This window comes from Oenanthe melanoleuca, chromosome 1 (assembly GCF_029582105.1).
Source record: "Oenanthe melanoleuca isolate GR-GAL-2019-014 chromosome 1, OMel1.0, whole genome shotgun sequence".
Lineage (NCBI taxonomy): Eukaryota > Metazoa > Chordata > Aves > Passeriformes > Muscicapidae > Oenanthe > Oenanthe melanoleuca.
The window spans coordinates 41,444,223-41,516,311 of record NC_079333.1 but is presented as its reverse complement, the minus strand read 5'-3'; the positions used below and the strand labels follow the sequence as shown (position 1 = coordinate 41,516,311).

The window sequence follows — 72,089 nt, the reverse complement described above, 5'->3', positions numbered from 1 at the left end:
AATGCAGAGCAGTGAGTGTGACAGACATGCAGAGCTGGTGGCCTCTGGGTCAGATTTCAGAAGAACAAATTTCCCTCCTCCATAGGGACAGGGCTCAATGGGTACCACACACATCATGAAGTCCCTCAGGGTGGGAGCTGGGGATGCTTCAGACAGATGGCTGCAATTTTTGTCTCTGTTGTGCACTCAGAATGCTGGTCAGAAAACTCATCACCTTCTGTGATGTGTTTTGGACAAGATATGCACTAATGAGATTGCAACCCAAACCCAAGGCTGGATTTACAGGTGGATCAGCAACATTTCTTGCTGAGATTATGGTTATTTTACAGGCATCAATCTGCTAAAGTGCCAAAGGTGTTTATGAAATTCATAGCTTGAACAATTAAGATAACCTGGGTCTGAGCTGAGAGGTTATGGATTGAAGAAGAGGACTGTTGTGAGGGAAGGAAAACAGCCTAAATAAGCTGATTTTAGAAACAATCTCTTATTAATGAAACTGGGATGGGCTTTTTGTGCTCTTTCCTACTGCATTTTTAAATCTGAAATTGTCTTAATTTCCACCGAAGAAAGGATTTTAAGGTTAGTTGGTAAAACCCAGTTATTTATACAGTCAGACTTTTATTTGCAGTTTTCTGCCCAAATAAAATGTATTTCCCTGGCATTTCTAAACCAGCTCTGCTATGCCTGGTTAGTGCAGTAAAGCTAGAAGCATCAGCCTTGACCACTAATCCCAGAAAGTCCCATTCTGGGTACCACTGCTGACCAAGTGAAAACTGATGGTGGGGTCAATCATGCTCAAAAATATTTGCTGCTGGATGCAGAAAGCTCTGTGCCCTACATCTGTCTCCAGCTGTGTTCAGCCCTGTTCTACCTGGACGTGGTCTCTGAGTCCTGCCAACCTCACTGTAAGTACTTGGGGCCCAATAGTATTTTCTAAGTCACTGTGACTTGTCTGTCACCAGTTTCCCTGAATTTGAATGGGGCTTTGCTTGGCCAATTTTCCCTCCAAGTTTGATAGACTGTATTTCTTGAGAAATACAATTGTCTCACAGGGCAAGACCTTCTTTTTCTTCCAAGTCTAATGGAAGACTTGGAAGGGGCAGTGAGCAGGCAAAGGCACACAGTTGTGCCCTGGGGGTGGGGAGCAAGCAGGCTCCTTGGCTCAGGGCATCCCATGCATCCTGCCCCCCTGGATGCCACACACACTCCTCCATTACTCCTTGGCTGACATTTCCCCAGCACCTGCCGTTCTCTCAGGCTGGTCATACCCAAGCCACGTGCTGGCAAACCTCAGGAAATAACTGGCACAGAACCAATGACTTCTTATTACCAGGAGGATTGCACACAGAAAACAACACAGGCTAGCAAGGTTGTCCTGCCCTTATTGCCCAGGTAATCATCAACAACTTCAACTCTTGTCTGTCTGGTGGAAAAACTGAACTTTAGCTCAAGTTAATGAAGCAACATCCCTCTAATGCTTCCTGGAATAATGAGTTTCCTGTCTGACCTGGCACAGATTGCTGCTTCTCTCCAAAAGCATAACAAGCCCCACAGGAGCTCTGCAGAGGATCAGAGTGTGGTTCCCTGGCTGTTCCTGCTGGATTAAGAGATACTTCTATTATCCAGGGTTGACACAGGTCAGTGTCATGTCATCCAGCCTGAGCAGTCTATTAGGTGCTTAGATGGCTGCTTAGGTCCTATGGGCAAAGTACTGATCTGGTTAATATTATCACATCAAGCCAAAGAATGCACTGACTTGCACCCCTGACCCTCTCTTGGCAGGGGAGTGTTACAATCACAGAATCATTTAGGTTGGAAAAGACCTCTAAAGTCACTGAGTCCAACTGTTAACCCAGCACTGCTGTGTTCACCATTAAACCATGTCACACCAACCTCTGGTGACATACCTAAGTATTGTCAAACACCTCCAGGGATGACAACTCTACCATTTCCCTGGGCAGCCTGTTCCAGCGTTTGACAATCCTTTCAGTGAAAAAATTTTTCCTAAAAAATTTCTAAATCTCCCCTATGGCAATTTGAAGCCATTTCCTCTTGTCCTATCACCTGGCAGAAGAGGCTGACCCCCCCCCAGCTCCCCCTCCTGTCAGGCAGCTGCAGAGTGATGGGTCCCCCCTGAGCCTCCTTTTCTCCAGGCTAAACACCCCCAGCTCCCTCAGCTGCTCCTCACAGCACTTGTGCTCCAGAGCCTTCCCCAGCTCCGTGTCCCTTCTCTGGACACGCTCCAGCCCCTCAATGTCTTTCTTGCAGTGAGGGGCCCAGAACTGAGCACAGGATTGGAGCTGTGGCCTCAGCAGTGCCCAGTGCAGGGGGACGGTCACTGCCCTGCTCCTGCTGCCACAGCACTGCTGCTCCAGGCCAGGATGCCATCGGCCTTCTTGGCCACCTGGGCACACCTGGATCATGTTCTGCAGTGGGTAGGAATTCATTCTTGTCCACAGTTTAGCCAGACCACCTAGCTGGAAATTGTCTCCTGCAATGCAGAAAGGTCTGGAAGCTGGCAGATAACATGCCTTCCAACAAAAAAGAACTGGAAGATGCTTCGGAGGGGCAGATGCCAGAGGTGCACCAAGCCAATGCTTTCCACACAGCACTTTCAAGCAGAGCATCTTGTAACCATGAAAGGTTAGTACTGTGCAAAATGGGTAACACTGAGGAGCACACCCAAGGGTGAAGAGAAGGTGGGTGCCCTGCTCCAGCTGCCAAACACTGAGTGCACAGCGTGGCAGGTGAGCATTACTGCTGCAGGATTAAATCCATGACGTGTAGCAAAGAGAGCCATGCTGACAGCTGGTTTGGGAGTGCACAGGCTTGATATGAGCAGTTGCCTAATAAAGCTCTGAGAGGGCAAAAGAAATTGTTTCCTATTCCAGGGCAGGGAATGAAAGATAATGTATTAACAGAGGAAGGGAAGGGAAGGTATGATGGCTCAGCAGAGAATAGATCTCCTATTTTCCCCTTAGGCACATAACACTTAAGTCTGTGGGCATAAGAGTGGGTGTCTGTGTGCTGCTCACTTTGTACACCCTCAGGTAATGCAACCTCCATCTGCTCATGCAGAGATGTGTGAATTGATTTTGCAGAAAGCAAAAAAAGTGAATTTAACTATCCATCAGTGATGCACAAACTGTGATTACTAAGAGAAGAAGAAGGTAAAGAACATCTATAACAAACAACAGAGGAAGCTTAACTTTAGTGATGCAGCTATCTAATGTTAAAAGACTTTGCTCCCAATATATTACTGGTCAGTAGTCCTGTTAAAAGTTATTGTTCACTCTTAACACTTGTCTTTCCAAGATCCAGATCCATATGCCCATCAAAACAGACTGGGAGAGCAATTATAATAGATGTGGATTTTGACTAAGCAAGAGGAAAGAAGAAGCACTGTTGGGGCTCAGGCTGAGGGTGCTGTTTTGGACTGTTCCACTAATTTGGCTGGATTTTTCTGGATTAAATCCTGACAGTCTTTGGGCATATTTCATGATTGCCTGGAACAATCATCTGGGTCCTGGAGAAGGAAGGGGTTACTGAATTGTTGAGAGTAGCCATGTTTTACTTCTCATTTATTCCATAAAAGTACCTTGCTCAGAGAAAGAATAACAATTTATTTTCATCAGTTGTTACAAAACTCTGGTCTGCATTGTCTTGAGTCAAGCTATGTATTATATTTCATCCCACTCACACAGGGTCAATGACTGCTGTGATTAGAAGGTCATTAAAGATCTCTTGACTCTGTGTCAAGACTCTTTGCCTGTGTATAAACACCTCAAAAATTAAGAGTGAATCTGTGCTGAGAGAGAATCTGCTCCTGCCTTCCTCCCATCAAGTCAAACCAGCCTTACTCTGTTTTTCCTAATGAACACAAAGAAGTGCAACCCAATGCTTTGAGGTCAGCTCAGCCCCTGGTAAAACACATAGCAAGATTCCTCTGGATTTCAGTGAGAGAAGGATGAGATCCTCCATGAGCTTTCCTTGCTAAATAATACTGGCTTTGGATTTGTTTCAATGGATAATACTGAAATGTGAGTGTAACATCTCTGCAAGGGGTATTTGAAGTAGTGGTGGGCCAGAAGAGATGTTTTAGGTCCTGTTTAGTGACAGTTTATTTATTCATCACATGCATTTATGTTTGCAGAGGACACCTAAATATTGCAGAAGCATTAGGTCTTCCAGGCCTGTTGGCTTCCCCTTGTTCCAGGCATTGTCCGAGGGTTCTTGTCTACAGCATCCAGAAATTCAGACTACTGCAACACCCAGTATCTAATTGATGGTGAGTGCTAAACTGTGCTTTTCCAGGGCTCATGCCATGAAGCATTTATAGAAATAAGCTTTTATTGTTGTTTAAGTCCAGCAATATTCCTGGTTCTAATACAGACACCCAGATTAGTGTGGTTTCCTATCTACCAGTCCTGAGCTGGACCCAGAGCTCACCACACACATTCTCTTTTGTAGACCCCTCACTCTACTTTTTCTTGATTTCTGGATGAAAGTGTGTGGCTTGCTATGTACCTCTGAGCTCCATAACTCCAGGAGTGGGGCAGTTGCTTTCTACTTGTTTTTCTTGGTGGGTTTTTAATTTTTTTTATTTTTTTTTATCTTTTTAAAATTGGTTTGGTTTGCATTTTGTTTGTGGTTTGGTTTGGTTTTCTTTTTTCCCCCAGGCAGGTTCCAGGCAAGGGCTTCATCTCGCTGGTTCTGTTCACATGCTCCTCTGAGTGTCCCTAGGGAAGGACAGTTCCTTTCCATGTTCTCAGGAATGGGCTCTCTGTCTTTTCACTGTGGGTGCTGGACTATATAAAATACCAGCCTACTGCTGGTAGTTACTTCCTAATGATCTCCTGGCTGAGGGTGAGGGTGACACACTAAAGGATGCACTACATCTCAAAATCTGTTTATTACAACAGCATGCTGTCTTTTATACACTCTACAAAGTTTACACTTTGTTCATTGGTTACAATAGATCAACATAATGTTCATTGGTGTAAAACCATCTCCACCTCTGTTTTTCACAAAACTTTTCTAAGAATCCTTTTCCCAGCTGCGGGTTTCTTCTCTCTTATCTCTTTCTCTTCCCAGTCTCCATACCAATGGCCTTGGTAAAATTCCTTTAGAAGTAAACCTTATCAATTAACTCTCCCTGGCTCACAGCCCAGCTGTAAGCCCTCTCCACAGTGTTCCATGGCATCTGTGGCTGCTCCATGGGGAATGTGTCAGACAGAGCACACCTGGGATAAGCACAGCCCTGCAGTTTGTGTCTGTGGCAGAGCTGGGCTGGGCTGGGAGCCTTCAGAGGCAGCTCCATCAGCCCACAGCCCTGCAAAACCACCCAAACACCACTGGCTGAAGCACCAGGGTGTGTTGGCACAACAGCTGGTGGCTACTTGGCAACCAAAGGCAAATTTCCTTCTCAGGGAGGGGCTGCTGGATGCCCTGTGAGTGACTTCAGAGATGCAAGAATGCACACAACAGCTGTATGGGTTAAGTTGAAAGCTTGCCACATACCAGTAGTGCTGATATTGTTGCTCCCAGAGATAAAAATTGTGTTCCTTCATGGTGCCAGGACATAGTTTATTGAAGACTCACTTCTTTCCATGGAAGAGATCAAACCATGCTGTAAGTGCACAGATGCCTCGCTCTGTGCTAGAGTAAGGGGAGAACCTGATTGACATCAGTGGAAACTCATGGCCAAAGTCCTACTCAGAAGTTACTTTACTGTTATTTACAATGCTGCCTCCTTCTTTTTTTTTTTTTTTTTTTCAGAGAAAAGCACCCTGTCCTTGCTTATATGCTCATTTACCATTTACTCATTTTTGCAACCAACAGGTTGTAGGTTCACAGCCATCCTTGTTGGTCTGAGTCCATACCTCTTCTGGGATAGCTGTACCCTTTGCAGGAGACTTGTGACATGTTGATAGCTACAAAGACATCAATAATTCTTGATGCAAAAGCACTGAGCACCATGGCCTGAGTACAGAAATCTGCACTTGCCTGCCTGGGCCTCTGACCCTGCTGCACTAGTTTCTCCTCTCCCACCTGTAGAAATTTTCTGCACCACTCAGAAATCACTTTTAAAGGGATTGATTTTATTTCTGATTTGAATGTGTTCTTCTTCCACTGCATCTTCTGCCATCAATCCCTCTCATGTATTTCCTTACTAGTCAATAGATTGTTTCTTCTTTGAACCAGTGCTGACTAGATTTTTGATCTGTTCTCCTATGCTTGTGGACAGAAATCTGCTGGTTCAAGCACAAACCTCATAAATGACATTCATCAGAAGACAGATGTGGCAAAGGTCACAACTACTGTGCTTCTGAACATGTTGCCAATGCAGGGGTTCATATTCCCAGGGATTTAATGTGCTCCTGCCTACTCTCTCTGCCCAAACTGCATCTCTGCCTGGCAGTAAGTTTTAAGGTGGTATGGAAGAGTGTGGCCTCAGTAATCTGCATGTCTATGACCTTGATGCTGATTGCTGAAATCAGCTTTACAAGCATTTAAGCTCAAAACCTTCTCTACAGCTTCCACCAGTACTGTCTAGACAAGGAAGTGCAGCAACAGCATATCCCAGTGCATAGCCATAAATTCCCTACTAGCCTTTAGTTATCTTCCTGGAGAAACTCATTAACTTCAAGGTCTGACATTTAGCACCATGGAGGAAAGTTGGCTTTTAATGGTTTTCTGTAAAGCCCTCTGAAAGAGGAAGGCTGTGTCCCAGAATTCAACTCCAACAAATGGGGTGGAAGAATATAGAAGCCAAGATGTAAAATACACCCATTTTTGTCTAACTTTCAACAGCATTTTTGTACAATTTCATCTGTGATATTTAATCTCCTAATGCTATTTACAGCTTGATTGTCCCTGCAGTGACTGGGTCACTGCTATTGAATTGATGTTTTCTTCACTCTTGATCTGACATTTAATTTTTTTTTTTGAGACAGCCAGCTATAAAAGTTTAAAATTAAGACCTCCTCTGCTTTATCTTTCTTATTTTACCTCTCATTTGTGGTGTTTTAGAAGTAATTTCAAGTTTCCTTCTTTCCCTTCTGTATTCAGGTTAGCACGTGGTCTTTTATTGGCCTGAGTACATTGTCACAGAGGGTTGTAATTTGTCTCACAGTACTGAAACATTTGTCCAGTTGAAAACTTTGTAGAGAAATAAAAGAAGTGTCTTCTGAAGTCTAAAATTAACAAAACACACCCCAAAACCCAATAAAACTATAAGAACAAGTATAAAAAAAATCAAACTCTAAGAGAGAATGAAGAATTATACTGCATTTGGTAAGAAAGGTAATGCTGAGAGCAAAAATGAACACAATATCCTCTAATTGTGTAATAATGGCTTTGAAAGGTGATATGGAACTTGATTAGTAGGCTGGGAAGAACGTGAGATAGTCACAGCAACTTTAAATATAGACTGGAGACGTAAGTTTGAGTATGTGTGGCATGAAAATGGAGCTTTGGCATGGCCACATGAAAGCTGAGAACATTCAGATCTGTCAGAAAAAGAACAAAAAGTGACAATGAGAAAAATATTCAACCTCTGCATTAACATTCAAAGTAAAATCACTACTTTAATTCTCTTCTTCTCCTTTCTGCTTTCTTAATCAGTACCACTTAGATAAATAAACCAACTTCTTAAAGAAACAGCCTTTAAGGTCTTTATGCTTTTTCATGAAGAGTAGAAATAATTGGGTTTTTTGGGAGGTGGTGGTATTGAGTGGAGCAGGCAGAATTTTCAGCCTCTGGAAGTGACAGACTAATATGTGGGGAACTGAAGTCAGTTGTTCAAACTCTGATTGGATTCACTGATAGCATCCAGGCACATTCCACAACTCAGGGGTGTTTATTGGACCTCCTGGTCAGTGCTAAGCCCTTTTTTTTCACAAGTCTGTGCATGTGTGTGTGTCTTTGTGTACCTTATGTAATATATAGGTAAAGCTGAACTATGAACAAGTTGCCTGATGTAGAATTATTATTGGAATGAGCAAGAGGGAGCCATAAACCCAGCCTGTTTGTAGTCCCTACCTAGCAATCCCAGTAGACTGAATCCCAGATGTTTGAGAATATCTAGGCAAAGATCATGCTATATTTCCTGTATTTCCATATACTACCAGTCAGTGTACTGAATTAGATGAACTTTGTTCTTGTTCAACAGTGAATGCTTGTGATTCTGTGTGCTCATCCATGGTCTACTGCAAGATCCTCAGCACAGAAAATGAGAGAAACATCAGTGCCTGTAGAGTTGAGTTAGGCTGTTCATTGTGTGTATTGTGATTAATGACATTTATAGTGCTGTTTCCCTGCTTTGAAGAAGGGAAGTTTTCTAGCTGTCTTGCAGGATATTAAAGAAGAAGGAGATGAGCTGGCACAGAGGAGGAAGAAGCTCTCTGTCAGTGTGGAAGTGCAGGGGACCTGAGCCTGGGGACCAGATGGGTTCTAAGTTAAAAAATGCACTTTTTTTTTTTGTTAGCAGAGAGTAAAATGAATCCCAAGGTTTCCATAGCCCAAGGGGAATATTTAGGCAGTGCTGTGGAATATTTAATAATTAGGGTGAATGGCATTCAAATGTTTCATCTTTTCTCTGGTGAAGATTTATGTGATTCAAGGTGAAGTAAATGGGTATAGCATGAGAAATTCACAAATTTCTGCTTCAGAACATGCCAAGGGAGGAATTAGTCTAGGGTAGGCTCATGGTAGTCATAATCTTGCTTCCCTCTGGCTAAAAGGAGCATTTTCACCCTGGATATCCCAAATCCCTGTAAGTGTGGGATGTTTGCCCAAGTTTTCCCTAAAGGGATGGCTCAGCAGAGCATGCATCATAACAGGACCCTGCAAACCTGCTTAGGCATGTAACTCCTGAGTGGGGCATGGCTTGAAGCCTTTGCAGTTTGATCTGTGTGCTTCAGCACCAGGCTCCCACACAGCACACTGGCCCCTTTGAACGTGCTGCCTGCTTGTAGGAGGGCAGTGGCAAGGCAGTCAAAGCCATGAAAAGGAAATCTACTGTTCTGATCCCCCTCCTGCCTCCACTGATCCCATGGGAAGACTATTTAGGGAGATCATCCAGCAAAACCCAAGCAGCCCTCCCCTCCACCCCCCTGGTTACCCACAGCTATTTGTTTTGTTGTGTTTTCCACTGGGCAGCTTTCCAGCCAGCTGCCCTGGCTCACCAGGCCATGGTCCCGTGATGTGAGTGCCAGCAATGGTGCAGAGGGACAAACCTGGAGCTCAGGGAGGAGGATGGTGACAAACAAACTTGGATACACTGAGCTAAAGTATGTCCCAGCATGCCTGAATATAAATATATGGAAGGCATCAGAATCAATAAATAATCTGCACTCCGTGTGTCACAAGGTGTTTGGCAGTGAGAATAAGGTCAGTGCTGTGGATAGCCTTACACACTTAAACCTGAGCAGGATCCCCCCACTCCTCTGGTAGAAGTGTTGCAGAAGTGGCCCCTCTGACTTCAGTGGAAATACTTGTCTTTTCCAAGTAGGGGGAAACCCATGGCACTGGCTGCTCCCAGTTCATTCCAGCTCGCTCTGCTGTGGCCATTCACATGGAGCAAATAGCAGCTCCTTGTTCCTGCTCACAGCAAGTTCTAGCAGTGCCTTGAGCAAAGATAAGGGAATGTTGGGGTTACAGCTCCCTAGGCCACAGAGCAGTCTCTTTTTGAGGTGGAACACTGCATGGTGGCAGAAATACTTCTCTGTATGCTCAGATAGGTGAAGCATTCACACTAGTACTGAAATTCAGTAGGGGAAGAGCATGCAAGAGTGTAAGCAGTTCTTTAAAAAGTGTTCTGTATTTTTCAATGCAAATGAGTCTCAAACCTTTCTATCCAGCAAAAGATCCTGTTTCAGTTATTTGTATTGAAATGGAAAGTGTATTTTGCTCATATCCACCTTCTTTTAAATGCATATGAACTCAAGAAGCTGTGCAGACTAGAGGTATGTGGAACAGCAACAGCTGCACTGTACCAAAAAGGTAGTTGTGTAGACAGGCTCCATATGGAGCACCTGGAAATGGTTTTGACATCCTTGGCTCTGCAAGCAGAACTCTTCAAGTGGCTCTTTCTTTCTCTTTCCCCACACTGAGGAAGACATCAACAGGCCAAAAGAAAGAATTTAGTGACAGAACATGGGGGAATAGCTTGTAGCTCAAAGAGTAGGTTTAGGTTAGATATTAGGAAGAAATTCTTCACTGTGAGGGTGTGAAACACTGAAACAGGTTGCTCAGAGAAGCTGTGGATGCCCCAATTCCCAGAAGTGTTCAAGGCCAGGCTGGATGGGGCTCTGAGCAACCTGGTCTAGTGGAAGGTGTCCCTGTCCACGGCAGGGGATTGGAATTAGATGCTTTTTAAGGTTCCTTCCAACCAAAACCATTCTATGATTGCATGAAATTCTCTATCATATCAAATTGACTCCCAAGGGATGCACACAGCTCTGCTGTTAGTACAGCACCGTGCCAAAAGAAGCAAATCAGCCCACAGAGCCCACTGCATAAACAGCCTTAACCAAATTTGCAGCCCAGCTTAGCCCTTTAAAAATATTTGGGGGGGGTGATGTCAGCACCTGGATTGCCAATGCACTTGTTGGTCTCCACCCTCAGCCTACTTTAGTGCCCACACAGGGACAGAGCATCCAGACTGAGAGGGACATAGGCAGAAGCTTGGAGGGAAAAATTCCCTGCAGTGACCCAAGGTCCTGAGGCAGAACCACAGGGCTCCATTTACCTCCTCAAGGTAAAAGAACTGCCTTACTTATCAGGTCAGATTTTCTCGTGTGCAAGGATATAGAAGGCTGGCAAAACAGCTTGAAAATGTAGGAATTTGTTAACTGCATGCACTAAGCTTTTAATATTTAATCTGCAAGCTAAAGTAATTTTAAAGTAATTGAAACTATCTTCATGCTGGTATGGTCCCAAGGCTTCTCATTTGCACCAGAGATGTTACAGCCTAATCTGGTTGTGTAGCTGAAATTCTTTGTCTAGACTTAATGCTTCATTTGTTAAAAGGTTCTTGTTTTATTTATAGGGTGTGCAGAGATTAGTGCATGATATTAATGATAAAGTATTATCTTTTTTCAGTGCATGAACTCCAAAATCATATAAAATTCAGAAATTGCTCTCATAAAGTAAATAGAAGCAATAACCAAATGAAAAGTTTTTGATTACAACTTGAATGGGATTTTTGAAATACAAGATTTTTAGCATTTTTCAATTCAATTTTTCCTTTTTTTCAATTTTTCAATTCAAAATTTCAGGAAAGGCAGAAATTTTCTTGAATATTGAGTATTGAGTATTGATTATTCAGTATTGAGTAAATGCAGAGAATTTTCTTGAGAAAATTCTATTTCATCTATGGAAATGACTCACAAAATTTGTGAATTTCTTCAGAAACGAAAACATCTAACCTTAGGCTCTCCTTGTATTTTTAGTAGCAACAAATAATTCAGATTTATTTGTCTTTCCCTATAAAATAATAGTTTGCACTTAGCTTCTTAAAATAATACACTGACAAACATAGGAATTTCAAACCTCTTAGCAATAGTATATTTAGCATGTATATTTGCTCAAAGTTCAAATGGGGCTTGGACATTATTTACTTGAAAAAGCTTGCAGAAAGCAGCATTGACTTCCACAGACTGCTCACCCCTGTGCACTGTTTTTGGGATAACACTGGGAACGTCCTTGCAGGAAATCAAAGAAGGTGATAAGCTGCCAAAGATGAATTTTACTTCTTGGCACCCCAGTGCTTACTGACTCCTGGCCACTGAAGCAACATTTATTTAGACCAACATAAAAAGCTCTACTGAATCTGCCACCTTCATGCATCTGTCCCTTACTTTTTTTTTTTTTTTTTTTTTTTAAGAGCCTGTGACCTGAAGGTTGAGCTCAAGGACACATCCAAGCAAGTCACTGGAGTTTTCCCTTTGCTCTCTGCCTGCTGACCCCTGCTCTCTCCTCATTACTCCCCAAAAAATGGAACTTTCCACACGAGAAATTTGCCTCAACTTCATGGTTGTCCTGATTACTGTGATCCTCATGTGGCTCCTTGTGAAGTCTTATCAGGATTGAAAGGCTCTCAGAAACTCTGGAGGTGATTTCAGTGTGTGCCTCCACAGATATCAGTACCACCCACAACATGCCACACCAATTAGCTTTCAGTCAATTGAGGATGTCCTGAACCTTTATTTTTTACTCTCTCCTATCTGTTGCCTGTGCTAATGTCTGTAGTGGGTCTGTGATGGTGTAATTCTTTCAGTCTGCAGTGATCCAGCTGTAAAATGTGAGATGCTTAGGAGCAGTTTGATGTGGCTGTCTCCTCTGATAGTCTCTGTGAATGCTGTATCCCCAGCCCACTGATGATGCTTGTTTGGCATCAGTGTTGGGTTCTGGAGGGTGTAAAACTGCAGCATGTATTGTGAGAGCCTGTATTGTCCAATGTAAAATGCATAAATTTGCTTAGCAAAAAGGAATGTGAAACGTCTGCTTCCATTTGCACATTTTGTTTAAATAAAGACCACATAAAATCATTGTTTGAGCATTCCTTATCCCTCTCCTGACCTGAGCTGGTAACACCTGTGCTACAGTGTGATATAAAAGTGGGGTGGTTTGCTTGCTCCTCCTACTTACATTTTAATTTGTAATTTTTAAAACAGTGCTGTAGAATGAAAACCATGCAGCATAACAGACATGTAGCCACACATATCACCTGTTTGGGTGACTTTTCTGTCCAGAGACACTAGCACACTTAGTGCCTGTGGACACAGAGTTCAAAGAGAGCTGCTGCCCTCTGGGACATTGTCAATAATCGCGTTTTCTGAAGCTCAGTTTCAGGCAGGGATTCCCACAGCTCTATTTCAGAGCTATTTTTGGAGCAGTGCCTGGAGGGTTGAGCCTGGCCAATTGCAGCTCCTGCTGGCTCCCCAGCCTTGCCCAGAGCAGAATTCCCTCTGGGTGCAGTGAGGCACGCCAGGCATCACGGCACAGCCGTGCCCAGCCTCGGGAGGCTGAGGTGTGACTCTGCCTGGGCTGCTGTCACGGTGTCATCGCCTGCTAAAACATCTTCAGCCAGCTTCAGGAGCCCACAGCTCCTGGGCTTGTGAAATCAGTCATCAAACTCCTCCCAGGAATTCCCCATCTGTCATTCTAATGGCTTCAGAGAGTCAGGATCTTCTACAAAGTACCGCTTGCTGTAGGAAGGGAGCTCGGGATGTGCCATGATGCTGATGTACACAGGCAGCACTGCAGGGCTCTGCTGGGCTTTGATGGTCAGGCAGAGCTGGCCCTCACAGTGGGATTTGGGCCCAGGCTATAGGGAAAGAGCAAATATTCTGGTAGCACCACTTATTAAGGGTTTGTGTTGCCTAGAGTTTGCTAATAAATGAGCCCTTGCCCTGTGTCGTTTGTACCCTCCATGTGGGTTTGCACTCTTACAGTTTGTGCCTCTCATTCTCCCAGTCAAGGAATCCCCACTACAGTGCAATGCTAAAAAGTCACCTCTTGTTTATTCTTGGCTGCAAATGAGCAAATTTGCCTCCAGCACTTCCAGGGATGGCAAATTTTCTGAAAAAAAAGTGCTGAGCCATTGAAATGAATCTCTGTCAGCAATGGACACAGCCTTTCTCTGCAGCTCTTGCACCAACCTTGCACCAGATGCTGCTCTTTTACCAGCACTGCACATGGTCTGTTTGTGTTCATAAGCTTGGTGAGACATGCAAACAATGGCTGGAGAAGGACATGGAAAATCTATTTTTAAATACTGTAAATACTTGATAATTCAGTGTGAAAGATGAGAATCTTTCACTGGCTCAAACTCCCAAAAGAGACCAATGCCATGAGTGAATTGACATTTTTGGGCTCATCTCAGTCTAGCAATGTAAAAACCAGAGGTGTGGGCTTGGGTGTCTGAACCAGTAGTGGTTCAGAAACAGTTCAAAGTGATCCTAGCAGTTTTCAGATAGGAAGAATCACAGAGTGGTTTGGTTTGCAAGGCTCCAAAAAAGATCATCTTGCTCCAACTCCCCCTGCCAAGGGCAGGGACATCTTCCACTAGATCAGTCTTTCACTTCAGATCCAACCCCCTCATCCTAACAATACATGCCTTTGTAAAATGTTCCTCTCCAGCTCTCCTGCAGACCCCTTTAGGTACTGGAAGGCTGTAGAAGGTGTTCCCAAAGCCTTCTCTTCTCCAGGCTAAACAGCTCTCCCAGCCTTTCCTCACAGCAGATGTTCTCCATCCCTCTGATCACCCTGGTGTCCCTCCTCTGGACTCTCTCCAGCATTCCCTGTCCTCCCTGTGCTGGCCCCAGAGCTGATGCAGCACTGCAGGTGGGTCTCACAGAGCAGAGCAGAGGGGCAGAATCCCCTCCCTGGCCCTGCTGCCACCACTGGGTGCAGCCCAGGACACGTTTGGCTTTCTGGGCTGGGAGTGCACTTGCCTGGGTCATGTTCAGTTCTCATAATCTGATGTCCCCAAGTCCTTCTTCTCAGGGCTGCTGTCAATCCATTCTTCACCCAGCCTGTATTTGTGCTGAAAGATGCTAAGAAAATATTCTGCAGTGTTTGGGTCATTCACAACTTTTAGTCACCAATCCTTTTCAGGACTTTGACAATGTGATTAAGGTGAATCACCTCTAATAAGTTCCTAAAATTGAGAATGCCAGCCTAAGTGGTTCTCTTTTCAGGAATTTCTAGTTTTCAAGCAGGTTTTGGATGACATAAATTACTTACCTGGGTAATTTGCCTGAAACTGAGAAAAAGGCCATGCAACATTTAGTGCCAGAGGTTATGAAGAGCCAGCATTACGTATTTTGTAGGTGTACAGGCACATTAAGGTCAAAGAACTTCAACCAAATACAGATATATAAGTAAAAAGTATCCTAATTTGATGGACCTTAATGGAGGTGTTTGTACTAGTTTATGAGCCTGGATACCAACCTAGGACAAATTTAGGCACCAAAATTTGAAACTTTGGCTAATCCTTAGAAAATTGTTCAGTGGGGTTTACCAGAATGCTTTTATCAATCCAGTATGTTTTCAGTTGAAACCAGTTTCTCCATTTTTATTTCAAGAAAATTGTTTATATCAAGGAAAAATAAAATTTGTCCAAGTCAAATGTCATGTATGAAAACCAACTGTGTCCATTTGCCTTTGTATGATGTGCCAAGGCTGCTGTAGGCTGTGTGACCTGTGCCCCCTTCTCCTTTATTGCCCAGGCTCCAGGCCAGGCAGGTTCTCTATCCATGTGACATAACCAGACACTCTCATGATGTGCTACCTCCAAGTCACAAGGTAGGAAACAATCATGAAATGAGAGAGAGGTGAGTATGGGAAAAAGAAGTGGCTGACATCAAGGAACTGCACATGTTGCATTCCTAAGTGGATTGATTACAAACATTTTCTTAGTGACATTTTTTAGTTTGCAAAGATTCTCTCAAAATTCAGTTTTCCATGGGGAAAAAAATGGCACACTTTGTAATCTCTGTGTTCAGCAGATGGAAATATATAACATGAAATGTGTAAGTTCTGTGTATGTGTGTTCAGCAGATGACAAAGAAAAAGAAGAAGAAATGCAAAACCCAGGCTTCTCAGCCTTATCAAGCAGCATTCCTGTGTATGCACAGAATCTTTCTCTGGGTCATGCCAAAAAAAACGTGAAGCATAAATAACTTCCTCACTATGTAGCAAGTCCAGCACAGTTCTATTTATACAACTGCATTTGGAAGTGTGCCAGAGGGAATAGATGCCCTTGCAATTCAAGAAGAACTTGGCACAATCATAATCTATATTTTGCTGGTGCAGTGAGCTTGAAGGGATCAAGAAGACTGACAGGTGCTGACTCCCTGGTTGCCATTGTGGGGGCCCCTAAATCACTCTCCACCTGCACAGCTGAGCTGGTTTGCCCCCTGTGTGCTGGGTTTACCCACGAATTAAACTCATGGGGCTGAGCTGGAAAAGCCTTTGGCACGTTTCTCAGGGCCACACACAGCTGCTGCTCAAGCCAATGAACTCTGACCTCCCAGCTTAACAGTTCAGCTGTCAGCCTCTGCAGAGAGATGACAGCATCTCCAAGCAGGCTCTGCTATGCTTATCAGCTAGTGCCAGCCCACTCACACTGGGCTGATCTGGGAGGGACTGTAAAGCATAAATTCATATATGGAACAAACAGAGGTGTTCATCCTGTCCCCCTGTTTGTGCTGTATTCCACTTGCACTTGCCAGTTCTTGGCTCTAGTGGGTGGATGAGGGAGATGAGTAATAATTTGGTTTTGGCAGCAGTTGTTAGATAAATGTAGACTCATGCTTCCTTCTACTCCAGCTTGTATGGCAGAGCCCAGGAAGGTTTTTATATGTGCCTGGATGTGCCTTAATCTTTTGGCTCTGCATTTAAGCCTCTTGGTGTACCCAGAGGAACAGCCAGAGCTGTGCCTCTCTTCCAAGTGACTGTTTTCCTTGTGTTTCAACTCTGCCCTCTTGAGAAGCAGGCAGTGGGTTTTGTCTCAGCCTCATGGCCAGAGATGTACCCAGTCTACCAGAATAATGTCACCCTCTGCTCATGTCTGCTGTCCCTGCCATGTGTATGGAGGCCTGGAGCAAGTGTGGCTCAGGTCACCTGAAGATCAGACTGGTGGGGCCAGGATTTTCCTGGTGATCCAGGGATCTAAGCTGCTCATGAGGGACTTAATCCCTCATGGATATGTGCCTTGGGAGGAGGGATCCTGGTGCAGATCCTACCTCGTGCTCATAGAAATCTGAATATTTCTGTATGCACATGGCTTGTATGTGGGCTTGCACATCACTGTGAGAGTCTGGCCCAGATGCATCTCCCAAAATATCTAGTGGGAGTGACCCAATTCCTTAATCAAAACTAAGGGACACATTGAGCAATAAATAATCTAGAATGGATTTTGCATGTACCTCTTTTCCCTGCTGTATTCAACCCTTTTGCTGTTCAGCTTCTTGTTCAGACATCTCCTGGCATAGCTAAAAGCAGGGGCATAATTTTTTAATACTTGCAGCACAGTTTCACTGGTGTCTGCCAGTTCCAGCAGGACTGACCAGAGCCTTGTCACCATGTTAGGCAGGATCTGCTTCTGCTTGCTGCAAGCATTTCCCCAGTGTGCTCCAGTGGAGCTGGGCCTGTTATATCAGACAAGGATCTGCCCCTCTGTGTCTCTGGCTCTGATCTGCCCTCAACAAAATCCTGTTTTAGCATCACCTGCAAAAGATATCCCAGAAGTGGCTTTAGATCTTTCACTTCAACACAATTTTCAATAAAAGAATTTCGCTATAAGCAATATTAATTAACACTTTAGTGAAGCTATGATTTGGAAACAGGAACCTTCACACTTTAGATCTATATCTGTATTTCAAATTATGCTTTCAAATTGCTAGGTTCTAAAACTTATCTGTCTTGGAACAAAATAAGTAATAACAATTAACTGAGTTTAATAGATTTTGTTTGCAGCACATTTGTTTTTGTAACCCCAGTAGAATTTTAGATATAGCCTATTTTTTAAAGTGGTTTAAATCTAAGTGAAGTCAGAAGGTAATAAGCATTGAAAACACTAAGCCTTGTTTTTTTTCTGTTTTCAGTCTAGGACACTTCCCTACTTAATGATACCTCCGGGTACTTCAGCTGCATTTTTACTTGTGTATCAAGAAAACTGTGAAACTGGAACTGTCTCATCAGATGCAGTCAATTCCATGTTATGATGAGGCTAAATAAAGTCTCCTGTGAGATTAATAATTAGGAACTTACACCCATTGTCCCAGAGTTGCACTCCCTTTGTGGCCTGGGTTGGGAGTTTTGGCTCTTCTCTTTTCTGAGGCTGCACTCACCTGAGCACCACAATCACTGAAAACTCCCTTTCAGGCTTGGGGAAACATTTCTGCATAAACAGCCAGCTCCAAATGTGGAGTGCTCAGCTTCTAGACTTAAAGTAATGCCATACTGCATCCCCTGATATAGAACAGAGTGAAAGTCAATGAAATTCAGATGGAAAAAAACCCAATCAGCAACTTCAACAACTAAAGGCCCATTTAGCCAGAAACAGACCAGAGTGAGGCATATTGGTGGTGCTGACTTGTTTTTTGGTTTTTGTTTGTTTTTCTTTTTATGTTTGTTTGGTGTGATTATTTTGTGATTGTTGTTTTTTTGGTTTTTTTTTTGTTTGTTTTTTTTTTTTTTGTTGTTGTTGTTTTGGGCTTTTTCCCCTGGAAATATTACTAATTAAAAAATGAAGTTGAGTGATTTGGAACATCCGTTTGTTAGCCAGGACTGGCCTATGAGAGAGGTGGGAACTGGAGGCAACCATAGGATGTAGGACAACCATAGACGTAAATGCAAATATCAGAAAGACAAAGACAACAATATCAGTAAAAAAAGTGCAGCATTGAAAATCTTCATTGAAATAAACTCACTGTTAAAACAAATATAATAACCCTCTAGCCTGACATTTTGAAAGCACGAAAAGTGCAATTAGGACTAAAGTGTGAACAAGAATGAGATAGCAGGGAGGCTGGAAGGCAGAAAGCACAGTGGCCATAGAAAACTCCAGCTTCACACTGCCTCCACAAAGTGGGAAAATGTCAAACTGGACTCTAATTCCTGATACATTTTTTAGCAACATAAATTGTTTCTCCTTGGGCAGTCAGATGTCAGAGAAGGAGGCGCCATGCAGCCATTAACAGAACACAGGATCAGGATCAAATATCCTTGTAAAATGATGGTGTGACAGTGACCACAATGTGCTTGAGGGAAACTTCCTTATGGGACTAGGAGGGCTGAAAGAAGAATCTGCAAAGCACAGGGAGGAGTTATGAATAAAATACTACTGCTGAGAACACAGAAAATGTATCTACATTAGCAAAACTGAAAAGAACTCAGAAAAGTTAAATAGAAGGTTGCAAGGAGGGCAAGAAAATCGTTGAATAATACCAGGGCAGATGCATTATAAAATAAAAACAAAATACATCAGAAGCAGGCAACCTTCTGGGAGACTGCAGGGTTTGCAGATGATAGATACAGAGCAGGAGTGCTCAGAAAATATGTTTGGTATAGGAAAGGTGTATTAATTACCTGCAGTTCACTGTAGAAGGGATTAGGAGAGTTTCCATGCTAAAACTTTTATCTTCAGGTGATGAGTAATGGTCTCATCTGATGGGCCAGAAGCCAATAGCATGAATGGTGATACATCAGCAGGACCAGATGATGTTCACCCTGTGATTTTAAAGGAGCTTGGATATGAAATTGCCTGCCAGGTTACTGTGGAGTGTAACTTATTGCTCACATCAGACTGGTACCAGCAAAACAGGAGGTGGCAGAAGAAGTATCAGCTTTTAAGAGGATTGCAGAGGACAGCTGGGCAGTTACAGACCAGGAAGCTCCATTTCCATATTCAAAAAAAAAGCCAAACCACAGAAAAACAGACAGAATTTAAAGGCACACAATTGGGTTGTCAAGCATTGGAACAGACTTCTCAGGGAAGTGGTGGAATCAGCATCCCTGGAGGTATTTAAAAGATGTGCAGATGTGGCACTCAGGGACATGGTTTAGTGGTGGACTTGGCAGTGCTGGGTTAATGGCTGGAGCTGATGATTTTAAAGACCTTTTCCAATCTAAACAATTCTACAGTTGTATGAATCTAAGTGGCAAAGCTTCTGTAAAGGGGAATCCTGCTCTTGGTATCTGTTGCAATTCTGAAACAGTAAAAGTAAGCCAATGGATACATTTTCCAAACCACAAACCATGATGGGAGAGAAAGGGGAGTTCGCCTTTTAACTGGGTGAAAGAGGAAAGACAGTGGCAGTGTGCAGTGAAATTGCGTAATAAAAGGAGGTTCTCAAGAGACAGCATATTTAAACATATTTACAGGAAAAGCAGAAGGATTGCAAAATTTTCTGGTGGTATAAATGTCATAGATGAGGGGTTGCAGAAAGTCATCTGAATGGAAAGTCGTAACTGATAAAATGGTAGATAAAGTTAAGAGTTGACAAATGTGAAAGAGGATACACAGGGAGAAAGAACATCCCAACACACAAAATAATGAGCTCAGCAGACATCGGTATACAGGAAAATGCTAGGAATTACTGCAGAGTTCCCTGAACACATCAGCTCCGTGGTCACTGTTGGAAAAATTGCAGAGGGCAATAAAATCATAAAAAGCATTGTAACAGTTTTGACTTGAGAACAAATTAAGTGGATATAGATCCTTTTACCTTGAAATAAAAGGTAACTGAAGAAAAGGCATGATTAATAACAAATAAAGGCAAAAAACCTGGCTATTTGCAGTTTCTCAGTCCATCAAATAAATAGCAAACATAATACTGACACATAAAATGAAGAAAGGCATTTTGCAAAGCAGAACTGAAATGCAAAACTCAAAAGTACAAGATGTTTTGAAAGAAAACAGAACAGATGTGTTTAAAAATGTTTAGACAAACCTGCAGAAGGAGAAAAAAAGATATTGAGTCCTGACAGATATGAAGATAGACTTGCTGGCTCCACAGGAAGCTTAACCCACAGACTGCTAAATCTTGGTAGGCATTTTGAAGAGTTATTGGGCCTTGTTTCACCTATCATCAGGGCACCACTGTGACCAGCCCTCTCAGCAGACACCAGGCAGCTCCCTGGGAAAGGAGATGGACCAAATAAGACAAAAGAAGATTGTTAACAACCTTAAAATATGTACAACACAACAGCAAAGAAGAAAGCCAGAAACTCTTTTTCTTGCACACAAAGTAATGGGTTTGGATGTTAGCAACAGAGACTGCAGAGCAGTTTTCTTAGTCTAACTAATGGGTGGTGTAGTTGATTACTATGCTACCATGTTGAGAGATATAGGGCTACCAATGTCAAGAGATGCTGCCAGTGATCCCAAGGAACAGGTTCAAAGATCCATCAGAAAAATTTAATAACAGCTGTCCTAGCTTGGAGAGGGATATCAAGGAAATCTTGAGGATTTCCTATGAAAGCAATATCAAAGGCTTCTTGGAGAGTTTAAGAGTCCTCAGCCTTCCCAGCCTGGCCCAATGAAGAGGAAGACCTTTTACAATGGAGAGAAATGCTATTAGAAAGTTGCTGTAATTTTCTTACAGGAACAAAAAACGACCATGTGAGTAGGCCTATCTGCACTTGCCTTGATGGAATTTAGGAAGTGTTTAGGTGACTGAGAGCAGTGTTTCACAGCATGGAAAATGCTTGTCTCATGGAAGACAAATGCATTGATTTTATTTCCTTCAGGCTGCTCCTGTCTCTTCGGGATCTCTCAGGTCTGAAGTGCAGGATCCTTGGCAGACTATCCCCAGGGTGAGGGAATTTACAACAGCCAACTTCTATTCAGGAAACTCTTGACAGAAGAGAATCATAAATTTTCTCAAGTTGGAAGAAGACAATAAGGATCATTGAGTCCAACACCGTGCTCCTCTCAGCAATATGTAAAACTGAACCACACGGCCAAGAGCACTGTCCAGCCTCTCTGTGAACTCTGACAGGCAAACTGAGAGAAAAATCACCCAGCACAGATCCAAAGCCCTGAAGGACATGGCCTCAACACGACTGCCAAGCTTCGAATTCTGTCAGGAACTCAACTACAATTTACCTAATTTGATTAGCAGGGCTTTCTTGGAGATAGCTCCCAAGCATCCCCACTGCAGTTGTTCCGGCACTGGGTGGCGGCTAAGGCTGTGACCGGGAATGACCAGGAGCTGGCGGAGAGCGCTGTTATCTGCCGGGAGGCGCAGCGCGGGCCGGGCGCTGTCCAGGGTGCTGAAGCGGCCGCGGAGGCTCTGCCCGGAGGGAGACGGTGGCTGCCCCGGGCTGGGAGGGACCCTGGCACCAGGAAGAGGGGATTGTCCACAGCCTCTGGTTGCTTTTAACAAGAAGATAAATCTCGTGCTTTTACCCCAGAACGGTCCTTGGTTACAATGCAGAGGTGTCAACTGAAAAGCAATTAATAATAGAATCACCTGAGTTGGAAGGAATCCACAAAGATCACCGAAGTCCAACTTCTGTCCCTGCACAGGACGACTCAAGAATCACACCATGTGCCTCAGAGTGCTTTACAAGTCGTTCTTGAACTCTGTCAGGCTTGGTGTTGTTAAAACCTCCCTGGGGACCTGTTGCAGTGCCCAAACACCGTCTATAGCTAAACTAAACCTCCCCTGACACAGCTTCAGGCCATTCCCTCAGGTCCTGCCTCTGTCACCACAGAGAAGAGATCAGTGTCTGTCCCTCCTCTTCCCCTCACAAGGAAGCTGCCGACTGCAATGAAGTCTCCTCTCAGTCTCCTCCAGGCTGAACAGAGCTAGTGACCCTCGGGGCTCTTCATATGGCCTCCTCTCCAAACTTTTTACCATCATAATGGCCCTTCACTCACCATAATGTGAGGCTGGTCAGAAAAATGTTGGTGCTTATGGCTTTGAAGTGGTCTTCTGTGTTTTTGTTTTTGTTTATTTTTCTCTTGTTATTTCAAATTCAGTGTATAGTCAGACATCAGTGGTGAAGACTTAGGTTGTGAGGGCCTTGCAAGAAGAAAACTTTTGAAGGGGGAGTGAGACTTTGGTTTTGAGGAGATAAGAATGCAGATGGAAAAACAGGCAAGGAGGCAAAACCCAAAGGTGTCAATGGTATGATGGTTAACATGTTAGAAACTAGAAAAATTGCCAGGTATTAAAGAGAGGAAGCTGTCCCCTCTGCCAGGGGTATCTGACTTTCTGCATTTAGGGGGTGTTGTGGTTTAGCCCGAGATGGCAACTCAGCTCCCCCAGACATCTCTTCACACCCCCTACAGTGGGATGGAAGAGGGAATTAGAAGGATTCCCCCTTCAGAAGCAAGAAAAATCATGGGCGGAGATAAAGATAGTTTAATAGGAAAACCAAAAGCCTCACATACAAACAAAACAAAATAAGAAATTAATTCACCTCTTCTCATGGGTAAGGAGGTGTTCAGCCATCTCCAGAGAAGGAGTCCAGCACATTTAATGGTTATTTGGGAAGACAAACACCATTACTCCAAGCATCCCCATTTCCTCCTTCTGCCAGCTTTATATGCTGACTATGATTCCATAGGTCTGGAATATCTCATTGGTCCCAACTCTACCTCCTTCCAACTTCTTGTGCACCCCCAGCCTACTCACTGCTGGCTTGGGGTAAGCCATTCTCAGCAATAACAAAAATACCTCTGTTGTCAACACTATTTCCAGCACAGATCCAAAACACAGCCTCATAGTAACTACTACAAAAAAAAAAAAAATCAACTCTCCCTCAGCCAAAATCAGCACAGATGTTGCTTAAAGGTCAGATTTCAAGTGTTGCAGGATGATGATGTTGTGATAGCTTGAAGCAAGATGAGACACTGTGTTCCATGCTCATTGTACACATACACAGAAAACCACAAAATTCAGCCATGTAAGAGAAGTGGCTGTGCACCAGCTGAGGCAAAACAATGAGATCATACCCAAAATTTGTATTCACCAACTACAAACCAAGATACTTCATTCTCAGAGGGTATCCTATTTGCCTACATTATTTTGCATTGCACCTCTTTTTCTTCAAATGTGAGAAATGGGTGTTATTCATCCAGGTACAGGGATTTTGTGAAACTGAATTCCTTATGATGGGCAAAGTGTTACTTGTCCTTGCTGGACCATGGCTATTGGGATTCAGTCATAAGACAGCAGACTGCTGAGATACACTGATATTATGTAGGCCTGTGAACAAAAAATTTGCTCTGGCTAAACCACAATATTTTTCCCATTGCAGTGTTTGTTACAGACAGCTTAATATGAAGAAAATAAAAATATTGCCACTGCTTTGATCCCAAGAGCAGCAGTGAGCTAAGGTGTCCTGGAACTAACTCTCAGCTCAGTGCAAGAGTGTGGAAGTCCCACTGCTAGTGCAGGTAATTCATCACTCTGCAGTTGCCAGCTGCAATGGGTATTCCATTCTTTTTCCTAGATAGGTACATGGTTTTATGAATGTTTTCACTTGTGCTTATATTCCTCTCTGAAGTTTAGGCACTTGATATTAGGGTTATATTGATTAAATTTTCAGTAGCATCACAAATGACCTGACCCAAATGACATAGGCAGCATTGCCTCCCACAGTGATCTACAAAGGCAGTTCTCTATCTCTGGGGAAGGAGTTTCTAATTCTCATCACTCAGATGTCATTGAGCTGTCATTGCTGTGCCTAAAAAACAATGGAATAGAACTGTGACACATAACTTAATCACCATTATGTATGAGACTCATAGGCAGTGATTATAGACATCCATAATAAATTGAAGAGGATCACAAAAGAGACTGTTTCTAGGCAGTGGTGTTTAATGCTTTATTCTCTATTCTTAACTTGCACCTATACATGCAAAATAAAGTGCCATGTCTCTCTGATTTGCAGTTCAGACAGCTCTAAAATCCATCTCTCTGTATCTTTTGGATCTCTATTGGAATTAGAAATTAGTTTAGCACTCCAAAAGCACTGATGTTTCACACAGGGAGGAAGTCACTGGCAAGCTTTTTAAATAGTGTCTAAGGATGTGAATTTTTAGTCCACCCATTAATGCAAGGGCACTCACACCAAGGATCAAGGAAGGCTTTCTGACCCACTCACTGTGTTGCCAGATGAAAAATCATCTACACCTGGTGAGCTAAAACAATGCTTATTCTTCAAAACCCACTGGCCTTTGGAACTGCACAATGCTCATTGTGTAAGAAGAACTGGAAAGCAATCAGGCTCAGTTCTGCCAAATTTTACAAGTTCATTGATCATTCAGGTGTGACTTTGGATTGCTGACCTCCGGGGACCAACAGAGAACCTCTGCACAGAAGAACACATGTGTAAAGGGGAGGGAAAATATGTCAATGATTTCAGGAAAATTACTATCATATATGTATGTTTATTCTGGGACAATCAGTGAATATGTATGTGAAATACAGTATATAAACAGGAGCTTTCCTGTACTCAGCATGCACAGTATTTTGGAGGACATATTCCCTCATGCCTCCAAACAAATAAAGAATGCCTGATTCTTAATATTACACTGTTAAGGATTTTATTTTATTTCATTTTAGTTTAGTTTAGTTTTACTGATGTTTGGTTACAGCTAGATAGTTGATGTTCACATCTTCTCAGACCTGTCTTTTTATCCAGCAAATGAAGGAGAGTACTGTGCTGGGATTATAACTTCTTGCCAGGGCTCAGGATCCCCTGTTCTTTGCTGTTGCTGGATTAATTTCTTCCAGTCAGAGGTAGAGCCAGTGTAAATTTGCTGAGTCTCACATCAGACAGGCAGGATTACACTAACTGAGGCTGGTCTCAGGCAAGGACCAAAAACCTCCTGAAATACCTGCTCTATTCTGCAAGACAGAAGAAGCTGATTGTCCCTGGAGATAGCCTGGTGGGAGGTTGGGGGTGTTGAGAGGCAGAACAGCCCCTGCACTGCCAGCAGCTGAGCTAGAAAAGCCCTGGGCTGTCCATGCAGCCACATGCTCCTGTCCCTTTCCCACAGCCCTCAAGAAAGGCACAATGCAGCTGGAGACAGCAGCCTTAGAGCAGCTTTCCTACCCCTGGTGTCACAGTGGCCTCCTGCAAGCTGGGCCAGGGCATGGCAGCAGGAGGAGACTCACCAGGTCAGGGCATTTCAGAGCAGCCTACACAGATCTCTGCTCCCATTGCTCTTTTTCTGCTCATTTTTGGACACAGAGCTATGGAGAAGTGACACATCCTCTGCAAAATGGCTTGCTGACAAATGTGTGAGAAGGGCCAGTGGTGCCAGAGGCATGGAAACTGGAGGTGAAGTGTGTGCCAGTTGGCTTAAATTCAAACCAATGAGCCAATGTGAATGCAAAACTGTGAGTGAGCAGAGAGGCAAATGATGGCAACCCATAACAGCTTAAAGGAACATGTGAGACCATCCAGAGCCAAGTCAGCATCACAGATTTCCCTATCAAAGAGAGAAAGTAAATGGCATCCTTGGGTTTTCTGCATCCTGCCCCTTTGTGTTCCCCCATCCAGCACATCCAGGAGAGGCAGATTCTCAGGGATGAGCAGGCAGGTTTCACAGGCTGATGTGCCAAGAAGCACTTTTTAACTCTGGAGAACAACCCTATCTTGTCTCTGGACCATGACCAAGGGCCCCACTTTGGCCCTTAGCCTCCCCTCTTATTGATACTTCCACATCTTATTGATACTTCCACATCTTATTGATACTTCCTGGCCAGTCTCTTTTGAGAATCACAGACTTTCTTCTCACAGGTGTGGTAGGCACCAGGGATCACAGAATAATAGTGGCCTGGATTGAAAGGGACCTTAAAATTCATCAGGTTCTAATTGCCAGCCATGGGCAGAGACACCTTTCATTCGACCAGGTTGCTGAGAGCCACATCCAACCTGTCCTTAAACACTGCCAGGGATGGGGCATCCACAACTTCTCTGGGCAGCCTGTTCCATGCCTCACTACCCTCAAAGTAAAGAATTTCTTTCTAATATTTAATTTTAACCTTCCCTCTTTTAGCTGGAAGCCATTCCCCATTGTCCTCTTCCTACATGTTCCTGCAAATAGCCTCTCCATCCTGTAGACCCCTTCAGGTACTGGAAGGCTGCAGTTAGGTCACCCCAAGGCTATTCTTTTCCAAACTGAACAATCCCAGTTCTTCCAGCCTTTCTTCATAGGAGAGGAGCTCCATCCCTTTAACCAGTCATCCTGCTGTCCCTCCTGTGAACTCACTCCAGCAGGTCCCTGTTCTCCCTGAGCTGAGGACCCCAGAGCTCAAGCTGGGGTCTGCTGTGTCTGTCCTCACTTCCAGTGTCACAGTGCCATGCCCTGTTGCCCATGGTCTAGGTCTTGCACAGTCACCTGCACGTGCCTTCCTTGGTTACCCTTTCAACTGGATGATACTGCAAACATACAACAGGTGCCCTCATGTCTCTTTTTTCCAGCTCCTCTTGTGCTGCTCTGCTTTGCTGAGCTGCCAGCTGTGCTGCTGTGTGCTGGCCTCATGCTTCCCCATCCTGCTACCCTCCTCATTGCAAGCTCTTTGGAGAATACACCAGCTATAATTTTGACAGTCCTTCAGCAGAGTGGAGTCCAGGCCTGGTAACCAGCCCTTGCCCTTCCTCATAGCTCCTTTGGACTAAGCTGCTGTACCCAGCTCTTGCTTGGAGGTTGGGAGCTAAATCTCTTTTCTAATTATAGTTCTATATAGACTAGAACGGTTTCCTTTGCTAGAATAAGTAATGACCTGATTTCTATGTGCACTGCTCACAGGGGAAAGCACAAAGCCTGCCCTGCTATATTCCTATAGCATCTGGTAGGAAGAGTCCTGTCTAATCTTTGTTAAGTCTTACAGAAAACCAGCACAGCCTCAAACTAAGGAAAACAATGAATAATTCATTTCCTGATCCATTTCAGGATTGTTTTCTGCAAAATATCTATTTTAATAATTCATGTGATTTTTAGCTGCACCATGCTGCAGATGCAAGAGTACAGAGGGGAACCCTACTGTTTGTCTCAGTGTGGCCTTGTGGATTCATTAGTGCAAAATTTGAGCTCCTGTTGGACCAAGTTCCAAGTGAGGAGTGAAAGGTGGAAATCAGGGGAGGTAACAAGGTTCAAAGTAGAACAGTTCTCTGAAAATCACCATTCCAGAGGAGTCCTTTCTGTGATGCCAAAATGGTCATATGTTGATGATGTCAAGCTTGTTAAGAGCCAGCTGGGGGACAGAAGGAAGTATAATCAGAGTTCTCATATTTCCCAAAATGTCTACAGAGTTTCTCTATTTCCCCAACATCACTTGCCAAAGACATGAACTTAGCAGTTATAGAATTGCACTCCAGTTACTCTTTCAGGCTGTAACTGATTCCTACCTCAGTCAGATCCACCCAAAAGGAGGAGGTGGGACCGAGATTTCCTCTAGAGCTTGGGCAGGAATGACAACAATCTGAAATACCCCACTAGGGGACAGCCCTGCAATGCTGGTCACTCCCTTGGAAGGGTCAAAAATCTCTGGTCACATTCTGACAAAAAGGGACAGGTCAGCAAATGACATATTAAAAGCGAACCAGAATCTATGAAGGGGGGGATTAAGAAAGAAATTATGATCCTTCATAATTTGTTCATGATGCTACCCATGATTCTTGGGCCTGTAGAAGTGGATCTGGATCCATTAACCTGAGCATCAGCACTCTCTTCACATACATCCTTTTCCATCTAACAGCACTTATTTCAGCTGGGGACGTGCTGAAAATGCCCTGCTTGCAGCAAAGTGTTTCAGCCTGCTAAGTCATCACCAGCTGTCTGTGCCCCACAGGGCACACAGTGGGCACAGGTGCTTTTAAAGATTGATCTTTCATTAAAATAGACAATAAATTAATCTCCTTTACCCTCTACATGACAGTAATTTTTTCAATTGAGCTTCAGTGCTGCTCCAGGAATCAGTCAGGATATACAATTGTCCAAGACAAATCATATAGATAAGGTAGACCTTGCTTGCTTCTAAAAACAGTACACAGAAATACCACCAGCACCAGCATTTGAAAAACTACCTTCCAAAAGAGCCAATTAGAAGTGCAGCAAAAAATATTTCTCCTTCCCTCAAAGAGAGAAGGAAAGCTACAAGCCAAAAAGTGTCAGGGAGCTGGAGCAGCCCTTGTTCTCATCCTCCTGGCTGTAATGAACCCCCCAGGCACGGATCCTGTCAGCTCTCACAGCCCCAGCCCCACAGATGCTGGCTGAGCACCAAGGCTAGTGAAGAAGAGTCAGTGTCCACCTATGTTGTTGAAGGAGCCCTGGTAACAATTTAAATACACATTAGCTGGCATAAGAAAATGCTGTTCTATGGGAAGTGCCTGAATCTGTAAGAGACAGGAATATAGGCACCATTATAAAAGGCTGCATACAGAATTAAAGAACTCCAAAACACACAGCCCTTTCCCTCCCCCCCAGCTTTAAACAGATCAAGGTAAATATTTCTGCACTTTAACACATTCAATCTCTCAATATTATACATTCATCAATTCTCATCTGCTGACCCAAAGCAATACATTTTCTAAGCAATGCATATTCTGCATAGCTTCAGCATGCTGTCTTGATTTTTATACAATAAAGTAGCAGCTTAGACTCACAACACAGCTGTGCTTTTTTAAAATAACACCTGGGCTGCATGGCATTGCCAATGTAAATTATTGCCTGAGAAAAATTACCTGTTAAGGAAGAAGGTGAGCATTTACTTTACAGCCTGGGCAGGAAGCACTTGCTGTTCAAGGTGCACATGGCTGGGCATGAGCCTGAGAGAGAGATGGCTGGTGAAATGCAACAACCATGAAGTTGTGGAGAATTTTTGGAAAGATCCAACCTAAATTTTATTGATACTTAATTAAAGTCTGTATCCTGCAGTGAATATAAATATTGATTCTTTATTGAAACAAATTTTTAATACTTCCCCCGCTCCTTTTCTTTCATTTTCTCCTCCCTTGGGAAAGCAGCATCCAGTTGCTCACAGGTCAGCTTGGATCTGTCCTAGTGATAGTGTAAATTGTAACTTTCAAAAAAATGCTGAGGCTTGCATCATGGTAAGAGGTCATTCTCGGGGGGATAGGACAGCAGTGCCCAGCAGACATCCTCCCTCAGCACTGCCCAGCCAGTTTTAAGTACCCATCAGGGATATTCTCTGCCTCAGGTTTGACATGGATTTTGGGAACAAGCATGTCACAGGACAAAGGGGAAGCACAAGCGGGCAGATTTGAAGGCACCAGCATGAAAGGGTTCCACAGGAGAAGGAATCTCACACTTAGCTTCATTAAACCTATCTTCCTGCAAGACAGAAAAAATAATCAACCAAACCAGTTAGATTATAGTGATACAATCTGACACAGAGCCAGATGACATTTTCTGATTTTGTTTGAAGTTGACACCTTGAGACAAGACATAACTGAGAGGATCAGAGCAGTAAGAAGGTAGCAGAAACCTTCCCTCCCTCCCCTGCAACTCCATGAACTCCATTGCAGAGTATTAAAAATAAACCAGGGTAACCTAATAAATTGCTGGAGGTATTTAAGTCAGAGTGGGGCAAGGAAAGAAAGAGAGAGCCTAAAATTCGAAAGAATGAAAACTGTTACTTAAAACCTATTTTAGAAGTCACATAAAAAAGTCCTTGAGACCTAATGGCTATAAATAACCGCTTTCCAAAATCAATGGAATTAAGTTAAACATGCATAGTTTTTATTCCTTGCATTCTCATGCAAAATATGCAAATGTTATTATTTCCAGTTCCATATTTCCGGATTCATTGGAAAGGCTAATTATTGCAGCACCCACAAAATTCTGCTGCTTAACTCCATGAGGGAAAGTTTCCAGCTGTGCAGAGAAAGCCCAACCCCCAGCTTGCATTTTAGCAAAGAAATGAGACAGTTCAAACCTAAGGAATTTCCTAGGAAGTTGAAATACTCCCATTTCTTTATTTTATTTTTGTTAAATAAAGTGATGGCCAAGCAGTAACTAAAATGATATAAAGCACCTTATCTTTAGAAGTTGTGACCACACTTCAGCCTCAGGAATACCACAGAGCTGTTACAACCCATTTTACCTGATCCATTAAGTAAAACATCTTTCCTCTCTATTACTGTGTATCTCAAAAATAAAACCCACAGTGCTTCAGTTTAGAATGATGTATAATTTATTCATATAATTCACAAGTAGTTGGACACTACTCAATTTAATCTCCATATGCAAGTGATTTACACAAACATATAATACTAAAATTGATTGCTTAGAAGGTAAAAAATACCATGGGTATGAAATGCCATGGTAGATGTTGTTCAGTATACTACACAATCTTAGTGTCAAACTCTTTCATTCATTTATGGTTTTAGAAAAAAGGCAGTTTGCCATTTTTAATTTTTTTTATAAGCAGTCTGGGAAACACAAACGGTTTTGTTCTAAACTTTCTAATCAATTATTTTTCCCAGCTCTTAGAAACTGAATTAACAACCCAAGCAACATTTTCAGTAGTTCAAAGAAAAGAAACATCTTTTTGCTCCCCTGAATTCACCAAGCACCACGTGACCAAACCGTGTTGCCTTCCAATGTGTGACACAAAACACTCTGTATATCCAAAGGAATGGGCAGGGATTTAGACCATGCCTCAGCATGGTGGTGTTAGTGACAACAGCTTGATGTTGTAATTTTTGGCTCCTGCCAGTACCTGTTAGTTGTGAATGTGTACACAGTTCACTGTGTTCGCATCACCAGACCATTTGGTATTCATGCATTTGATCATAATTCTGCATAAACTCTTCTCACTGAAACACGTATCTCATAAGCCTCATTAATTTTGCATTAAGCATATAATGGTTGCATGGAGAAAATTGGACTTTAATGTGTTTGTCTGCATTAGATTAAATTACATTATCTTCTAGATGAGGTCCAAACATACATTTTGCTTGAAATGCCAGTAGTTATCTTAAAACATACTGAGAAGTTAAAAAGCTTTCACAATACAAGATCCAGCTACTTATTCCACATATACAAAAACACTGCTAGAGAAATACAATTCAATTGTCAATGCTGAATTATGAGGAAAGTCTAAAAAAATAGAAAAAACTCTGATATCTGGACATCAATTCCGAAGGTAACACTGCATAATGAGGCAATATGAGCACCCATTTAAAATGAAAAATCCCCAACAAGAGAAGCAAAAGGGGATCATGTGACAAAAATAGATGAACACTGCGCCAAAAACATGCACACGATTGCCATGGTCATTCAGTATGCTAGTGATGGTCTAACAGTGATCTAAACCAAGAGTGAGACAGTGCTTCCAAATTAGATCAGCTGAGCAACTACATGTTGATTAAACTTTCTGATGCTGCAAAATGAGGACACAGAGCCATCTCTGGGTTCTGGAGCTGTCTCAAGATCCGCCTGTAAAATTTCTCTCTGACGCGATTGAATTCCATTATGTCCAGAGGATCCTCATCAATCCAGAATTTGTGGAATTCATGCATTAGGTAGCCTGCAAAATAACAAAAAGGAAGAAGAGTTAGACATACAGTGTAAAGATTACATATACAATTAGAAACTAGCCTGGAATTAATAATTATTGTTTGCTCAGAGAATCCAGGTCACTGAGATCTGACACCACTGTGCAGGAGCAACACTAAACCTATTCTGGACAATGCCAAAATTGGATGAATATTACACACACTGACAGAATTTTTCACAATAAATACAAGAAGTCACTAGTACTCTTGACATATGGATCCAGAAATTGAAACATAAAACTAGGGAGTATAAAAACAGGGAAAGATGCTGCAGGTGCTTATTATCAGTTCCTTGCCTACACATTGAAAAATATTAGAAGTGTTCCTCCCACTGAGCAAAGATGAACAGCAGGGTGTAGAAGGGAGGCTTAAATACAGGGGAAAGAGCTGTCAAAGCATTATTTTGGTGGGGGAGCTGCAACTCTGCTAAAGGGTGGGGAGTAACACTAGAATGTAGCTGCAAGTATCATATGACAGTTGTATTTAAGGATTCAGACACTCTTTAAAGCACATTTTCTTTCTTTTTATTATTCAAAAAACTTGAAGGTCACTTGTTTAGGTACTTAGTGCATTTTTTTTGTTTGTGTTTCTTTATTTATTTTACACCTTGGTTTGGTAGTGGCCTCCATCACAGCCAAGAGATGAATCCAAGCATCCTAGACAGGAAAGCACAGTCTCTGTGCTGTGTCAGAAGACTTTTTTTCCTTTTCTAAACTATGGGCAGCACTCTGTTAGCAGAGTACCAAATATGCATTTCCACCCCTTGCCCCATACTCACACCCAGCACTTACAGAAGGTCTGCTGAAAGTGAGTGAGCGTTGGTGCTTCTGGAGCAACATTGTAGAAATGGGTCTTCAGAGCCCCACTCACGAGCAGGTTGTATGCAAGGTCTGTTATGTTAATGCCCACGATAGCAAAAGAGTAGCTGTAAGGAAAAGCAGCAGCTTTGGTTGAGAGTTCACCTTCTTTCATCACATTTTAAGGAACACTGATGACTCTGACATTGTAGATTTTGTGCGTTACTGGGACGTATTAATTCTCTCCTTTGTGAGTTTCCAAGGTGTGTGTGGGGTGGAAAGCAAGGAAACCATTTATTCTGCATGCTTTGTATGCTTCTGCATTAATACATGGTGACAGGAAAAGAGGAGTTTCATCACTGTGCCAGCCTTTCCAGTGGAACAGTACTGATTAACTCCTACAAAAAAAGAACCAGCACAGATGTCCCCGTGCTCTGAAACAGGGCAAGGACTCCACACGGTGGCCATGGCTGCAGGGTGGCCCCATCATTTGTTATTTTTAGCTGCTGGAGCTCCCACTGGAACTCATTACCCATAGTTAGGAACATCAGGTTTCAACAATCTGTCCTATAAAGACATTAATATGGCTAAAAAGCTTGTGAAAAAGATCCAGCCAAGTCACCTCTAGTTTATCCCTAAAAGAGAACTAGAGACAAAGGCCAGAAAACAGGCAAAAACCTAACCAGAGCTTGCTGGAAACAGAAGCAAGAAAATCAGACTCATTAAGCAAACTCTGTCTTGCTAAGGGGTACCAACAAGTGAAGAATATTTAAGCACAAAAAAACTCAGAAACTGGAAGTTAATTTGTGAGGCTGGTGCATAAAGAACTTGAGATTTCCAGCAGTGACTATGTCCCAAGAAAGCACATAAAGTCTCACATGGACATCTAGTGAGAAAAGCAGGCATGTTTGGATATTGAATTGTGATATTGAGTGATTGGATTTTTTTTCTCAGCTAAAACAGCTGCCTTCTTTAGACTTTCCTGGGTATTTTTTCAACTACCTGTATCAATCAAACCAAAATATGTTCTTTTCCTTTAACTTTTTTTTTTTCTTTTTTTTTTTTCATTTCAGTACGAAAAAAACCAAATCAGAAGTCCAGAAGTTGACTTCAGCATGAGGCTTAATGGCAAGTTTCACAGAAAAATTAAATATGGGCAGTAAAATCTTGTATTACAGATTTTTAGATACATTCAGAAGGAACATCCTGTTCCATTCTCATGAATAATGCAGCTGTACCAAACCCATTGTTAAAGAAGAAAAAACCCTCAGTATAATTTCTTTGCTATTATATTTTCCAAAAAGCAGTTCTGAACCTGGCTTTGACAGAAAGAATTGAGACTTCATCATGTCATGTGCTAAGAAGAATTAAACAGATATTAATCACCACACTATATATAGCATACAGAGAAAGTTTCTCCTTGCTACAATTCTTTTTTGTTATTTTTTTCTGAATGCAACTTGAACTGTTTCTCCTGTAATCTTTGATCAAAACCAAGAAGTGGTCAAGGCAGCAGATGTACATATGTTCACAGAAGCTCCCTTTAAAAAGTTACTAGGAAACACCTTTTCCCCTTCAAATATACAGCATCATGCTGTGTTTGTAGCAAATTAAAAAAGGTCTTTAAACTTACCCAATTGCCTTGTCAAACTTTTTCTTCTCCCATTCAGCTTTGCTAAGTTGGCTGAGGAAGAAAAAAATAATTAAAATCCAGATATTGCCAAGCATTGCTAACTGACAAATATTTTCTTTTAACTTCACTGATGTTATAACATTGACTGAACAATTTTACCTCCTTTTACATAGCTAGCCCTCTTTAACACTGCTTGTGGCTGAATGGATTGATATAAATAGACTTGAAATGGGTAACTGGTTTAGAGCATTGCCAGCAAACTCATCTCACCATTACAAAATGCACCTGTGTCAATGTTCTCAGCAAAAGCCCATTGTTTTCTAAGTTGGCCACAAAGGTGATCCACTTCAGTTAAGCTCAAGGTGTACAAGAAGTTGAAATTACATTTAACTAATCAAAGATGGTTTTAGCTTTTTTGTGTTTTCAGAGATATATGTGATACTCATCACTGGAGGCATGAGTCACCTGAGGCAGCAAACATGAAAATACTCCTCTAACAGTACATTTTTTTGACTGGCCAAATTAGAAATCATTCAACAGCCAAAGTATAAGGAACAGTGTTTCTTCCTATTATTTGGCACAATAATGCAGTGCTTTCCAAGGACACAGAAACGCCTCCCTTCAAATAAAATTAGTTAGGGAACAGATTGATTTTAAACCAAATTTCAGCTCTTCAATTATTTAAAAGAGCTGTGTGATCCAACCAGCCAGCCAACATCCCACTAACCAGGTTTGAGCCTACTGAAATGGGCAAGTTTAGCAGAAATCATTGCCTGCATTTATAACCAGCTAAAGGCAGGCACAGAACTGACCCTAACCAGGGGGCTGCAACCTTGACATGGCTGTGGGAGTTTTGCCTTAGTAAGGCAAATCAGAGTTTGCAAGCTTTAGATCCCAAATTATAGAAGCTGTGTGTGAAAGCATTGTTCTTAGACTATTCTTGAACTTCAATAAGTATATATTACACTAAAAACAATTCCCTGAGCTTCATGTAAATACAGGATGTAAAAATTGCTGTCATTAATTACTCAAGATGCCAACAGGCTCATACCCATTGTGATCTGAGGGTTACTGGGTGGCATGCATGAGGACAAAACTCCAGCTCCTGAATAGCTTTGCATACAGGAATACACTACTCTTTGCTCTTCCTCTAAAGTCTGAACCATCTTATTGGCATAACACCAGTAAGAAAACCCCAGGTAAAGACTGAATAATAAAGGTGGCACACATAGGATGTGGGCAAGTGAAACAGTTCAACTGAGATAGAAAATCCATTGATCACAATCCCATCAGGAAACAGCACAGCTGCTAAGCAACCACATCAGGAAGATCACCACCTGCAGCATCTGTCTGCTACTGAATGCTCTGTCAAGGCGTAGAAATTGCACATGCTCACACTGCACTCACAGACTGCCCTTGGTAATCAAACATGCAAACAAAGAACACTGATATGTTCCAAGGGCTTTTTGTCACAGAATTACCACTAGGAAGTCAACCAAAAAAAACCAAACCAAAACAAAAAAAACCAACCCAAAACCCTGAGGAGATCAAAAGCTTTCGGATTTAGGTGTGAACCAGCTTTATGGATATCTAACATTACTGGCAGAAGAAAAATGTCTTTTAAGGCAACTAATTTCTATGTAACTGGCTAAGGGGTCTTTACCTCCCAATAAATATGGAGTCTCTTATTGACAAATTACCTACAACACAGTTTGTAACACTTGAAGATACCTGATCTCTCAACAGTCAGGACAATGGAGTAGCCAGATTGGAACCATCATTAGTCAAGGTAGACAGAGCATGTGACTATAAATAAAGGATTTTTCTGGCTCTGCTAACAAATATTTGGCCTAGACTATTTGTGATTATCAAATCAGTCACTTTAATTACATCAAACAAGGTGGATTTTCATTTTTGATATATAAGCATGTTCATATGTACCCAGTGTTCCACCCCCCAGTTTGGGTCAACTCTAAAGAAAAGAATATGGATCTCTTGGTTTTGCAACAAAGACTTTAAGTTTATAACACACCAAATTGTAGTTTCATCTTTATTTACTTGTAGTGTCTCAGAAAACTTAGAAAAAAAAGAAAAAAAATACCTTAGTTCCTTCTTAGTGACTTCCCTTTATAACAAAAAAAAAAACACAAAGAAATTAAAAGAAAGATAAATAAAAATATAAAAATCACTTGAAATCAGAAGTGAAAACATTTAACACTAAATGTAACTATTTCCAAGATTCAGAATACAAGTTTGCCTCTTGCACCTGATCGACTTTCAGGATCAGTACTTCAAAACAGACAGCATGTGGCAAAACCCAAGGATATGCCCAACAAAGAGAAAAAAACCCAGCACTCTTCCTCAAAGAGAACCAGCAGAGTGCTCCCTCAAGTTATTCTTTCTGGTCTCAAGCATTACCTGTATTTAGGGTGAAGAGAATCAGTGAGAACTTGCTGAGCTATCTCAGTGTCCCATTCAGCAAAATACCTGCAGACAAATATATTTAGGGTGAATTGTTAAAAAAAAAACAAACAAGAAAAGCATCTGAAGTCACACTAAGCTGTCTATACACACCTTTTTAAAACTCAGTGTGTGTGTTACACAATGAGAGTAGCATCTGATGTATTAAACTCATTAAACTGCCACTCAGACCCCCAAACTGAAAGATTAAAGCAGCCTCCAACTACAAGTGCACTCCTGTATGGGTTTAGTGAATGTGCATTACCAGACTCTCCTCTCTACCCACCCTACAGAAAATCAGTTGTGTGCTGAGCTCAAGAGAAAGCAGTTCAGGCTTCTTGATCTGGCGGACTCATTAAGCAAGATAAGAGACATCACAGAAGACTAAGAAATTAAATACATGGTAGGGATTAATTTCAAATAGAAGTTCAAAGCCAGAGTCAAGAGTCCAGATTCTCAACTGAGATTTACTAGGGAACAACATACGGACGGAGGATGATTTATGTCCTTCAATCTCTAAAAGCAGAAAATACTTTCTTTTTGCCTTGTAAGGAGAAATTATTTTACCAAATGTTTCTAGGTTATGTAACTGCATGCAACAAATACTGGAGAAAGTAACAGGCATTAGTGAATTCCCAAATTACAAAGCACAACTATGGCATTAATACTGGTGTGCGTGAGTTGAAAGGAAAAAGTGATGTAAACTCACTGCTTAATTTTCAGTATAGACAGAAACTCAAGTAGTAGTCAAACCACCTAAGTCTGCCATCAGCAACTGCATATCAAGTGTTTTGCTTAAGAATTCAGCATGAAATTCCCAAAGACAGCAGCTGAACAGTAACATAAACCTCCCACGTACATACTTCCAGGGCATTTTGTTTAAGGACATCTAGATACTGGTGAAAATATACTTTACACTTTCTTTCTGGTAGGAAGAACGTGCTAACTTACTGTGTTACAGAGAAACTCAAAAAGGGGGTAAGCAAGTGGTATTACAAGATTGAATTAGGAATGCTGAAAGAAAGGAGACCCCTTTGAGAGGAGAAACTCTTCAAAAATTAGGCTGGCAAATAAGTTCTTTCATTTGCTTAATATGAAGTCTCTAGCACTTTCATAAATGATTCCCAAAGATTTGCCAAAATCTGCAAGTAATGCTGCTTTTCATGACTTCAGACACATGTAAACCCATCTGCAGAGGGACATACTTACACCAAGTTATATAAGCCCAAGAGACCCATTCCTCTAAAGTCTGTTTTAGGATCGTCACCTTGGAAACCAATTTCACACCATTGCTTGGAGATCCGAGCTTTCAGTGGTGAATCTGGCTTCAGGCATTTCCACAGCTAGGAAGATTACAGGTAAAACATAAATTTCCATACAGTACTGTTTTGGCTTTTTATTCCTCTTTTTAAACCAAGCTAAGTTCTGATCACTGAACAGATGGCTGCAGTAACATCATTGCATTGCTGTCCCAGCAACCCAAACACAAAATCAAAGTAAGTTCCTCTGGATGTATGTCTGCAGGGGGAAATCCCAAACCACTCTGAAGTATATTTCAGCCCTACAAGGCCCTTCTGACTTTATCACAGCTGCTCTAACATCTCACAAAAGTACTTGTTTTGCTCATGCTTTCTGCATCAAGGTGGTGTCTGCCTCCATATGCACAGAGACAGGAATGGGCTGGAATTTGGTTGTAAATCACAGACACAGCAACAGAGCAGCTTTGAGTCCCTGAGGCTCTGCAGCAATCTTTTCTCTGGCATCTTTTGCAAGTCTCTGGAAAGGTTGTAAATTAAGAGAGCTGAGTTGGCTACCATTGTGTTGAAACGTAAATTGGAGAACATTAAAAAAAAAAAATCCATACAATAATAGCATGTGAACCATCATATTTAACTAAGGGAAAAATCATTCATTGATCTCATATAAAGAAATGTCTGAAGTGATTTAACAAGCCAGATCATCAGCTGGAATAAATCCATTTAACTGCACTGGTCCAGCAACTTTAGTGCCTAAACGTCATGTTGCTATGCACCTAAAAGCAGCCTAAATTGACATGTAACAAATGAATACCTTTATGCACATCTCATGTGCCATATCACAAACTCAGCCCTTCTGAAGTGTATATTAAGAAATCAGAACTTAGAATTAAGAAAGTGTACCATGAGTTGGTGAGTATACCCTCAAGAAAATCACTGAGACAATGCCTACCCAGTGGAAAGAGCTGTATGCACATTTCCCAAAGAAACAGAAATTGTTTTAATTTTAGCAATTTTAACTGCATTTAAAATTAAGTGCCCCAGGAAGGTTAAAACTTTAATGATTTCACTTTGTAATGACTGCATAAAGCATCATTGTTTAAACCAATGTTCATCCATCAACACTAAATACAGTATTAATCATTAGTGCAATTGCATTAAGATAATCTTTCTCTCATTCATAAAGTGCTCTCCTGGTAAACATGAATAAATGATAGCCATTAGGAGCCTGAATTACCCATTTCAGAGATCTCTTAGCAGAGCATCTAGAAGGAATGAAAACCAACCAGCCTATTCTTCCACAGTGAGGACTGGAAAATTAATTCAACCCTTGGACATATTTCCATTTGACATTTGCAAAAGTAGAACATCTGCTGTAAACAAGTGCTAATTCTTAGGTGAAACAGATACTTTTTTTTCAGCATTATGGGTTTGCATAATGTTGCATAAATTGCACTGTTTAATTTCTCCTTAAACGTTCAGTTTCCATTCTGCTATTATGCTCGTGCAATTCTGTTTTTAAAACACTTACATGACTGCACATCACTGCTGACATGATTCTCAGGACTCACCTGTGAGCCCATCCCCAGACCCTACTTGCTTTCTGGGCAATGCAGGTACCCAGGGTATTTAGGGATGCTTTCCTGGAGCCAAAGGCAATTTTAATCTGCAGTGATTTGCCTGGTATTTTCAGGGACCAGCACTGTAGGCTGCCACCTGGATCTATCACCTGCAAGACACAGGCTTCCTCAATGGGTAAATCTGTGTGTCCCTTTAGTTAAACCTCACTGTCTTCTCATAAGTTTGTGCCTTTGGCTGCACAGGGGCAGGACTTGAGCAGGAGGAGTCCATCTGCCCAAGTCTACCTGATGGCTAGACACTCCTTCAGGGCAGCTCTGGATTTGGACCATTCCTTGGTGAGACTCCCACCTGCCTGCAGCAGCAAACCTTAAAGGCAGCTTTCCAGATACCAACAGGTCAACCATGATCATCTGAGGCATTTTTAGAAGTACTTACTTGCATCTGAAGTGCTTGTGTAATATGCCTACTGGGATTTTTGGAAGACCAAGTAACTATGGTAAAGTACTCTCTCTCTTACTGTAACTTGTACAAAGCTTTGCACTGCAAGCTACAGCATGGAAGACTTCTTCATCATCGTTTGGTACTGTTAAAGTTGTCAGCACTTTTGTCTTAAAGTGAAAAAGAAAAACCCCCACAACCAAACAGGTAGTATGTTTTTATAAGAGCTCTGAAAATTCTCTAAGGAGGCATTTGGCTTGTAGCCAATAAGCTCATGATCACTTATTCTGTTTCTTGGCATTTCTCTGAAGCATCTTGCAATAGCTATGGTTAAAACCAGGATCAGGACCAGGGCTTGCTATTAGACTGTTTTCCAGAACCATTTTTTTTTTTCTCAATTTCTTTCTAATATAAGAACTCTCTATCTGTTCCTCTGCTTATGGCTTCAAGATAGAAAAATGCTTTTATTATCTGCTCCAGTGCAAAGCTTTCCTGAAAGCATGAAGGAAGTAAAATCCAATTGGTATGGTTTTCATAACTCTGCATGTATTATCTAAAGAATAGTTTCATTTTGTTTTCACTCAAAAATACATTTGGTAACTACAAACGTGTAAGTCATCAACTCCCACTCTTCCATTCCACACAATAAAAAATAGATGTGTGCCATTGGTATACACAGACGTTGCCCTCAAAAATACAAGAAATTGAAGAAATATATTTGTAATTTGGTTAATAGGGAAAAATACCTTTCTTGTGCTGGAGAAAGGTGTACTGAAGTAGGACATAAAGCTACTTTTCCAGAGCTCACTGCAGATAACAGCTCTGTGTGTTATCCAGTGCCAAAGGAAATGTATTTATCACCATGGAGTGAGTGCTTGCTTGGCAGGTGTTAACTCCCAGACCAGATTATAATGCTGTGTAGTTCTGTCTTAGAACAGGTACACGAAGCTCTTGATGTTTCAGAGCTCAGGAAGCAGGCTTGGGAGCTGAGATGAATAAAGGATGCTCCCTAAGTGCCTCCTCAGCACTTACCTTCAGCAGCATTTCCTCGTGCTGCGGATTCTCTGAGTCGTACGGCTCCCGGCGCAGCTTCTCCACCTCTGCAATGAGATTTCTGTACCCCACAATCTGCAGCAGGCATGCCTGGAGGGACACTCCCAACCTGAGGGTGGGGGGAGCAACAAATTCCAATTCAATCATGTAGCCATGAAACAGTGCTGCCACGCACACACACAGCTAATGCACATGACTAGTGATGCATCCATGAATTGATAGCCTAACACTTCAGCTGCAACAGGGAAATTTCCAAGAGATCAATATTACATTAAACAAGGCATTGCAAAAGGCATAATCTCATTTAGTGCCTTCCTTAGATGATAGTATTTGGGATTTGTTTAAACCATGAACTGTGATTTTTCACACTGAAATCCCATTATAACTATACACAGCAGCATTGAAGGCATGTAACAAGCACATCACTGAATCTTTCTCCTCGTTCCAATGACAGCTTCATAAACAATTCCCCTGGATCAGAGATGTGAACTTCAAAAAGGCTGAGGGGGGGAAAGAAGAAAATTCAGCAAAAAGCTAAAAATAATTGTTTTGCTTCTGTGCCACAAAAGCTAGCATAAAGGAGCCAAAACCCTGAAGTAATATAGATTCAAGGATCTGCCTCCAGGCAGATTTGACTTTTGTCTCATGTTAAGAATTGTCATAATGGTTCTCTTTTTGTTCTAATGCAGATTTTTGTGTTTCCTTTCTTACATTTCCTGATGCATCATCAAGAAAACCAAACCTAACGCACATGAAATAACCACCCTCAAAAAACCCTAACCCAAACTTAAAAAAAAACACACCAGAAAACTCTGCACCAAACAACAGCTTTACATTAAGATTTTAAAATACAAAATGCAAATCATGCAGTATGCAACTGCCATGCTTATACACGGGAATAAGCCCTTTAATATTTCATAGTACCTAAAATTATTTGAACACGTGGTATGAATTTGGAGGGCAAGCTAAATGTGCACCCTTATTCCTCTGTTGCCATTAAGCTGCACAGGTTCCTTGTCTGTTGTGTTTGATACACTGAAACATTTTGTTTATTCTCTAATACTCTTAAATTTTCCAAACAGAAGGATTTTCGCTGCTTCTCTTTTGAGGCAGGTTCTGCTTGTCTAAATTGATCTCCCTCTATGAGAAGGTGACCTGCCTAGGATGAGGGAAAGGATGTGGATGTTTTCTACCTGAACTTTACTAAGGCCTTTGACACTATTTTACTCAGCATTCTACTAGAGTTGTCTGCTTGTGCTTGGGTGGGTGCACTGTTCACTGGGGAAAAATCTGTCAGTATGTCCAAGCCCAGAGGGTGGTGCTGAATGGATCTATATCCAGCTGGGGGCTGGTCACTAGGGGCATTCCCCAGGGATCAGTTTGGGACCAGTTCTGTTTAATATCTTTATCGATGATCTGGATGAGAGGACCTAGTGCATTCTCAGTCAGTTTGCAGCTGATACCAAGTTGGGTGGGAGTGTTGATCTGCTGGAGAGCAGGAAGGCTCTGCAGAGAGATCTGAGCTGGCTGGATCCATGGAGCAAGGATCCAATTGTATGAGATTCAGCAAGGCAAAGCACTGGGCTCCCCATTGCAAGAAAGACATTGAGGGGCTGGAGCGTGTCCAGAGAAGGGACACGGAGCTGGGGAAGGCTCTGGAGCACAAGTGCTGTGAGGAGCAGCTGAGGGAGCTGGGGGTGTTTAGCCTGGAGAAAAGGAGGCTCAGGGGGGACCCAGCACTCTGCAGAGGGGGGAGCCAGGGGGGGATGGTCTATTCTCCCAGGTAACAATGACAGAACAAGAGGCCTCAAGCTGCCGCAGAAAAAGTTTAGATTGGATATTAGGGATAATTTCCTTCACCAAAAGTGTTGTCAAGCCCTGAAACAGGCTGCAGGAAAGTAGCAGAGTCACCATTCCTGGAGGTATCTAAAAGATGTGTAGATGTGGCACTTAGGGAAATGGATTTGGCAGTGCTGGGTTAAATGACCTCAGAATTTTAAACTTTTTCTAACCTACATGATTCCATGGTTGATCTACAGAATCAGAGATGTCAGCATTAGTCCATTTCTCATGCTGCAATTTTATCCCATTTGAGGCTATAACCCTTTCAGACTGAAAAATCTCCACGGTAGTTTCCATCCTTTACTTCTTTCTTCTGTTTCTTTTTTTTTCTTTTTTTAACATGCTTCATGAGCTATAGCCTCCAATTTTACATAAAGGCTGCATTTCAAAGAAAGCTGAAAATCCTGACAGACTGTGAATTGCTGTAGAGTATCACTAAATCACGGCCATAATGTTTTTAACTTCTTTACAGCCTCAGAATTGTTTAGAGCAGCAGAACACTGACTGTGGCAAAGCAGAGCAATTTTATGTTAAAAACCCCATGCTTTTAAGGATCCAAGGTGCACAACACATTCAAAGTAAACCATTTTTGCACTTTATGTAAAGGCAGTCAAAAGCTCTATGCAGTGTTATTTGTGTGAGGAGATGAGGATTGAATTAGATTCCCCCCTTTCCTTTTCATGAATGCTTGTTGTTCTTGCCAAACACAGGATGTGGGTGAGGTGCTGATGTCCCACATCTCCTCCTTGGCATCCTGGTGCTGGCTGTGCCTGTTCTGAGTGCAGGAGCAAGGTACCTGGGCTTGCACTCCCACTGAACTCAGCTCCCGGTGCTCCACCAGATGGAGGCAAGTCCAAAACTGGAGCAGAGCAACTAGATGATTGTGAAGCTCCCTCCCAACCCAAGCCTTTCTGTGATTCTGTGTCTGCTTCCATATTTAGTGTAGGCTGCACGTCACCACCAGGTTACTCAACCTACTTGCTCCTACTGCTAGATACACACACTTATCTGAGAGGCATTGATAAAGGAAAATTACTGTGGGATGCCTTCTCCTCTTTAGATCACAGCAGCCCACAGTCCCCAAGAACAGCCAGTGCAAGCACCCCTGAGATGATAGCTCAGCTCTGCAAAGATGCCACATTAACAAAAATGACTGCATACAGATTTGCAGAAACACATGCAGTATGACACATGTCCCCTTGTCCTTACCCCAGGAAATGTCAAGTCTCTGCTATTCAACATAAAGGCAGAGCTTTCAAACAAGACAGCTTGGATACAGGTTTTTTACATTCAAGAGCTGCCATCACATTACCTGTTGATGCTGCTGACCACTTAAAGACAAGCAGCTATCAATTTATGGATGCCCATTCTTAATTATGTATATCAAATTCAAGCTTGGGAAGAGGAGTGAGCCTCAGACTCATCACCTGGATAACACAGCTCTCAACTTTCCTCCTACTGATTCCTGACCTAGGCATCTTGTGCCTTAAGCTAGGAACTGAAAGGTAAGACAACCAAAAAAGTGTTATCATCACCTACTCTTGAAATACACACTCATAAATGTAATGGTTGGTTGTCAATTTCTTCTTACAGTAATAAATATAAGTTATATAATTAAAACTTCTGTTTGGATAACTAAAGGCAGTTTTAAAATGCAAACCAGTATATGTCTGTATCAGCTAAAATAGGATGATTTCTTCCCTACTCAAAAGGCAGCATAGAGACTTTCTAAGAAGCCATCACTGTTCCTGCCAGGACCCATGGTTTGGTGGTATTTTATCCCTGGGGAAGTGACTCCCATAAATCCATGCATCAACAATATACTAAGACAGAACCAGCTAGATAAAAGACTCAGGACTTGCTTATTAAGTCACCATAAAAAATCATTCATTTTTACATCAGTTTTTTGGCAGCAAAGCCAATTAGAATTTTATGCTGAGCGACAGATTTCATCTTCAACTTGTGTACCACAACAACTATGGAGAAGCAGTTCTCCATGGACCCAGGAACTGAGGAAATCAGTAATTCCCACTTGCTCTGTAAGGAAACTATGAACTTACTGTGGATTTATATCTGGATTAATCCTTTTCAGCTCCATGATGTCATCTATCGTTTTTTCAATAGCATCAGGGTGAACATTTACTGATGTTTGCAGCCGCTAAAAAGAGGTTTTAAACACATATTAATTCCTACAGAGGTGGTAAATTTGATACCTGAAAGCTTCTGCATTAAGAGCCCAGAAGACCCAACTGAACACATGAACACATCTTTCCAAGTTATTACACCCTACCAACTGATTTCAGAGCACCTGCCCTGTAAGAACTCGAGTCCCTTAGTCCTTGTAGTCAGTTTATTGCATTTGTGTGGCAGCTGTCAGTGAAGATGATCAGTGCTGACCAAGAAGCAGCTTCAGACCACCCACCTAATTAAACCAGAATTTCTAGCTTTCGTTTGACATTCCTTCACCCAACATGTTGCAGTAACACAGCAAAACTTTCTTTCTTTCACACGTAATTTCTATTTGTAGAAATGCCTCTGAGGGTTCAGTACTCAAAAACCAACATGCCATCTGAAAACTTAAGAGGCTGAAATTTCTTATGCTTTGTCTCAGGACTGCCCAATTGCTAAATGCAGGTTTTTAAATAAGATTCTGCCTTTCTGTTTGTGCTAGAAATACATTTGGAAGTACTATGCTGAACTAAGAGCTACATGACACCATTTTTGCTAATGCTGAAGTAAGCTTTTCAACATCATTGACTCTTGTGACAGAGAATTTAAAGGCTGAAGGATGTTATTTAATTTACACACAAATGCCTTAGGGGAGAACTTGGGTAAGAACAACCACTGGTACAGTAAAAGGATGAAGTGAAAGAGGCTTTTCTCCATCTATGTATTTATAAGGAAAAGAGAGAACAAAGTTGATAAAGTTGCTTTCCAGACAAAAAACATGCCTTCTTTTTTTCTAAATTTGCAAATGACAGACTGCAGAATACAGATATCCTAAGACAGGATGAGGAATCAAGCCAAGAACCCCCAAATTACAACACTTCACTCTCATCATCTCCAATATGGCAGGTTGCTCCCTTGATTCCATCATTGCCATAGTGGGCCTGTCCCTGGAACACAGGACACTCTACCCAACTTTGCAAGACCAGCTGCTACTGCATACACAAGACCCTCTTCAGTGAAAAATTATTTTAATGTAAAATCATATCAAACCTTAAAGTGATTTTTTTGGGTTGAGCAAACAACAGACTGAACAAACCAACAGTACAGGACACAATAGAAAAGGTGAATAATGAGATCTTTCACTCACCTTACTTTTTGAACCTTTCAGGGATGCCTCTGTAAGGGAACAGTATTTGAAAGCATCATGTCAAACAAGCATGTTTACATCGGATCAATTTAACAAATTGTTTTTAATAACAATATCATACCATTTTTAGCACATGCAGAAAATTATAAAGGCATGCAGAACTAAGTATATTGCAGTTACCTATTTTCATAGTTCTGGCAGCTCCAGGTTTGGTGTTGTAACAGATCCTTTGCAGTTCACATTGACCAGTTAATTTCCTGACCACGAATTTCAGGCAGCGCCACAAGCATTTGCAGTAGAAGTACAGGCATACCTGGACAAACATCCTGGCAAAAGAAGAAGCCTGCAAATAAGAGTCTGGAGCAGACTTTGTCTCAACAAGGTCACCACCCAGACAGCAAGTACTTCCTCACCCCAAATTCCCATTTCCTAAGGGCACCTTCAGAGCAAAAGCAGCAATCACACTACAGACACTTATTCTGGTAAATGTTAAACTGTGCTTTTTAGTATTAGCCAACAAAACTACCCACACACACAGAACCACAACTAGAAGCACAGAATAAATAAACTCCAGAGTTTTAAAATAGCACTTGTGGAAAACTCTCTGTCCTCTTAACATAAAAGTCTGTATAGTTCCTACCAGTGCTTTGGGAGAACAGGACTGCATGAGAAGGGAGTACAGCTCACCCTGATGTAATGGGTGCTGAGAAGCCAGGAAGACATTATACCCTGGCTTACTTTTGCCTCAGCAACCATCTGCTCAGGCAGAGTTGGCTATCCTGACAAACTTGACATCCTGACAGCATTCATGTCATGTCCCTAAGAAGAAAAATTAAGGCAATCAAAGCTTCTCCCTTTCAGAAGAAAAGGTGTTTAAGAATATGTCCTGAGGAGTGCCAGTTCTTCCCAAGACCAGCTGTTACACAGCACGGATGCTGCACAGTTTCTCAAAGTACAGAACTGACAGTAAGCCAAGAAACTCCTTATGTAGCTACTGCAACTAGTTTTGAGCCCCATGAAAAGAAGACAGACTTTGACAAACTGGATGTATTTCGGTGAAGATGGTAGGATTGGAGCACAAACCCTGTGAAGAGAGGCTGGAAGAGCTGGGCTTGCTCCACCTGAAATAAAGATTCAGGGGCATCTAACAGCAGTCACCAGTGCTTGTGGGAAGACTTGAAGGAGAGAGAGCTGGGCTCTTGACAGTGCTGCAGGGCCAGTAGACAAGGGACAACACCTCTAAGCTGGCACACAAGAGAATCAGCCTTGCAAGGAGAAGCTTTACCCCCAAGGACAGGCGGGCAGTGGCACAGGTTGCCCAGAGAGGCTGTGCCATCTCCTTCCTCAGGTTTTTAATCCTTGACTAGAAGAAACCCTGAGCAGCCTAGTCTGGCCTCAGTGTTAAACCTGCTGTGAGAGGGAGGTTGAACTGCTGACCTGCTAAGGTCCATCCCAGGCTCAACTGGGACCCTACAAAGACCTGAAAAAGGCTCCATATATGAGAAACACTCTATTTTAAACTTGGTTAGCATTACAGCTGCTACCAAAGCCCACATATTGCTACCACAATTACATAACACACCCCAAACACATATTTTAATGGGAAATAACTTACTTGGAAATAATTTATCTTTCTTGTTTCTATGGCTATGATGGGACAGATCCTGCCACATTACCCAACTACCTGTCAACCTCCTGGGGTACACATGAATCCACCCACAGTCCCTGGGTTCAGAAACACATCTCATAAAGGACAAATTGCAAAGAACTAGCAGTAGGAACATTGCTATTTGGGCAATGTCCTTGGCTACAGGTTCTGCTAGAACAAGGGGATGGACTAGATGACATCTACAGGTGTCTCAACCTCTCTGTGATCATATTCTGTGATTATCAATACAACTTTGATATGCTAGCTTGCCAATAAATATTCACAAATAATGTGGTCCATTATGTTCTAAGATTGTATGCATGCATATTCACCATTAACCCACTGTTTTCTGCTGTTGATGCTTTCAGAGGACAGTTATTTCTTAGGAGACTCTATTATCCTTTTCAATAGCCTGCAGTGATTATTTCAAAACACTGAATTCCAGATAATCAAATCAGTTATAAGTATATATGTACATATATAAGCATATAAGTACATATATACTATATAAGTATACATGTATGTGAAGCTTGAAGAGCTCCATCCCTTCCTAAAAACTTCCTGAAGGGCATGGTGTAGAAGGATGTTCAAGGAAGGGAGGATGAATTAACTCATGTTAATGTCCACACAGGAGTTTAATCTGCTTTATGTTGACTTTAGCTTAATCATCTTTGAAGGGAGATTAAGCTATGGGAACTAAAGACATTTTATGTCTAAATGAAAAGCATCCACACAAGTATTTAAAATGCTTCAAAAGCATCCACTTTATCTTCAGGCTTTTAGTTAATTCACTTAGGACTCCCAAATGCCTGCATGCAGGCAAACCTCCTTTGTTTTATTCAACAGGAAGCCTCTATTTTAGATACAAATTGACACCTAAAGAATGAGGAGTCAGTCCCTTGATGGAACCAAGTTTTAGACAAGAAAGAAGTTTCAGGTGCTGACATCGAAGTATTTGGGTACTCCCTCATCCCTGACTCAAGTCATGTGAGGAGTTAATTTGTGCCTCACATCAGGTTATCACCTTCAGTATTAAAAACAACACTAGGAGGCAAGGCCATCATCAGGCAAGCAGCCAATCTTTAAGTTTCCAACAGTCAGAAGTAGAATAATAGAATCAACACAGAATGATTTGAGCTGGAAGGGACCTTAAAGATTATCTTGTTCCAAACCCTCCTGTCATGAGCAGGGACACCTTCCACTAGCCCAAGAAGAATTCAAATATACCCTATAGCCTTAGTTTCATCAGCACAACTCATCTCCTTAGTCAGGTTAAAAGCACAGGAAAACACCAAACTGGAAGGTGGAGTACGGTAAAAACAAAGTCCTCAATTTTCATAATGTATTTGTACCAGAAATTAGAGTTGCTTTCTTTTTGGTCTACTTTGTTTCCAAATGTTAAGCCTCTTTAAAGGGACCTAAAAAATACATAGAGCTTATTTATATGTAAGATGAGACGAAAGGCTCACTTAACTTCATGTGAACAGTCCATGTAAGATTTCCTTCTAAGGAGCAAGATAGCTCCTGTAAAAACCACATATCCTTTAAGAAAGTTCATGATTATACTTAATTGCCTCCAATGCTGAAACATGACAATCCCTTTCATTTAAAAATGTTTTGAGTACTATATTGTGGATAATTGAATACTGTGTATTGTGAATAAATTTTGGGGACTTAGAGGAGGGAAAGTATCAGGTGCATTTGAACTACATATTTTTGCTTTAGGCTCAATGACTGACCTGTAAATTGAAGGAAAAACTCCAAATGGGATAGACCTGTGACCACAGAATTGCAACCACTTTCTCCACTAAAGTTCTGCTTTGGCAGTGGTTTGCACAAAGATTAATTAAAATGCATCTACTAAAACATGACACTACAGCACACAAACACACACCTCTGTGATTCACTAAAATATGCTCAGCAGCTATTACTAATAAACCAAACACACACTAATTTTGACTAGGTAGCTTATAGAAGAAAGTTAGCCTTTGTGGGTACCTCTAGTTTTCTACCACTCATCCATCTCAAGCTTACAATAGTTGAAACCTTCCGTTTGTAACATGCAAGACGTAAAAAGTATCACAAGCTGTTTATAAAAGGGAATTCTTGCTTGCAGAAATCCTGTAATAAAAGCACACTAGTGATTATTCAAGGCAAGTTTTGTTTTAGCCCCTATGCACTGTAAAAAAAACCACAGCATATCATGAATGGGAACCCCCCCCAAAAGCACAGCCTTGTGCTTTGACCGTGGCACAGTGACATTAATTTCTGGTTTGTTTTAGTGTTAAATTCCAAACCTCCTCTCCACTCAGTCTCCTCTGTGTTGGGTTTTTTTCCTTTTAGCTTGTTATTCTTTGTTTGTTTTGTGGGTTTTCCCCCACCTGCTTGCCTTTGCAGGTTTCTCAGGACAGAAAATAGCTTCTGTAGCCATGTACAGCATTATTTCAGATCCTGAGGTGAGGTCTAAAAACAGAAGTATTACAGAAATGAAGATGTTCCTCAAGGACTCACACTCCACTCTTTCCTATTTCAATCCAAGCTCCTTTTCCCTCCTGTATTCCAAGCAGCTGCATCAACCTGAATATTTGTGTTTATACATGCATTAAAGCAGTTCATATGAACATTTATTCAAGTAAAACAAAGAAAAACTGCATAATAAGATGTGAAATCAACATTCAGTTCCCTTGCCAAGGGTGCTGCATGACAAAACCAATCAAGCAACCATCTCTATCAGCAATGATGGGGCTCAAGAGATTCTGGAGAGCTCTCTTCCATGACAAAGAAGACAAAGAAAGGGGTTTCTACAATTGCTCAGATCCTTGCAAAACAGGGAGAAATTTAGTGCCAAAGCCAGCACAAAGTAGGAGTACTGCTGCAGCAGAAACAGTGCTTCTGTTTTCCACAGCAGGTGCTGCTCTGCCTGGAGAAAGAAAGCACGTGGCAGCAACCAGCAAAGAGCACTGAGCATGTTGTTTCACACCCCAGTACTGCAATGGGAAAGACTAAGTGGTTTTCAACAAGGGGTTTCCAGGTTTGCCCTCAACTAGCCCAGTGATGCTGGGGCTGTGTGATTAAAATGGAAAATGCATTGGCTATTAGAATTTACATCTCTCTCCAATAACAGTATGACATCACATTTTCATGAAATCTGGCTTTTTATTTAAAGGTGGCTGGCTCTAGAGGATAAGCACAGCCTTCTCCATGGTAAACTGTCAGAAGCAAAACTGTGCAAAAATTTCTGAAGTTGTCTAATATTTCTGTGATCTCTTTCCTGAGTAATCTAAATAGCAAGATGTGTGTCTAATGCAACATGAAGTACTTCCTGAAGGGAAGTAGAGATCAATTACTGTGCAACATTTCTGAAACTAATAAAATAGAAGGTGCTTATTCCCTCCCTCAATGATTTCAGAACCTTGGTATTTTCAGAGCTAGTAACAAACAGAAGTACTCTGGGTAAAGTGAAAGCTTCATCTAGATACTCAGTGCTAGTTACTGGACTCTAAACTGGGGGGAAAGCAAGCAAACAAAAACAAACAAATAAACAAAAACAACCCTGAAACAAACAAAAACAAAAAACAAACCATAAAACAAGGAGCCAAAACGCCCAGCCCTACCAAAAAAACTCAAAGAAAACAAACACAAAACCCTACCCTAAACCAAAACAAAAAAACTCACTCCTCCAAACCCACTAGTTTAAAATAATGAATTAAAAGTCACTGAGCATACTTACACATCATTTTCTTTCCTGTGTGTCATGTTTTAAGTCCTATGGATACTGAAGATTTTACACGATTATTTTCCCTGAAGGGCATACTTATCTCAGAAAAGAGTGCACTACACATCACATTTCCTTCCTGAGAATTCTAATTACAGTTTGAGAAGTCAAGGACACACTAGTCATGGCTGATAAGCTGGCCAGATGGGTGAGTAAGCAAGTGATACAACCCTGCTAGGAGCTCATTAACTTGATTATCTTTGGTTTATGTGCATAATTTACAATGTTTATACAAGGTCAACCAAGATGTGAGGTACCAATCACCATTTCTGCCACAGCAAGACCTGCTATTACCTCTTTAAAACACAAGAAATTGCTTTCATTCTGCGTCTTGACAACTGAAACCCACCTTATTTCCCTTTTTAGACATGGGAACAACTCACTGTGGCAACTAGGGGAGACATAAGAGTAGATTTTAACAGCAGCTTTCCACACATTCAGTGCTCTTCCTGTTTGCTGATTTAATTTTCATTTTATCTGAAGACTCCAGTACACTTAAAATCTGCTAGCACTTACAGATTGCTTTGCAGTAGTGCAAGAGATGTCAGATTTCTAGGATTTACTGAAAAAAACCTGTCTGCTACAGTTGGCTCTCCAAGTTGTTATTATTTCAGATGTTTAAGATAAATTACAAAGTAGAAGTGCTGCTGACAGACTTCACAGAACCCCTTTACAACAGAAAGATAAAGCCTTGAAAGATTAAGTATTTAACTGAGACACAGTTTTATTTTTTCATAAGTAGTATTTCAGATGCCAGAAATAACTCATATCAAAGCAAGCTGAAAAAGAAAAGACCAACTATTTTCATTTGGACATTGTCTTGAATTGGAAATATGAACATAAGAGTCTAAATTTAGGGATTTAGGGTTACTCCAACTATTGGACAGTTTAGCAGTCTGTGAGGAGCAGCTGAGGGAGCTGGGGGTGTTTAGCCTGGAGAAAAGGAGGCTCAGGGGGGACCCATCACTCTGCAGCTGCCTGAAAGGAGGGGGAGCAAGTTTGGGGTCATTCTCTTCTCCCAGAAAAGAAAACAGCTTCATTTTGTGCCAGGAAAGGTTTAGATCGAAAATAATTAAAAAGTTCTTTACAAAAATAATTGTCAAGCATTGGAAGAGGCTGCCCAGGGAGGTGGTGTAATCACCATCCCTGGAGATATTCAAAGGAAACAGATGTGGCATTCTTCTAGAGCTGTCTTTCAACCTCACTAAACACTTACAACAAGTTGGATTTGAAATCCACTCTTCAAAGTCCTCCTTGGGTCTCCAGGTGAATATCTGCTGCATGAAGTTGCTACAGGTAAACTATCATCACTATATAGAAAGCAAAGTCAAGGTTATCATAACTTCAGAGATGAAAGCCCTGTTCCTCTCAACATCTGTTTTATGGCTTTTTACACATTGCAACCTACAAAATGACTTAAGTCATCAGTTTTAAACACAGAGATAATCTATGCTATCAGCATCAGCTATTCTGGTGTCTGTTCCATGTTGAGGAACAAGGAAAACACTGAGCCATTGAGCAGTCCCTGCCATCAGAACTCCACATTTCAGCCCTGCATTTCATCTTCACAAATAGCTAAGGATGATTTAAGCTCCCAGGTGGTGCTGCTATTGGTAACAGACAAAGATGGGTACACAAAAAATATTAACTTATTTTCCAACTGATTTCCAGGCTGGAAGGCTTAATATCCTTGTCCCTGCAGGTCCACACTTCACTGCCTTGTTCCCCATCACACAAACCTGCAACTGCAGGTTGCAACACAGAGAGCAGAACTCATTATCCCCAGTAAGGGCTTTCCTTGGAGGATTTTTGCTCCTTAATGCCTCTGGTTTTCTTCTATATTTACAAAATATGGGGAGGGTGGAACTCTTATCAGTTCATGCCAAAGGATTAACATAATATAAGAAAATCCAGATGCTTGTAAGTAAATTTTCCTATTTCAACACTGTGTTCACATTTTTGGTGCTCTGTACTCTCCTCTCCCCCATCCCTTAATCCAACTATCTGTTCAGCATTTGAAATACTGGACTTTCCATAAACTAGACTGTCCTGGTTAGATAGGCAACAGTTTTTCAGAAGATCTACCTTGACTATTTAAGAGAATCTAGCACCACCGAGACTTTTCAAATCTTTTAGGATTCACTGACTTCAGGAATAACATGAAGAGAAGGTAGTTTCTCCATGATAGCCTCAGGAACCCACATATTCAAAACAGCATTCTTTCTCCAACATGGAAAAATCATCAAGGGGCCAGGAGAATTAGAATTGGTGAGAGACTTGGGACCACCCTGGACCCTCCTGATTGGTGCCTATCAGGTGGTGAGCACACTAATATTTAAATTAAAGCTCAATTCAGCCTTGGCTGTGTTTTGTGGATGTTAGTAAACAAACAGTTGTTTTATATTTTTGATCTATGTCCTGCTTACAGAGCCCTTTTGCAGCTGGTTCAAGATACACGAGGAAGTTGGCCCAAACACTCCACAGAAATGCTTAAGCTATGTCTGTCTTGGCAGCAAAATCATTACAGATGATCAGCCTAGAGGTAATGGTGCTGATATCCATAGTGTGTAAGATCCTTTGCTATAAACAGTCTAAAAAGGGAGAAAAATACAGTGACAGATGCTCTATACAGAAGCATATGTTTTAGTCCTCTTGCAAAGATTCCTCCCACACAGACAGAATATGACTTCTTTGGTTTATACACAAATTGATCTGCATTAGTTTTGAGAAGTGCTCAGCTCCCTCCACTGACTACAGAACAAATACAACACGGGCTTTCTGCACCTACATCTGTTGTCTGCAAGTTCCCTTTTATAATTGGTTTATAGAGGAACAACTGCAAGTTGTACATAGGAGCAAGTAATTGACATTTCTTCTGCAAACTGAGCATGATCAGCTTCCAAAACACTTGCACATCTCCAGCATCTCTGCTTTCACAAACAGCACTCCAAAAACCCAGACAGTGGACAAGAGCAGGAAGGAAAAAACCCAACATTTTTCAAGCACTGTTCTATGCTACTATTTCTTCTCTTTTCCCCTGACATATCAGACACTACTAATGTGATACATCACTGCTCCAGTCCCACAAGACAGTTCCCACATTCTTTGCTTCTATAAAGAACTGCAAAAGAAATTTTAAATTAAAATAGCTTTAATTAAATAGTGAAATCTAGGTGAACAGAAAGCAGTCTAGTATAAACTAGTTTACACCTTCTGTAACACTTGTAACAGCTAAACCACTTAGCTCACTGCAGCATAAAATAATTAAAATAATTCAACACTTTTGAGAAAATACAGAACAGTTACCTCAGGAAGTGTTTCATGGTGATGGTTTGGTTTGTGCTGCTAGAGCTGTAATATATGGATCACTGATGACCTCTTCTTCACAGGTGATATTAGTGCTGTAGAAATAGAATTGAGACTTTTTTACAGATAGGAAAAAAAGGGATACTTCAGTTTTTTGAAATTGCTCTTGAAACAAACATCTATGTAAATATAAGGCAAATATATTAAGAAAAAAATACCATGTAAATAAAAACAAAATGAAAAATCATAAAGTGTTCACACTTCAGCCTGAGCACATATTTGACCAGACTATGCTACTCATGGTTTTTTTTCAGAGAAGTAAAAAACTTGAATAAGAATAGAGAAATAAATGAAAAAGCTTGAAAAAGTATCTAGACATTTTCAAAAGCTTCTTGTGTTCTTCAAAGGTCTGTCTGGTTCACAGCAACTCCCAAGCAGCAGCTTCAAGAGCCATTCAGTTCACTCTGCTGTTAGAAGTCCTCATAATTCACATAATACATATTATAGAATAAAAAAATATGCTGAGTTGGAAGGGACCAATAAGGGTTATTGGGCCCAATTCCTGGTCCTGTGCAGGGCACCCCAAGTGTCACACCATGTGCCTGAGAGCATTGCCCAAACACTTCTTGAATTTAGAGTTCCTAAAATACAGTTGACCAGGCTGCCCATTGTAATCTTGTGTCCTGTGGTTAATATTCATTATGATTAGCAGATAGTTCCAGCAGAGGAGAAAAAGGAAGAATTCATGAAAAAACTTCATAAATATAACTCTGCCTGTGCACTGTAGACTCAACCTAGTCACCACCTCTTTAAGTTTCTAAAATTAAGTATTAATATACAATTCAAGTATTCATTGATAAAAGATGCAGACTTCTCAAATTACTGTACTTCATGTCTTGTAAAGGGCAGTAAAACATTTTTACTTGCTGCCAGAAAACAAGACACTGCCACACAGGTCTGCTATGAGGACAACTCAATCCAACACTTAAAGGGATCAAGATCATGGTTTCAAGCTCTCTACTGATACAAACCACACACAAAGGCCTGAATAGAAATTCTGTTGTTAAGAAATCATTTTTCCTTAGCACTGCATACTGAAAAGTACTGATGGCCTTAAGAGATCTGACCCTTTTTGTCACAAATTTAGAAATCTAGGGAACTTCAAACCTATTTTCTTCTGCAGGACCTATCAGCAATAATGGGATAAAAATCTCCTTGCCCTACCATGTTCTTATATTCTTTCCTCTCTGTAACTTGCAAATTTTGTACTGTGCTATTGCCTGTTGACAGGAACAGAACAAGCATTTAAGTTCTGAAAAATACAGCTATCTTGTTGGATTACATCACATACAGCTTACTAAAAAGATACAATCCCTGAACTGTGAAAGCTTCCTTCATTTATATTGTTTTTGACTGGCTGAATCATGTTGCTGTCCCCTGAATACAGCTGTAATTGGTGCTGGCTGCAGTGACACCTGTTTGCAAGGGCAGAGATGCAACTGGTTCATTAAAGAACACAAGGGGCAGGCTCCAAACACTTCCTGCTACAGCTTTTTATAGGTCTTCTATGGCAGTGAGCACAGGAGATAGCAAAAACTGGAGGGGATGTAACCTGCTCCCCTTCTCCAGTCTAATAATTTGCTGTTTAAAAGATATAGCTTGTGAAAGATTCTCACAGCTGAGTCTCAGCATTTTAACATCAACTTGAACACAGGAAGCTCCACCACAAAATTTGACCCATAAGGGCATCAGTGTAAGGAACACACCAGAAGTGCCAGAAGCTGTCAAATCAACCCCCTCTAAAAGTGCATGCTAGTCTCAGCCTTTGAGGTCAGCTCCTTCTTGATTCTGACCAAGGTGCTTGCTGAAAATCATGCTGCTTCATTATTACTGCTTTAAAACGAAGAGAAATTCCACTTGTCCTAACTCCAGAAATGGCTCATACAAACATGGCATGGTGGAGCTTCAAGATGCTATCTCTTTAAGAATAGTTATCAGCTCCAGCCAACTATAAATTATAAATCTGTTTTCAATGCTCATTAAAAATTAGAGCATCACTGTAGCTGTTCAGAGACCCTTGGATTCTATGCAGAAAGTTAAACTGAAAAGAGGATAGTTGATTGAAAAAAGAAAAAACTAAGTGGCACAACAAGCATGATAAGTGGTTAAAAGTGCTTATTTTGGATCTCTTCAAAAGCCCACACTTGAAATCACAAGAATAAATTTTCCTTGCTCTCTCCCTTTTAATTAAAATGTGTGTGGGGAAGTTTACAGAAAGAAACTTCACTGCTGAAGATCTGATGCCATAGAAGTAAATATCAAAGCCCAAATATCCTCAGCACAGGGAGAAAGAGTTCACTCTGCAAGTTCACCAGCCAGTTCCCTGCAGTACAGGCCCAGCTAATAACTGGGTCCATAGGAAGCTCATGGCCTCAAAATCAATTTCCAGAGGAACAAAGCAATCAAATCCCACCTGACACTATTAACAATAGGGCTTTAAGATCCAGAGGCAAGACTTCCATCTCAAAAAAATATAGGGAATCTATGCTGCTGTCTTGGTTCATAAGGTAAAAAGTCTAATTTTTGTGTATGGCAGACAGCCTTTCTAAATGCTGTCATCTGCTAAGTACAGGGATAGAAATCAACACTATCCTCTGTGGATCTTGCAACGATTCACTTCTGTGTACACACATATACAGATGGCATTAATCTATTTACATCCTGGATAAACTGAGAAGCTGAATCAGGTGAGAATTTACAGTCATCTTTAAACAAGTAGGACTGGAAGGCAGCATTTTCTATTTTCATATATCTCCATAAGTGATCCTCTAGAGTTCAGTAAAGATCTTCTGTGAAGAAAACAGCATTTAAATTCTTAAAAATTATTATTACCACAATTTACAACTAAGTTCAACTATTCATAAACCTCTAGAGCCAGAAGACCTTATTTCTGCCAATTTCTTTTTATCTCAAAATGTAATGGATTTCTCATAAATGAAACTTCCAGTGAGGTTGTTATAGCATCTCAGTGAATAGGAAGAACAGCCCTAGCTTAGGATAATAAGCTCTATCAACAATTTAGAATTTACAAAAAAAATAATTTGCTATTAGGTTTGAAGTTTTTTCTTTGACATGAAGAGACTCATCCATGTTCTAAGGCTCTATGTTGAGAATGATGGGGTGATGATGAAGTCTGGGTTTCCCACATGCTCACGTTCTCAGCTTGCAGGATTTTATCCCATACCACATCACTTCCACAAAGCAGCTTCCTACCCCCTCCAACAACACACCCACGAACCCATTCACTGCCAATTGTTTCATCCAGTGTAATTTAAACTAGACAGCAGCTTCCCCTCCTAAAATCAACCACAGCTTTTCTTGGAAGAGATGCAGTACTACTATAATCACATACAACAGCAAAACTATTGCAAGATCTGTCTCCAAATATAAATGAAGCTTTCCTTAAATAAACATCAACTAAATGAATTTATTGTGACTCTATGATCTTTTTTAGTCATATACCAAAGCATGCATCAATCTGAAAGGTTTAGAGTTGCTGAAGGCTTAAAGAAATCACGAGTAAGCCTTAAACGTCACCTCTTTATCTAAAGCTGAGGGTTTGCTTTGTTTGTCTCCAACAAAGCTGCAGATACAGCTGCAGGGAAAAGTTGTGTTATTTAATATAAATCATCATACTTTCAGAGTAAAATATAAACTCAAGATATTCCCTTCACAGTATTTATTTTGCAAGCTAATGGGTATTTGCAACCTGGTATATTGCAAACACTTTTAAATGTATATTCCAATTATAAAGAAAGAATAAGTGTGCTGAAGAAAAAGAAATAAATCAGAAACATTAATGTGAGAAGGCTGGATATAATACTTTGTTTATGTGGACCATTAGATTAACAAAAAAACACCAACAAACCAAGTAATTTATTTTTAAGTTTAGCTGTTGCAGTTTAAAGTGCATTTGAAAGTATGTTCTTCTGAAAGCTACCACCATGCTGTTGACTTCAGGTTGCCACTTTTCTTTCCAGTGGTATTCTGGGTCAGCATCTACTCCTCATTCACCTCCAAAGCCTACATTTATTTATTTCTGAGGGAAAATAGGCTTGAGCCTTATGTCACCAAAAGTGTTTTGCTACTGTATATTCCTTTTTCTTTCGATGATGGGAATGCTAGTGCTTCTGTATCTCAAACACCAATCTGAGATAACTAGAACTGGAAAGGGGAAGAATAGCTGATACACATTATGAAATGTCCCTTGAGGTCCTGGGGGATAGCAAGCTGGCTGGAAGCCAGCAGCATGCAAAGACTCTGGGCTGCATGAACACAAGCAGAGCCAGTAAGGAGATTGAGGGAAGAGATTATCTTCCTCTGCTCAGCACTCTGGGCCATATTTAGACACTGCCTAGTTTGGGGCCCCAGCAATACATAAAAGACACCAAAAAATTTAAGAGAGCTAAGCAGAGGCCACTGGCATGACAGGGGAGATGAGCTTCAAGGCAGGTACAGCTTTGGAGGGACATAACAGCACCTCCAGAGCCTATGGGGATGTCACTGAAAAGTCAAGAGACAGAGTCTTCACAGGACAGCAAGGGGAAAAACAACAGGCAAAAACTTGCACAGGAGAGGTTCAGCCTGGATACAAGGCAAAAATTTTTCCCCAGGAGGTCAGGCAGAGGCACAGGTTGCTCAGAGACACTTTGAGGTTTCAAGTCCCAACTCACCAAATGAAGCCCTGAGAAGCCTGACCTCAAAGCTGACCCTGCTGTGGGCAGGAGCTTGGGCCAGAGGTAGTCTGAGGTCCCTTCCAGCCTTTGATTTTCTGCTTCCCCCATAGTCACTCTTACAGAGTGATCTCAGATATCCTCTGTTATACCCAAATACTCTTAGTACTATGGTGCTACAGAGATACAGCTGACAGGGTGCCCAAATGCCTGCTATTTTATCAGTTCAAGAGCTACCCACTCCTCAATATACTTTGCAATGTTTCCCAAGAAACAAGCTCAGCTTTAGGATGGAACAAAATCATCCCCTCTCTTGTCTCTCCCCAGTCCTCCAACCAAAACTGTCCACCATAAAATTTGACCATAAACAAGTCATATTATGCCCTACAATTCAAGAATGAGAGTCTACAAGAGTCATGCCAATGAAAAACACACAACACAGAGAAACCCCCAAATACAAATAAAACCCCAACAACTCTAGGTCCCCAGTTTTGTAAGCCATTCTAATTCTAAGCAAGTGTTGTTTGTCCTGCCATCCCATGGAATAGACATATACTTTCTTGCATTCATGCCCAAAGGTGGCATAAAAAACACTTCAAGTGTGTTAAACTAGTAAAAACAGAGGATCTTCATCTCAATCACAGAATAATCATTTATAGGTCTTTGCATGTTATAGCAGCAACATTGCTCAGACCTCTCCAACTCAGAGGACATCCTGGGAAATGGTTCTATTGCCAGAAAAGCTCTCAAAAACAGGTCACCTGTTCCATGCAGCTCAAAAGTTTTGTGTTGGCTAGAAGTGATTTTGACTGACTCCAAATGGATGCAGCCACTGGCAGGGCTCACCTTAGAGATCAAAAGTGGATGCCTGTTTTGTGTGAGCTCAGTTTCCCATCTCAGTACAGAAGGGTATTTTCATTTCCATGTGCTAGGATGAGGCTGTATTCAAGGTCAAGCATTCTTTAGAGGAAAATCTTGGAACAAAATGTCACACTTGACTGATGACCCTAATAAGCAAGACTTCAGTCACACTGTCACAGGTAGTAACAGTTTTTCCACTTTTAATCTTCATCACACATTGACATTTTACATTTCTGTATTTCACTAGGAGAGCAAGGGCAAGGCTAGATATGAAGTAAAATTTAACTGAATTTTAGTTCTGTGACCGTAAGTACATATCACACAATTACTTAATAAAAAGAAAAAGAGGCCTGAATAAAACTTTAAAATCACAGCAGAGTCAGGGAGTCAGAGGGCACAAAACCCCAGCTTCTCTTAAGCTACAGAAGAGGGCTTTGAAAGCCTCTAATTTTGTAGTTCTAACTTAGCATTTCAGTCCATTACTGCCTCTTCAAAGCATTAGGACTGTAAGAAAGGATCAAGAGGTCTTACAATTCTTGTGAGAGACAGTCATGTAGGATTGCATTTGAGTAAAAGAGAACTTACTTGTCAAATCTCACATGGCAAGTTACCTCTAACACCACTGAATTCAGCCTATATGGTGTAATTCCTCTGCAGATTTTGGCTCAGTGACACCCCACACTTTGATGAAAGTAACATCAAATCAGAACTCAGCATTGTAGAGGCATCTCCACATTTCAATGTAGATCTCTGTCCTTTAAAAGAAAAGGCTGGGGTTCACTACCTGACTATTCAAAGCAAACTAAATCCCAGAAATCCAATAAAGGAAATGTTCATGCATACAGATGCACTTTGCATGCAGAACTGTGACAATAGCCTACTTTTTCCAATTTTTATTAGCCCTGCTCTATTACAATGTTGAGAGATGTAAAGAAAGGACAAAACTATATGAAGTCACTTTAGGTCACTGGTGAAGACTTTGCTCGGTACTAATAATTCTATTTATAATAATAAATCTATTTCTCATAATAAATACAAAGGTAAAAATAGAGAAAGCTGTCCACAATCCAGAATACTATAAACTTCCAGAAATGTAAATCAGATACCTAAATTCAACAGGAATTAAAATATCCAAGTCTTGTCTCTGTCTATAGTGTGTCCATCCTTAACAAGCTCATTTTACACATGGAGGAGAGTGTATTTTACCCAGAAGGGCAGAGAGTAAATGACATATCAGCTAAAGATTAAGTTCTCATGCTTGAAAACAGCCTTCAAAATATAGCAAGTTCCTCTGCCCCCCCTCCCTCATGCATTATAAAAAGGCATAATTTTTAGTCTTCTCATGAATTTTCTCTTGAAATTCATGTTCACCCAGGAGAAGAGCAGCTTTATCTGGGTTGCTCACATGTGTCTACATGATTTGCAGTGGAATGTTTCTGGCCCACTTGCTCTGTTGCCAGACACACTGTACGACAGCTTGTATTGCAAGGCAATGTGCTCTAAATAAAACATCACACTTTGTAGCAAAAATCCTTCAAGTTTAGGATAAATCCTGCAAGGCTAGATACACAAAATCCAAAGAGGCTGCCTGGCTACCTCCCAGACTAATTACTGCAGAAGTTGCATGGAAAAAATCCCAAAATTACTGTTTCTAAAAGTGAATGGCTGATGTGCTTTAGCTCTCCCTCCCCTCTAGGTTTCCATTCCATTGCCTAGAGATGAGTGGAGGGCACAAGTTAAAATGCAAAGATGAAGTATTCCCTCACCACCAAAATTACCTGAAGTCTAGATTTGCTTTAGAGCCCTATCAATTCCTAACAAACAATAGTTTCTGGGGAAGAAACATCATCCTATCAACAGGTTACATACCGATCTGCACTGTCAATAGATTTAAATTTCCATTCCCCTACCTTTCCAACATCTGTTACATTTTCTTGGACCAGAGTTAACTCAGCCATCAGATTAATACAACCTCAGTCCAAATATCAGCCTGAAAGCATGTAAAACTGAGGACTAAAATTTAGTTTGTTAACCTCACCCCAAAAAAGCTAAGACAAGGATCCCAGAAGTGTCAGCACAAAAACCAAACTCAGCTTTCGAGCTAGAGGAGCATAAATCAATTTATTTACCCAGGAATCTGATGGAGATCAGACACAATTCATACCAATCTAACAGAAAACTTTTCCATGTGGTGCCATCTTCCCATCATTTCACCAGATTATTTTGGCATGGAAGTGGCAACTTTTCCAAGAGCTCTGAGAGACAAGATGTGCAAGAGTACAGCAAGTAGGATCCATGAGAACTTCTGCATTTCCTTCTGTTGTTTTACTAAGATGGGATTCAGGGATGATGACCTCCCATGCAGTCAGCCAGTTAGATGATGTCATGAAGCATCACACTTGCAAAACCATAAGCATCCTATAGTAAGTGTTATGCACCAGGTGTTTGCTGCCTGCTGCCCTGCAGCTTGCAGGGGGACCACAATAAAAGAGGAACAAACTTATTCAGCAGACAGGAGGATCTAAAATCCCACTGCAGTTATTTTGCAAACTTCATGGCCTACAATTTAATCTCCTGGTTGCTGCTCAGTGAGAGGCTCTGTATCCCAGGAGGCAGGAAATCAGGACAACTCCAAGTACATGCCCTTGCTGGAAGCTCTGGTTATGCATTTGCTGCCCAGAAGGACACATGCAGGGTAGATTGCTCTGGTTTTACCAATGTCTGAAGTCAGGAGAAGTGGAAGAAACAATCTGTGTTTTATCACAGAAACTAGAAACTTTTCTGAAGTTTCTCTAATATGTATTGCAAACTCCACGCTCTGGTTGAACCAGGTTTAAGCCCTTCTTTAGGGAAAAATTTTGAATGGCAACACTTCAAAACAAAAACAAAAACAAACAAGCAAACAAAAATAATTTCAGTGCATATATCAAAATCTGTTGTCCAGACAGACCTATGTACCAGCCAATCTGAAAGAATCACAAGTGTCTTACTAAATTTTTATTTCTATTAACAAGAGCTGTAAGAATGACCACACTAAGACTCCCTTCACCTTTCTGTAGCTTAAGATACCTCTAAGTAGCATCAAAGTCAAACACTGCTTCTACAAGCAGTGGAGAAAGAAAGCTATAATGGAGTTTGGAGACAGGGACAGTCAAAAAAAATGAGGGATAAATCAGCACAAACACCACACTAACACAACAAAGTAAGAAGAAAAGGCAATGAAGATCTGCAAAAGGTAAAGATGGAAAGAGTGTTTGAAGGTCAATGAACTCACACCAGCTGTTATACAAGACTTATGAAAGACACTTTCAAGCATGGTGTAGGAACCATTCTTATGTGTGAATTGCACAAAATGTATTTTCTCAACCAAGTAGGAAAAAAAAAGTGAGTGACAAGGGAAGTGTAAGGTGCTGTGGTGCTCTTCTTCTGTCTGCCACTTCCTGCTTGGTTCAACCAGATCCTTTCATTCTTTTGGGTGCCCATTCTCAGACAGAAAAGGATGCTGGCAAAGATTTGATAGTAGAAAGCTGGAAAGAGGGAAAAGGCCACGTGGGAAGAAAAAAGAAAGAAGAAACATGAAAACCGTTGAAAACTCCTCCTGCAACAACATTACCAAGTGGGAAAAGAAACAAAGTAGAGCCAAGAGGAATACAGACTAGGGCAGGATGATTGACAAGATTGCCATAAAGCATTTATTCTTAACACACTGCAACACTGAAAATTTTCTTCCTTCAGTGTCTCTTTCTACTGAGAAAAGTGAGCATAATTTTATTTCTTATAGTCTTACTCTTAACCTCATAAGTGTAAAGTGACAGAAAAATTTCTAAAAGGAAATACATTAAACAAGTTTCCAGAACCCTTGCAGCAGATACACCCATAATAATTCAGCAGTATGAACTGACCTTATCCTTGAGATAGTAACCTGCACGACATGTTGGTCCAGACAAATGAAGTTCAAAGAGGAACATGACTATCTCAGACCACTGGAGATATTTCTGTAATCCTACTTGAAAAACTGGGCAGTAGGTTGTGTGACCTTTTCCTAATTTGTGCTTATGGTATATCCTGTTTCCCATATCATCTTCTGGGAGCACCACCATTTCTTTTCCTTCCTCACTCAGTTCAGCAAGAACTCCTTTTTTTCCTCCTTCAACCCATCTGTTCTCCTCAGGCTGCTTTAACACTGACAGCGTGAGGGCCTAGCAAGCCCAAAATTAACAAACCCCACATTGATTTTAGTGTTTCAGAGGAACAACCTGTTTGATGGCACACATCCAAGCCAATGTTGATATGGATATAGCTTTGTGAGAGCAGAGTGGGAGAAGGAATAAGAGACTTGCTCTTATAACTGCCTGCTAGATGAGGACTATAGTTTCCATGACCACAGGACAGCTTTGTACTAAGGGGCCCAATTTTATCACCTACTCACCCACATGACTGTGCAAGTATTATCAGTGTAGTAACAAACTGTTGTTGTGCCATGGACAAGTCTCAACATCCAAGTCATCCTGATAGATAATGAAAGATAGGGATTTAATTCTATTTTTCAAATATATGAATAAGGCTACTAAAAAAATAAAGAATAAATAAAAATAATTAGAAAACTTATTTTCATCATTGGTACAATCTGTAACTAGCCACAGAAACCCTTGCTCAGTTGAGCAAGTATAATAGTATCAGTTTTGGAGTCCTAGGAAACTTACTGATGCATTTATGGCAGACACAGGCATGGGCACAGGCATGCAATAGGGGTTCAAATAGCAGATGATATAAATATATATTAAGGAATAACTCCTATGCCTGTGAAATTGATAGCCAGGTGTACACAGTCCTAAACAAGCCTTCTTTGCAGAAACTGCCTCTCCCTCTTATGCACCACCAGAAAATATTGGTTCACCACAACCAAGTTAGAAGGATGATACAGAGAGCTGTGGAGTTTGGGTTTGGTCTTGTCCCTTAATTTACCTGAGTATCCTTCCCTGGAAAAGCAAAATACATATAGCTACTACAGAAGCTACATCAGTGTGGAGCAACAGAAATGCTGCTGCCAAGCACTTGAAATTGAAACTGCATAGGATGGGGAAAGGCAGATTGTTTTTAAACAAAACACCCTACACAGATGCTGGAGTAGCTCCAAGCAGGTCCCTGGGGCTGAATACCAAGTTACAGCTGGTGTACTCCCAAAACATTTTCACCTATTTATTCTCAGGTGCTCCAAGAATACACAAGGAAAGGTAAAGAACAAAAGCTGGGAGATTTGCTTGAAAAACATTTGTGCAGACATCTATATTTAAACTAAAATTGCCTGTGAAGTAATTTCCTACCAGAGAGGGAAGAACTGTACAGTTTCCTACAGACACAGTCCTGAGGACCACTACTGCACCTACTTTGCACTAGCAAGTTGCAATTTCACCTGCTTATATTTTCAATTGCTTTCACTTCCAGTCTCTGTAGCTCCTACATGTCTCCTGTTCCCCAGGCTCCTTTTGATGTCTGTGGCTGTATCTGTCTGAACTAGAATGGAGTGCTCAGCCTGTAGATCTGCAGACAGATTAGGATGAGGTAAAAACACTATGCCAAACTGCTCCATTCCACTCAGGTACTTTAACTACTGGGAGGGCTAGAAACTATCTTCTGGAAGGGCCTCTCAGCTGTAACAGAAAACTGAGAAGTGTTTGCTCACTTTTTGCAGGGGAATAGGATACTGCACTCCAGAACAAACAGACAGAAACGCTTGAAGCTGATGAAGTTGGTGTGGGGCTTTATACTGGTTTTATGCTAAAGTGGATGAGAACTGCTCACTAGCTTACAGCTGGGAGGTATTTTAAAGAAACCAATATATTTCATGAAAGGCTCAGTAATTGAATGGGAACACTCCCAAAGCACAAGTCCTGGTGTAGTTTCAGAGGGAGAGTTCAGGTCTCCTGCAGCCAGACTGCTCTGAGACCTGACCCACTGCAAGGCAACTGGAGAAGGTCTTGGAGGATGTGTCAGATACTTAATCCGGATGCAAGCCAAATCACTAGTGTAAACATATCCATAATGTGTCTCAAGGCAAAGTCAGACAGGTCAGTTTGCCACCAAAATGCTTGCTTTGCCTTGAGGAGGAGTGCTCACACAGTGCCACGTACCACCAAGAGTGACTTGGGAAGCTGCTCCCACAGCTTCTGCTGTCATACTTCCCTTTCCACTGCCTGGCAGGAACAAGCAAAATTCCCACCCCCAGCTCAGGCTTGGCAAATCCTGCGGTACAGCACAGCTCAGCACTTGAGCTCAGCTAGGTGGCTGAGCCTGTATCATGTTAGATGGATGCTAAGGATGATCAGCCTGAACAGATAGCCACAGTCCTGCATGAGCACAAACATTCTCCACATCTCTTTACATCAGTCTCATCTTTCATTTTATATTCTCTTACTTTATCCTTTTTGCCTCTTTGGAATCTCACCACCTGGTTTCCTTCTCAGTATTCCAGTAAGTTCTGCTCTAAAGTTTACTTTTCAGGCCTCCTTCCCAAAGCTTGTTTTCAAAGAGTAACATATTTCATGCAGTCCTTTGCCTTGCACTACCAAGCAAAGGATTTAAAAGGAATGTCAAATGAAAGCAGCTTTCCAATCAAGAAAGCTGAGCAGATGTTCATAAAACAAAATTAAAATGTAGTTTTATGAGCCAGAGGGCATTAAATCCAAGAAGATTTGATCTCCAGGCAACCCAAGCTTGTTCTTCTTGCAATTTTCTGCTAGCACTTCAAATGACCCCTTGGGAAAAATAAAGCTTGCCTGGCTTTGTGTAGTTATAATGCCCTGACTGTACAACTGAACATAATTTTTGTTTAAATTGGTTTATAGCTGATCACAGCTTTAAAATACAAGATTATTTAAATACTAGCAGCAGTCTAGAGCCCTACATACACCAGCATTTGTGCAACAGCATTTTCTCTGCAGGCAGCAGAAAGTCTGTTTGTCCAGGGAAGATGATAGATAACAAAATAATCACTTAATGCAACATAGCCCTGAAGTTTACCACTTAAGTATAGCTTAGCTCAGGGGGCTGCAATTCCCTGTCAAGAGTGACAGGAAGATGTTTGATCACAGGAAATTCTTGGGTTCACACATGTCAGTGAAGCTAATGTGATGCTGTCCCATGGTTAATAAAGCCCTGTCTCAAAACTTGAGCTGGCTAAGGATTCATAGACACTTTGGTTATGTGCTTAGCCACAGCAGGTTTTTACACTAACAAGACATGTTCTACTGTGTATCAGTAAGCCAATAGTAAGTTAACAAATGCATTCCATTGCACAATTTTTCCATTGTTTGCTGCTTTCCTGAAATCATCTTCTGCCCATTTTCTGTTTAGAGTGATACATACAGCATCTGATGCTGTCACATGATTTCACTCTTGAAAATCATAGGCTTCCTGTCTCCAAGCTTCTATTAGCCTCGATGATAAGTCATTTGCTACAGTAATGTAGTTTTGCATCAGTTTTAGTTGAAACAGTGCTTAAAATAATGCACAGATCATGAGAACTGAAGAAGTCAAAGGATATTTCTAGATGTAACTCCACCTGTTCAGTTTGGCAGCACAGTGGCCCACATTTTTTAAGACAGTCAGAGAAAAACAGGCTCTCCAAAGAATCAGTAAGTATTATCTGAGCCTGCACTTTGCTAAATAGATAAAACTATGCAACACCTACCAAATTACTACACATAATGAGGCTTTTGCTGTTCTGTTCCTGGGGAGATGAGATGTTCTTATCACATTCAACTGATTGAACTATTCATCGATTTCTGAGTACAAAATAACATTCTTTAAAAATGTGCAATGAAACGTTTGGAACAGAAGGCAATCAGTAAGCTTATTGTAGAGCACAGGGATGATGCAGGATTTTAGAGATGCTATTTTTTCTATTCTATTTCATAAATTAGAATAAAGAGGAGCAGAGGAGGGAGTGAGAGGGGAGCAGAAGAGAAAAGAATGAAAACCTGGATTTAATACAGCATACAAGGCACAAAATAAATTTGTTTCAGTTTCTAAAATGGCTTCTTTGTTTCAAATGCCTTTGTCACAAAAAAACCAGCTTGTTGTGATCTGACTCTTGAGTTGATTGAATTGGGACAAAGGTGTTGTTCTTCCCTCTCCCTCACCGTTCCCATTCTGACATACACTTTTTCTTCCCTCTTTTAGCCATTTCAAAGGAAATTGTAAGAAAAGCAGAAACGGTGAGGACAAAGGGAAACATCAAAGACATCAATCCTGGAATAAACTCGGAGCAAGTGTAACTTCAGCACACAGTGACCATGTGGGGGGATGAAGGGGAGGCGGGGAAGAAGAGAGTGCCGTGGAAAAAAGAAGTCACCATTGTCATGTGCACACGGCGGTGTGAGTGGGGCGCACAGAGGCAGGGCAGGTGCGGCGGGACAAGGCGGGCAGCGGGCAGGGCAGGGCGCGGAGCCCACTGCAGAACCGCAGCGCCGTGCGCCTGGCGGCCGCCCAGTGCCGCCCTCCTCCCGTACCATCATCAAGGATGGGGCCGTTAGAAAAAATAAAAATAATAATAATAATAATAAAAAAAATTAAAAATCAACTACAAATACCCCAGATGCGCAAACCACTCAGCGCCTCCAAATTTCTTTACGCCGCAAGGTCTTTCCATAAAGCGTCCCGCATTCAGAGGGGCAAAACTTCTCTCCCACCGCCGGGCGGGGGACGGGGGAGGGAAGCGGCGCAGGGAGCTGCGATGCGATGCCCGGAGCCGCCTCCCGTCGCTAAGCGACCCGCGGGGCCGCCGCCGGGGCCCGCCGCCGCCGCGCACTCACCGCTCCGCAGCGCTCCATCCCCGCCGCCTCCCGAGCCGTCCTTCCGCGCCGCCAGCGCCGCGGAGCCGCCGCCGCCGCGATCTGGGTCACCCGGCGCGGCGCCCGGCGAAGGTGAGGAGGAGGAGGAGGCGGAGGAAGGCGGGCGGCGGTGCCGCCTACCGGCGAGCGCGGGGGGAGGCTGCGGCGGGGCCCGAACCCGCCCCGCGGGGAGGGGAAGGGGCCGGGACCCACGGCAGCCAACGCGCGGGGCCGCTCCCGGCCACCTGCCCCAGCGCAGGATGCGCCGCTCGTCCTGCGCTTCGGGACCTTCCCCCACTCGAAAGGCGATACCTGGCTGCGCTTCAGGGCAGTCCAGCCACACTAGTACAGTAAAGGTCCTACAGGAAAGCGGGGAACATCTCCGAGGTGTTAAGGCCCCGGCTAGCAGGGGTAGTACTCGGTGAGCCTTTCTCCATATCCCATCCCATCCCCATCCCATCCCATCCCATCCCATCCCATCCCATCCCATCCCATCCCATCCCATCCCATCCCATCCCATCCCATCCCATCCCATCCCATCCCATCCCATCCCATCCCATCCCATCCCATCCCACCCATCCCATCCCATCCCATCCCACCGACCTGTCAAAGCAGTTCAGTGTCCTTTCTCTCTCCCAGCAGTATATCCTGAAGGCTTTTGATCTTCAAAGTTTAAAGTCAGCTAATTGGGATCATAGGCATGTCGTTCTATTTATATGGTTCTCCCCTCCAGGAAAATAACAGCTGTTGTCTGCAGCATCCACAGAATCATTTAAAGTTGCCCAGTGCAGTATCTACTGCCAGTAGGCAAGTAATCTGTGTTCCATCCATCCTTACTGCTGCATGCATCTGTCCAGATGTTCCTTTGAAGCTGTAAGCAGTCTGTCAGGCCACATTGGCATCCCAACATCGGCCAATAGTCTCATGTTCTCAGAAGTCCTTTGAAAATCCTAATTAACCTATCTTTCTAAGTGTTTTCTATGTGTAATTTGAAAGTAGCTTTCTGCATGCCTGTTTCAGGGCCATGGTTTCATTTCCCCCTTGTCAGTAATTTTGATCCCTTAATCAACTGTCACATTCAAGAAGTGTAGTGAAAACACTTGGGTCATTTTGATATACGTTTAATGACCAGAAACACTGTTCATGTCTCAAGGCAAAGCAGAGTAGTATTTAATTCTCCTCCTAGCTGGGGCTATGTAGTCTCTCTGCCACCTGCCATGAGCAGGCCTGATGCACCTGGCTGGCAGGTGCTGTGTCCTGCAGAGCTGATGGAGTGGCAGGGATGGAGCAGGTCCCAGCAGCCTGCTCTGCAGCTGTGTGGTCCATCTGCAAATGAGGTCTGACACTCAAAGGAACAACTCTATGGTCGGCGTCAGACTACAGCTTTACCACCTCATCTCTTATTTGCATCATGCTTTGCACACTGAAGTAATCTTTCAAGCTTAATTCCATGCATTGATGCAACTAGAAAAGTAGTTCTTTCTCCTGTCTCCTGCATCACAGCAGTGTTTCTAATTGCTATATCACAACAATGTTCACCCCCAGTACATCAGATCTTAGGTCCTGTGCCTGTCAGAAACTTCTCTAGCTCAAGGCCAGAGGATCCACTGCAGCTCTGTACATGTCTGAAGAGAAGAAACTCTAAACTGAGGGAGTTTCCAGGGGCTTCAGAAGAAGAATTGGGTTATTCTTCCCAAAATAAATCTAGGAATAGAGATTTGTAAGACAATTCATTCATAATTTTGCAAGATGAATCGTGAGCATGAAAAGCCAGATCCTTGCTACAGAACTAGCCTTATTTTCCCAGATGACATGCTCTTGTTCACAAATATTAATTAATTCAAAATGTGAGACAGAAAGTCTTATTGACTTGTTCCCTTACTGCTGTGGCAAATTTAGGGGATCAGACCAATATGTTTGGAGTTTCCAGATGGTCTCCTGCCCATTCTCTGGAATCATGCATTAGTACATAGCTGTACTGTAGTCATGCAGTGAGTGCCATTTCAGATTTGCCTGAATTTTTTTGAGACCCTTGTTGTCAAATTTCAGTTTGATATACCCATTCACTCAATATGTTGGTATGAAAGCCACCCAGGTTACTATGACTCCTATCTTCAGCATCATTATTTTGTGGAAAGTTGAGGCAACTCAGCATTTTATAAAAAGCTCATTTGTTTATAAGCAATTACAGAATATTTTATTATTATGTACTTTCATTTTAACAGCATAATTAATTTTAATTGATGACAAATGAAAGAAACTGTGCATGACAGCAGAAATATAACCTATGTTTAGAACTGGCAGTGAAACCGTATTAGAAAAAAATAGATGTAGGACCCCACTAGTTGAGCAATGTCATACTTCCCCAGCAATAGCTCATATAGCCTGCTGTGCTTAATAAAAACCAGCAAGGTCACCTGTATGATTAATTTAGCATTGGAAAGAAGGTGACAGAAGCAGCAGAAAAACCAGATAGCAACATACCTTGCTCAGAT

The 72,089-nt window shown here is 41.7% G+C and overlaps 2 protein-coding genes across 3 annotated transcripts; one reads left to right on the top strand and one right to left on the bottom strand.

The window, feature by feature from the left end:
- Positions 1 to 10,630: 10,630 nt before the first annotated feature.
- On the top strand, positions 10,631 to 12,554 carry SLN (sarcolipin). 2 transcript variants are annotated; one of them, XR_008840587.1, is made up of 2 exons: positions 10,631 to 10,762; positions 11,891 to 12,554. XR_008840587.1 is itself a non-coding variant. In XM_056492319.1 (2 exons), exon 2 carries the CDS (start codon positions 12,001 to 12,003, stop codon positions 12,094 to 12,096), a length of 96 nt encoding a protein of 31 aa, XP_056348294.1. In that variant the 5' UTR covers positions 10,677 to 10,787; positions 11,891 to 12,000; the 3' UTR covers positions 12,097 to 12,554. The 2 variants fall into 2 exon arrangements, 1 of the variants encoding a protein (XP_056348294.1); XM_056492319.1 differs by having other exon boundaries at positions 10,677 to 10,787.
- Positions 12,555 to 30,224: 17,670 nt separating this feature from the next.
- Positions 30,225 to 69,768, bottom strand: ELMOD1 (ELMO domain containing 1). The gene is made up of 11 exons (XM_056492307.1): positions 69,577 to 69,768; positions 55,170 to 55,264; positions 46,621 to 46,766; positions 46,441 to 46,469; positions 45,185 to 45,282; positions 41,262 to 41,391; positions 38,164 to 38,297; positions 36,913 to 36,981; positions 34,495 to 34,545; positions 32,856 to 32,989; positions 30,225 to 32,036 (listed from the first exon to the last, which is right to left on the bottom strand). The coding sequence occupies exons 2-11, from the start codon at positions 55,184 to 55,186 to the stop codon at positions 31,864 to 31,866; spliced, it is 981 nt and encodes a 326-aa protein (XP_056348282.1). The 5' UTR covers positions 55,187 to 55,264; positions 69,577 to 69,768; the 3' UTR covers positions 30,225 to 31,863.
- Between the last annotated feature and the right edge of the window lie 2,321 nt (positions 69,769 to 72,089).

Excerpts from the sequence above, each read along its gene's own strand:
- SLN (XM_056492319.1), top strand. The coding sequence starts at position 12,001 with ATGGAACTTTCCACACGAGAAATTTGCCTCAACTTCATGGTTGTCCTG.
- ELMOD1 (XM_056492307.1), bottom strand. Across the intron at positions 41,392-45,184 it reads AATCCAGATATAAATCCACA|GTTGGGAGTGTCCCTCCAGG; the intron begins GTAAGTTCATAG and ends CCCCACCCTCAG. Across the intron at positions 36,982-38,163 it reads TTGGGCTTATATAACTTGGT|GTATTTTGCTGAATGGGACA; the intron begins GTAAGTATGTCC and ends ATTTGTCTGCAG.